This window comes from Chinchilla lanigera, unplaced genomic scaffold (genome assembly GCF_000276665.1).
Source record: "Chinchilla lanigera isolate Chin_1 unplaced genomic scaffold, ChiLan1.0 scaffold00051, whole genome shotgun sequence".
In the NCBI taxonomy this organism is placed as follows: Eukaryota; Metazoa; Chordata; class Mammalia; order Rodentia; family Chinchillidae; genus Chinchilla; species Chinchilla lanigera.
In genome coordinates this window covers 12,266,041-12,336,048 of record NW_004955452.1, presented here as the reverse complement: position 1 = coordinate 12,336,048, position 70,008 = coordinate 12,266,041, and the positions used below count along the sequence as shown (strand labels likewise).

The following is a 70,008-nucleotide window of genomic DNA, read 5'->3' as shown; positions in this document are numbered from 1 at the left end:
ATCAAGATTGATAAAGAGAGACAAAGAAGGTCACTACATACCAGTTAAAGGAAAACTCAGAAAGGATAGTAGTCATTAATATATATGTACCAAATTCTGGTGCACTCAATTATATAAGACAAATATTAATGGACATGAAAAATGAAATAAGCACTAACACAGTTGTAATATGGGACCTCAATACTACACTACCACAAATAGATCAACTAGACAAAAAAATCAACAAAGAAATATCAGAACTAAACCAAACCTGTGAACAAGTGCACCTAGTAGATGTCCACAGAGTAGTCTATCCCACATCAGAATACACATTCTTCTCAACTGCACATGGCACATTCTCCAAAATAGACCACATGCTAGCTCATAGAACATGCTTAAGTAAATGCAAAGGAATTAAATTACCCCATATTTATTATTAGATGATAGTGCAATGAAATTGGAAACCAATGGCAAAAGAAATCACAAAAATTACATAAACACTTGGAAATAAAATAACACCCTACTGAACAACCAACGGGTCACAGATTAAGTTAAAGAAGAATTTAGATAGTTTCTACAATTAAATGATAATGCCAAAACAACATGCAAGAATTTATGGGACCCAGTGAAAGCAATTCCATGAGGGAAATTTATAGTGGATAATTCCCACAAGAGGAAAACAGTGCAAGCTCAAATAAGCAACCTAATTTTGAAGCTCAAAGAACCATTCAAGCCCAAAGCTTATACGAGAGAAAAATTATAAAGATTAGAGCAGAAATTAATGTAATTGAAACAAAGAAAAAATACAAAGAATCAATGATTTAAAGATTTGGTATTTTCAGTGATTAAAAGAAATCAAAAAAGGGAAATAAACAACTCAAATATTTTTCTAAGAGTAAGAATGCAATTAAGAATGAAAATGGTAGGGGATGGGGATGTAGATCAGCAACACAATCACCTCCCTAGCAAGCACAAGGTCCTGAGTTTGATTCCTGGTGAAAAAAAAAAAAAATGGAAATGGTGAAATCACAACAGATGATGCAGAAATCCAAACAATCATCAATACCTACTATGGTAACCTGTACTCAAACAGCATGGAAAACATAGAAGAAATGGACAGATTCCTAGATACATGTGATTTATCAAAGCTGAATCAAGAAGACATAAAAATTCTAAATAACTTAATATAATTCAATGAAGTTGAAGATGTAATTAAAAACCTACCAAAAAGAAAAGCCCAGGTCCTAATGGATTCACTGTTCAATTCTACAAGAAATTTAGACAAGATCTAATGCCACTACTGATGAAATTTTTAAATGAAATTGAAAGAGAAGCAATCCCCCCAAAGTCATTCCTAGAAGCAAGCTTTATCTTGATACAAAACCAGACAAGGATCCAACTAAAAAAGAGGACTACAGGCCAATCTCCTTAATGAACATCCTCAATAAGATAATATAAAAATCCCCAATAAGATAAGCAAAAGTCCTCAATAAGATACTGGCAAACAGAATGCAGCAAATCATCAAGAAGATTACACATACCATGACCAAGCAGGATTCATCTCAGAGATGCAGGGATAGTTGAAAATATGCAAATAAGTAAATATAATACACCATATCAACAGAACCAAGGACAAAAATCACACAATCGTATCAATAGATGCAGAAAAGCATTTGACAATGTCTAACACATGATAGAAACCCTACATAAAAAACAGCTGATATCATACTAAATGGCCAAAAACTGAAAGCTTTTATACTAAAATCAGGAACAAGACAAGGATGTCCACTATCACTACTTCGATTCAATATAGTTCTGGAAGCATTAACCAGAGCAATTAGACAAGAGAAAGAAATAAAACAAATAAGGATAGGAAAGGAAGAAGTAAATTTATCATTATTTTCTGATGGCATGATACTCTACATAGGAATACCCCCAAAACTCCACCAAAAGACTTTTAGATTTAATAATCAAATACAGTCACATAGCTAGATAGAAAGTCAATACTCAAAATTCAATAGCATTTCTGTACACAAATAACCAACTTGTTGAGAGAGAAATTAGGGGAACATGCCTTTTACAATAGCATTAGAAAAAATGAAATACTTAAGAATCAATCTAACAAAGGAAGTAAAAGACCTTCACATTGAAAACTACACTACTCTAAAAAAGGAGATTAAAAAAGATATCAGAAAATGGAAAGATATCCCTTGTTCTTGAGTAAAAAAGAACCAATATATTGAAATGGCCATACTTCCAAAATGGTTAAATCTGTAGATTTAATGCAATCCCAATCAAATACCAATAGCATAAATAATAGAATTAGGGAAAACAATCCTAAAATTCATTTGAAACCAGAAGACACCTAGGATAGCAAAGCAATTCTGGGCAACAAAGGCAAGTCAGGGGACACAACAATCCCTGACACAAATTATACTACAAAGCTACTGTGATAAAAACAGCATGGTACTGGCAACAAAACAAAACAAAGCCAGATGTCAGGATCAGTGGGATAGATTAGAAGATGGGGAAACAACTCCAGACACTTAACCACCTTATCTTTGACAAAGGGGCCAAACACCTTCACCAGAAGAAAGATAGCCTCTTCATAAATAGTGTTGGAAAAATGGGCTTTCCACATGCCAAAGATTAAAACTCTGATGTGAGAAAGAGAACATGAAAATAAGGACCAAAATGCATTATAGATATTGTGAAATAGGAAAAAAATGTTCAAGTGAGAAGTGGAACTAGGGAGGAGGAGGGAAAGGAAGGGTAAAAAGGAGAAAAGAAGAAAAAAGGAAACAAAGCTTTTGTAAATAAGGAAGAGAAGAGGGATTGAAGGGAGGGGAGGGGAATGGGAAAAAAGAATCAAGGTACATTATGTGCAGGCACAAATTCCCTGTGATGAATGTGATTATTATGTATATCTAAAATGTTCCAATAATGTTAATTTAAAAAGACATACATTTATAGTTTGCTTTATACATTAGCCTATGAATTTAGCCAGTTCTAAGGAGGTGATAAAGTTCTTGAATTTGCACAGCTCAGAAGCAGAACCTGAACTGTGAGCACTTTGCCATGGCTCTGCTCTGCATGAGGCTCCATCTGGGTGGCCAGCTGGTCTCCTTGATAATATCTCTATCTCAGCTTCTTCAACATTATAATTCTTGAAAATAGCGTTTGGAGCACTAAATCACGTGAGAGTACAGAGTGACCTGCCCATCCACCTGTCCTAATTAATACACTTCAAAACCTTCCAAGGAAAACCATTTCTCCTCCTGCCTTTATACCACACAATGATTGAGCCATAAAATTTTGGCTTAGAGTAATCACACCCTGAATCAATGGATTCTTTCTTGAGTTAAAAAAAAAATCCCCCTAACATGTTCATTTTAATTTTTAAAACGCTATTTTAAATGGTAGGGAGCCTTTTAATTCTCCGCTCTGGGTTATAAAAAATAATAGATAGGCAGAAATGCGTTATTAAAGCTATTTTTCTTGGCGTTCTGGTAATTTAATAAACTGCTGAAGCTAAGCCTTAAGACTTTATGATGCAGCAAGAAGAAGACTTGTCTGTTGATTAATAGTTTCTGATCATCCCTCACCCAATCCCCCTGCTTCCTGGGGTGATTCTTGAAGGACAATAGGCAATTTCTGAAGAATGAAGAAGGAAAACATGTGCAACATGTTTTGTCGGAGGATTTTAATGTCCGGGAAGGTACATATACTCTTCTCTGTGGCTTGGGATGCTAGTGAATAGTTGAGGTGAATCTCAGAAGATACCTTTTGGGGTGATGACTTCACTATGACAAGTTCAGAGCATTTCACCAACCTTAAAAGTTTTTGTGACAAGATCTTTGAGGGGCATCTTACTCTGCACAAGCTGCTATAGCAAAATTCTATGGACTCAGTGACTTAAGCAGTAGAAATTTATTTTGCTTAGTTCTAATGGTTGGGAAGACCAAGAGTGATGTGCCAGGGAGGAGGTTTCATTTTGAGACTTCTTCTCCTGCCTTTCAGGTAGCCACCATTTCACTGTGCCCTGCCATGACCTTTTCTTTGGGAAAGAGAGTAAGCCCTTTGGTGTCTCTTCTTATAAAGTCACTGACCCATCATGACAGCCCCATTCTCAAGACCCCATGCAACCTTAATTATGTCCAAGAGGTCCTGTCTCCAAATGCCTCCACCACACTGGGGTGAGGGCTTCAACCTATGAATTTTGGGAGATCACAAACATTCAGTCTGTAACAGAAGGTCTTACAGTTACTTGGCTTCAAATCCATTCATAATGATGCTGAAACTCTACAAACCATCTCTACTGTGCCTGCTGCTTCCCTGTTAGGTTCTGCCAACACAGGGCACTGGAAGGAGAGTCAGAGTGGAGGAGGAAGACGAACTGCTCATCCTTCTCTGGCTCCTATCTTGTTAGCAACAACTGTGCAATGGCGATTTTTTCCAAGAGCAGTTGTTACATCCAATTTGCTATTTTCCGGGTACTTCTAAGACCAGCTTCACAGCACTCCTCTTTAGAAGTATGAGTCCCTACCCCACAAGGCCTTCCTCTAAGCCCAGAAACCAATACCACCAAAAGAGCCCTGCCCCCCCACATTCACATGTCTGAGTTCCACCTCCCCAAATTGTTTCTCCTGCTTTCTATGTATTAATAATCCCACCCTATTCCTCTGTGGTAGCTGCTTCCTGCAGTTGCTACTTCTACATTACCTTTGAGATTTTTCTATGCCTTTTTAATTTCTCAGTAAAGATTTCTTTATATTATAAGTCATTTCTGTTAAAATAAATGATGTCATTTCTGTCTCCTGTCTGGGTCCTGACTGGTAGTATAAACCTGTCCCCATTTATTTGAAAGGCACAATTCTGGAAAATACATATAATCTGCCTTGGCTCCTCAAAGGCTCTTTGTCTCTTTGTAAGGGGAAGCCAACAGTAAATGTTTCATTTATGAGACTGATCCCTCTAAAGCCCATTTCACCTCCTCCTTTAGGTAATGTCTGGGCAATTGGGTTGTGGGAAGGGAAACTTTCCTGGTGGAAAAGTCTCCCTTCTTTCAGCTACTTAGCTCTGTAAAGGCAAAACATATGATTATCTGTCTGTGTAACTCAGCATCTAGCAAGCCTGTTGTAAAGAAAATGTTCAATAAATGTCTACTAAGTGATTGAGTAAATACATAGAAAGATGGTTGGGGGAAAGAATGGATGAATAAATATTGCCTGATGTCAAGAATAGCTAGTAGTGGAAAGAAAGTCTCCTTCAATAATGGCATTGCTTCATCTTTAATATGTCAATTATGAGTGGGATTGGCTATGTATGAGAGAACCCCAAAATTACAGCCGCTTTTAATGGAAATTCATTTAAACTCTCATATAAACAGTGCACAGAAGTAGACCCTCTAGGGCTTGTCTGGCACCTCTACAATGCAAAATGTTCTAAGGGGTTCAGATCCCTCCATTGTATTGCTCTGCCACCTCATAAAGTATCGTTTTCCTCCAGAAATCACACACATCCCCTTTGGCCAGAACCAAGTTACATATTCTAAATGGAGTTATGTTAAGCTACAAGTGGGATTCTGTGACTAAGGAGAAGTAGGTAAATACATATTTGATACCAATGGCAAACCCTATCATTCTAAGGAACAAATAACACAAAACCAAGGATGTCGTCCCTAAAAGGAGAGGTGTGGAGGAGTATCTGAAGCCCTGCTCAAAGAATTCTGAAAGTCAGTGTTTCATTTTAGGCAACTCTTTTCTTTCCCCATGCCAGAGTCCCCCGGCTCACCCCTCCAGTCCTCAGCCCCTGTCCTCCACTTCTTGTGATGGTGGCTTAATCCTGGAAAATGACTTAGAAGTCTTAGTGGTCTGCAAATTTGCTAACCATCGACCTTATCATGTAAGTTCCAACAAAGTTCATCACACAGGGCTGTGTTACTAGAAACAGGGAAGCAAGGGGAAGAGTGGGTAAGAAAATACTGAAGTGATGTCCCTCAAAATTGACCTACTGAATCACTATGAACCTTAGCTTCTGCATATGCCAAAATACACATCTCACAATGCTGTTATGAACAGTAGATAATGAAAGTGGTGTACATAACTCTGTGTCCATTCTGCTGTAAGTGTTCAGTGATTAGTAACCACTATTTCATGAAGAGCTTCTAGAACCCACAGAAACAGGCTATGCCTCAGCCTTGTTGCTTAAATCACACATGGGCTATCATTACTTTTTAAGATTTTCAAATGGAGTTGTCTGAGGAAGGAGACTGGGGGATGCTTGGGACTTGAAGAAAGATTCTAAGAGCAGATGTCATTGTTTGACCCTCTGAACTGGGCTTGATGTCCCTAGTATGTGCTCTCATAGCTCTACATATAACCTCATCAACTTCCATAGTAACTATCATTTAATGGCTAGGCTTAGCAATTAATGGGAGCAGGCAATGCCTATGACTTGCCCACTGGGGTATCCAAAAGAGTGAGTTTTCAGTGAATACATACTGAATGACTAAGGTGGGGATAGGGATGACTGCAAAGAACACAGATACGAACTTGGGGCTTGCAGTCCTACCCAGACCCCAGGATCCTGCAGGAGGAAAACCATTCAAGGTGTCTTTTCCCACTATTCCACAAGAGTCCCTAGAATTCAGAGTAGGGGAATTTGGGTATTGGAAAGGTACTGAGCATTGGTGCCAGGCTTTGCCTTAGCTAAGTTTCCTCTCAATAAGTGTTTAAGGGAAAAAAATTAAGAGCTTTAGAGAATCTGATTCTCAACAGGCCTGAGATGAGGGCTTGGGCACTGGGCTCCTGCTGTGTGGGTAGCAGCTCAATATAGCTCAACGAGCATTTTTTGATACTCACCATGTGCCGAGCTTCTACTAGATGGTTTCCACATGCAATTTTTATAGTTAACATTTATTTGCATTAAAGTAATACATGCACATGGTTTAAAAAACAAACAGTGCTTAAAATGTTCACAAATGAGGCAGCAATCCCTGCCATCCCCCACAAACCCATCCTGTTTCTTATAGGCAGCCCCTTCAATTCTCTTGGCTCTTTATTCTGGTGTTTACCTCCAGATTTTTAGATGATTGTGTGAGTTCCACTCTCCCTTGAGTCATCTGTTTTAGATGTTACCTTCTGACTTCCTATTATGATGAACGAGGACTTCATTTCTATTCACACCTTTCTTTCCTCCTCCATCTTCCCACTCTAGTTATGTCACCGTTTCTGCTTAAATCCATATTTGAGCTTTTTATTATTAAGACCACGTAAATATTATTCACTGCTGAGTTAATAACAATTGTTTCATTTTTTATTTCAGTTTATAGCTAAATCTTCCCACACCTCCCAACTGCTATAAAACAACTCACAGTACAATTTTCCAGAGTCAACTCTGTGAATAATCTACCATTTTCCTTTGCTTCAGCCTCCTCAACTCCATCAACACAAGAGATTGCAAATGAACCGAAGGCTTTTATACTGAACTACGTCTCCAACTTTTTTTTTTTTTTTTGAGACGGGGTCTCATTAAGTTACTCAATTGTCCAGGCTGGGCTGGAACTTGCAGTTCTGCCTTAGCCTTCAGAATGCTGGTATTCCAGGCTTGCATCACTTGTACCCACTGGGATGGTGGCTCGTAAGCTAAAACCTTCCTTATTTTTCACCTAAAGGATCTCCTGAGTTTCTCTCTAGCACTGGTTACCTGTTTTATTGGAGTTTGTGTTGGTAGAACTTCTTGTCATAGTTTACCCTGTCCCTGAGCTTCCTGACAAATGCACCAGAAGCTAAATGTTGTGAGACTCTGAGTGTCTGAAAATAGCCCCATTCTGCCTTCACTGAAGAGTTTGGAATTAAAATAATTTGCATTCAAAATTTCTCTCAAATTCTATTGCTGGGTTTTCTAGGTTCCAAGTTAATGCTGAGAAATGTGATGCTATCTTGACCTTTTATCATTTGTATATTCAGTGTCTTCCTGAAAATTGTAGAATCTTATCTTTATCCCTGATACTCGGAAATTTCATCAGGAAGTACCCATCCCTCTGTTTTCACTCTGCAGCCTAGAGCTCTTGTTAGGCAGATATTGGGTCTCCTGGATCTATCTTCACTTTTTAAAATCTTTTCTCTTCTATAATGTATCCTCTATTTTTCTCCTTTTCACAAGTTTCCTCTGATACTACCTTTCAACTTTGCACTGAAAAAACACTAAATCAAGTAGCACTTTTTTACTTTCTCCAAACATTTTCTTGGTTTTTTAAACATGTATGTATTGTCCTTCTCTTTTAAATATACTACCCTTTCTTATCTCTCTTAGAATATTATTCTTTCTTAGTTTCTTTTTACTTTTCTTTTGATCTTTCTTCTTGGAGACTATTCCTATTCAGTAGCAATTCCTAAAAGTTGATTGGAAGCTCTTTCGTTAATAGTAGGTTAATTCCCATTGGTACCTCTGAAGGCCTTTGAGGCAATTCTGTTTCTCCAGAGGATCCTCCCAACTGCTGCTTCTTTGAACCATGAGCCTCGTTGCTGTGAATTTCACTTAATCCTGACTTTGTATTAGGGTCCGCATACCCACTATCCTTATGCATGGTCCATAAGTTTCTTCAGAGGAAATGTCTCCTGTCTCCTGTAGCACTACCTATGGCCCTTGACTTTGTAGGGCCAGATCGGAGATACTCAGTATATCAACCCCTTGGTTTCACTTTTCTCCAGCCCCACCTCCAAGACTGTCAAACAGCTGTTACTTCCAGTAGCTGAAACTTTCAAGAGTCTGCTGGGAAAGAGGGTCTGCTTCTTATTGCTACCTCCTTTGGCTGGCATTGTGACATGATCTTCCCCTCTTCTGCTCAGGTATTTACCATTCCTCCACCTCACTTCTGTGTTCGTATAAACAACGGGATGTCATCTTCTCCTAGTTCTATCAAGAATGGAGTTTGCGTAGGTTTTCTTGTTTACCTTGTTACTGAGGGATAATTTTCAAGAGAAGAGGGACAGAAACAGCTTTACTCCACCATTTTAAAAATACAAGTTTACAATAAGTGTATACTAAGTTCATATTATCTTTAATCCTCACAACTCTTACTAGTGCCATTAATAGAACTGAGGAAACAAGAAATACTGAAAGGAGAGGCTAAATGACTCATGACTAATCCCCAATCATGGTGAAAGGGAGAAGCCATCAATCCTAAGGGAACTTGGGTGGGAACTGGTTTCAAGGGATCCAGAAAGAAATGCCAGTGAGACCAATGGTGTCATGTGATGAGGTCAAGAGAAATGTTCTTGTGGACGCTGGGCTTGAAGTCATACCAAGATGTGGTGACTTTCAGCCCTCTAGCCTCTAAATTTTTGCCAGAAGTGGGGCTCCTAGTGTTGCCCAGATCTTGCTCTCACAGTGGAGCTGAGTTTGCAGGTGACCAATAGGGCTGGCAAGACAGGTTAGAACTGATGTCAGTCTGTCACATATGTGCATAGTTCACTTTTCACATGGAGTCTATCCTTACATTAACTTCTGTTGAACTGTATCTTGTTAATGTTTGTTAAAGAACAGCACGTGGATCTCATTTCACAGACCAACTCTGCTCAGTGATGGGTGCCTGCAGCACCTACAGAGAATGCGTCTGGGGCTCTCTCCAAGCTCAAGGGAAGGGAATGCCTGTGGTGGGCCTAGACTAGGAGGGTTAAAGAACGTGTGCTATGATAATGTATGCAGTGCCCTCTTTCCAGATGTGCACCCTCCATAAAGGTGATCAGGATGCTGTAAGCGCTGTTACTCAGGCCATCAGTAAGAGCTGGACGAGGGGGCTGGGGATTTAGCTCAGCGGCAAAAGCGCCTGCCTGGCAAGGTCGTGAGTTTGGTTCCCTGTACCGGAGAAAAACCAAAAAAAAAAAAAAAAGAGCTGGACGAGACAGATGAAGGCCAGCACAATTAGGTGTAGTGTTGAGGTTGACTTCTGGGTTGACACTGATATAAAATATTAGATACAGTTTGTCATTTAGGGTTAGCCTTTTGAGGCCTCCGGTCTTTTTTCACATCCTGAAGAAATGTAGAGTCTCACAGGAAAAAATGAGCAGTCAAGATTACACAGATCATTACAAAAATAAACAAGCATATGCGTTTCATACAGTTCAGAGTTTTATCATAAAATACAAACTTTCTAAACGTAAATGCCTTACTCCTATTTTAACAACAACAGAAATAAAACTCACTCATGTTAGTGAAATACAGGTGCCTGTGTGGTTGAGCAAGTGAGTGTGAACAGGAGGATATGTGTTTGGCTTGTGCTGTGTGTGTGATAAATATAGACGGTCAGTCAATGAACCTGGTCTTGCTGTTTTCTGTCCGTGACCTCGTCTGACCCTTGGCTTTCAGAACTTCGTACCAAGCTATTGCACAGTCCAGAATTCTACAGCCCTTCACCTGGATCCAAGGGCTAGAGGAGGAAGAGAGGGAATAAAAGAAGTCTAAAAATTGATGCCATTCCCACTGGAGGAAAAATAAGGGCTGTTCATCGGGGGCCCACCAGATGTTGAGCTGAACCTGAAAGAGAGGGAGGATAGAGGTCATGATTAAATTCCTGATGTTACTGGAGAGGTTAGAAAAAAATTAATACATTAATTTTGCAGCAGTCAAAGACTGTGAGGACCATGACAGGCTTGGAGGCTAAAAGCTTTAGCACAATAAAAGAAAAACTGTGGCTCTGGGAAAATATATTAAAATGGCACAATTAGAGGACAGTACATTCTAGTGCCACTAACTTGGACCAAGAAACTGCCCTGAGCCTGTAAGGGTTACTTCTATGGGACCTAAACTCTCCATACCAGAACCTCAGAGAAGGAAGTCTCCATGGAGCTGAGCACCTTCCCTGTACGCCTGTGACCACACTACTTGCCTTAGAGGACTAGGCATTCCACAGTATCACAGAACGTAGGGGCAGGCCTGGGTATTAGATCCGAGAGTCTGGACAATCCCAAGGAGATTTTCTCCCATGACCAGCTCCTGCCTAAACCAGGCCCTTCATTTCAACATAAATAAGGGAAGTAAACATTGAGGTGTCAGTAAGCACCTGGGATTTTGCTAGGCCCTGAAAGAAGGAAGAGCGGAGAAGATGGCAGCCCACCTTGTAAGAGAAGAAATACGTGCACCTCTGCCTCTTCTGAGACACTCCTATTCATACTTCAACACTGGGCTCAAGAGCCAGCTCCTGTGTGAAGCTTTCCCTGACTTCTCCAGATGGGATGATGTACTCCCACTTCTGGGATCCCATTGCAATTTCCTCACCCATCTGCCAGGATACTTTGAATGAATGAGAACAGAGCTCCGTATAAATTGCAACAGAGCAAATGGCTAGATTTAGTCTTATCCAGGGATTCTCAATCAGTTTTCAGCTGGGCAGATGCATATTACAGAACAGATTCACGTTCGAGGCAGCCTCCCATGAATTGATAAAACAACAAAGGCGGGGTGGGTGGAGGACAGGGGAGAGGTAGGAAGAAGTAATGGAAACAGAACACTGCATTAATTTGGAACGCCTCAGCTAGTAACAAACAGTACCTGTCTCTCTCTAGGAACATCCCTGGACCAGCTACGCTTTGGTTATATTTCAGTCATTTCTCACTAAAATAAGTCCTACAAGAGCAAGAACAGCACCTGGGCTATTCACCATTTTATATGCAGCAGTCCAGCCCCTACCATGAAGTAGATGTTATCAGACAGTCAGTGCCAAAGATAAACACACACTTTTTTTCTCTCTTTCAAAAATCATATTGGAAAATACATGATTGAAAGTGATGCTATTATAAGGATACTAAATTCCACTCTGTTATATAAAATACAGGTGCTAACAATTATAGGAACAACTTTCTCGTGACGAATCTCCTATCTGATTGCCACACCTCATGCAGCTAGCTGCTCCACATTGAGAACTTCTGATGGCATTAAGGGTTGAGGGCCTGGCCTGGATATGAAGTACGCTAGGGGGCCAAGAGAAGGAGCAATCCATGTGGACTGCAGCTATCAAGGGATGCTCCCTGGAAGAGGAAGAGGAAAAGGAGGAAGTGGAGGAGGAGGACAAGGAAGAGGAAGAAGGAAGGGGAAAGGAGGAGGAGTATGAGGTCGGGGGTGCTGCAGCATCTACTCTGCTGTTCTCAGTGTAAGTATTACTCAGGCCCTTTTAACTGCAAAATGTATTATTGCTCAGAAGATATGTTACACGGTTATCCCTCCCTGAGGAAGGGGTGCAGAACAACACCTCTGCCCATTCTTCCCTGAGACCTGGCAGAAGCCCCTTGCTTTCCCTTCTCCCACTTTGTACAATTTTGCCTCTTGCTTCTTCGTTTTTTCTGACACCCTAGACTGTCTTCTAGGCCAAATCCTCCACTGAGGCCCTTGTAGTGGCTGTCTCCTGTGCGGTCTCGGTGGGGTCGTGCACCATCCTGCGCTGCTCTCACGAGCCCTCATAGGCTCCACCTCCATCCTCTGTGCTCTCCATGGTCCCTCCTGCGGGGCCTGAGTCTTCTCTTCATTGCTCTCCCATCTTTTCCTCTCTCCTCCAGTGAGCACTTCCTGCACTTGGCTTCCAGCTCCTTTCCTGAGTCTCCAGGGCTCCTCCCCTCTCAGTAAATGTCCTTTTTAGAACCCTTGCTGGTTTCTTTACATCTTTCAGCCCTACCGCCTGCTGGATGCCTCAGGGCTCAGCCCTTGGGCCTCTTCTCTCTCTATATGCACTGCTTAGCCATCTCATCCCATCCTATTCCATATCTTTAAATATCACATATGTGCTAATGACTCCCAAATTTCTTGCCAGCCCCAACCTTTTCCCTGACCGTTAGACTACTCTGTCCAACCACCCATCCACAGTTCCATCCATCTATCTAACAAGTCTTCAAGTTCACATGTCTGCAATCATCTTGACCTTAGCATTTTGGCACTGACACTCATTTGTCTGTACAAGTCTAAACCCATAAATTGTGCTGGACTCTTCTCTTTTCCACAGTGCACATGTAACTGGCATCAAGTCCCACCAGTTCTGCCAGGAAAATAAACATCCAAGATCATTTCATTTTTCTCCTTTCCTACACTCACCACCCTCATGAACTCTATAGCATCTCTTTTCTTGAACAGCGTGGTGTGCTCCCTGCATCAGCTCATACCTGTATAGTCCATTCTTCATCTATTGGCCGACATGATCTGTTTCATAGAGAAAATTAGAACACATCCTCACCAGTTTAAAAGCTTCTATGGCTTCTTCCTGCTTTTAAAAGAAGACTCCCCATGCTTATCAAGTCTTATCTACTTGGCCCTGGCAGCATCTCGATTTCAATTCTGCCGGCGCTCTCTCTCTCTCCTTCATTGTGCTCCATCCAGATGTTACCATCTGGGAGCCTTTGCACTTTCTATTCTTCCTGTCCTACGTTCTTTTTCCCCATATATATGCATGGTTAATTCTTTCATTTCATTTCATTCAGATCTTCTCTCAAGAAACCTCCTTCTGTTCTTCCTCCCGTTTTCCCCAGCACCTGATGTTGCTCATCTCCTTACTGTTTATTTACCCACCTAGAATGTGAACTCCTGAAGAGCAGGAGATCCTCTGACTTGGTTACTCTAAATCCCCAGTGATAGGCACAAGAAGACACTGACTCAGTATTCTGGGGATGCACAAATCATCCTTTTTGGGCTGATCCAGGCCAACACCCCTTGAGTCACTTTTCTGACTCCATTGCCCTAGTTTCCCCCAACCTCTCAGGGTACCATTCTTCCTGTTGTACGCTGCTCCCCACTCATCACCCTCCTCTTTGCCTCCAGTGTGTCTGGCTCTCCCCAGCCTCCCTCCTACTTCTCAAACTTTTCAAACTCTTCTTTCCTCAGTCTCCTTCCCCCTCCTCCTCCCTCCTCCCTGCCCCTGTGCAGACACGCAAAGACCAAACTCAACCCCCTTTCACCCGTACTGCTTCCTATCAGTGCTCTTGCAGCTGACCAAGACCTTGGGCCGCGCTTCCTCCCAAGGACAGATCTCCACAATCACAGCCTGGAATATGGGATGTGTGCTGGCCTGCAGGTAAGAGGCCAGTAGTAACATCTTGTGCAGACCCCCAGGGCCTTCTCCAGACCACATCTTTTCTCTTTCTTCCCCATTTCTTTTTCTTCCACCCATCAATTCACTGAGTGCACAAATCCTTGGCTCCCCAGGCTTAGCAACCTAAAGCCTGTAATAATCCAATCCAAACTTCCCCTTTCCAATCCTATTTTCCACCTTTTTCAGGAACAAATCTAATACCTCAGCCAGAAGCCTCCATTCCCATGCTTTCAGCTCACTGTGCACCTTCCCACCTGAGGGCCTGGATACCCAGGCCTGTTGAGCCCTCCTCCCTACACTACAGGGCTCCTCCTCTGGCCTCAGGGCTATCTTCTTGGTCTTTCTTTTGTCAGGGCACTAACATGTTGGGCCTACCTTTCATCTGCTCTCTTCTTCTGAAGAGAGGAAGTGGGCCCTATTCATCTGTGGGTTCCCTGCAGGCTAAATTCAAATTAACTATAGAAATTAACACAGTGCTTCCTAGGGTGTGTTGGGTGAAATACACCATGATGTATTCTACAAAAGCAAGGAAGAGAGGGGGAGGGAAGGGAAGGGAAAAAGGAATGGTAGTGGGGAGAGATGACAAGGGTTGTGGCTGTCATGTTCGAATAACGTTATCGACCACCTTCTTGACCATTCCTCACACACCCTAGGAAATTAAATGATTTGACAATTCCAACAGTTAAGAAATCTGTTTATCTTTGTTTCTCACAGCTTTTCCCAAACAGATCTGACTACTGAAACCTCTTTGTAGCATTTATCCCTTTTAACAAGATATTGGAGAAATGCTGACAGAAGGGATGTTAGTTTGGGGATGTGTGGTGGACACCACAGAGAACGGCTGTGACAGGAAACTAGGTGGATGGGAATCAATGTCAGGTTGAGTAGCTTGATCCTAATCGTAGAAACTGAGTTTCTCAACCTGGGCCACATGTGCCCTGTGATATGCCTTGGACACTTGTACCCAGGGAAGTGGTGCAGTACCACCTGTAGCCTGGGTCCTCAATACTAGCTGAAGATTTTCTGGGTGAGAATGAGTGGCTATTTCATGTTCTATAACAAACACAAATTCGTAACTAAACAATATGCAAAATTTGGGTGTAATTTTCAGCTGAAATATTGAGTTTATGTTGAATGTTTCCTGCTAAACCCTCAGACCATCCCAGGACATACAAATACAGATACAAATCTCTCTCCTCTACTGTTCGTGGATCTTTGGTGGAAAAGCATAAACAGTAGTAGGCAGTCAAGACCCTTCAGCCAGGCCATCTGGGAAGTCAAGGCGGGTGTCCAGAAGATTTGCTTGGCAAGGATTTAGGGTGCAACCAGTGGGGAGAAAAGCCACATTCTGTTGTAGACCAAGAAAATGGATAAGAACACTGTGTCATGCCCCACTGCCCGCCACAGCCCACGGAGTGGGGTGTCTTTGCTTCTGACATGGCAGATACAGTTCTGCAGCCAGACTGTAGAGCGGCAGCCCAGAGCGGACCTACAGAGCCTGCTCACCTCTACCCCAGCCTGCTCACAGCAGAAGACTCTCACCTCCCCACAGCCATGGGTACACAGACCAAGAAAGGGTCTGCAGAGCCCAGCCCACTAGCCTCCCCTCTCCAGAAGCTCTCCAGATACAAGTGGGGCCTCTGGCGTAGCTGGAGGACTCACCCATATCCTTGGGGGAAGAGGTATTGCGGGCCGTCTCCTGACATGGGAGAGGGGTCTCGGGGATTGGTGGGCAGCTTCTGAGGTGTCCTCTGTGGATAAGGGTAGTTGGGCTGGACAAAGGGGATGTAGCTCAGCAGGGGGGTGTAGGAAGAGCGGAAGATCTGCTGGCCCATCTGCTGTGGGTTGTAGAGTGTCACCTGCTGGTCAGAGAGGAGAGGAGTGAGGTCACCATTTCCCAGCCTTAACCCTAAATGACCCAGCCACCTCGCCTCTGTGCCTCCAGTCAATGTAGGCAAATAGAAGACAATACGTTGGGATGAAAAAAGCCCAGGGTTAAGTGAGGTTGGCAAGTTACCTAGTTTTTACCCGAGCCTCAATCGCCTCACCTGTAAAATGGACAAACATTATCTATATAGGGGATCGGATTAGTTGATACAAGTAAAGAGACAAGCACATAATAAATAGCAATTCAATATTATTTCCATCCTCTTCTCTGTCTTCCTTCCTTTCCCTCTGTCAATAACTATCCCCAAAGCTCCTTGTTCATTTTTAAAGCTTTTATTATCCCAAGCAAATCTGCTGTGATTTACACAGCACTGGCTTCTATCACACAATCTCGGCCGCTTCCAAGTTGAAGACAACCCTGCCCAGGGGACGTCCCTGCAGTGGTGGAAGTGGTCTGTCTGTGCTGCCCAGCAAGGAGTCACATAAGGCTCCACTGGGCACTTAAGATCTGGCTTGGGTCAGTGAGGAACGGAATTGGGGATTTCACTTTTAGTTCACTTAAATTTACAGAACCACACACAGCCAGTTGCTACCTAATCTGACGGTTTGAGACTAGAAGAAAGGGCAAATGGACAACAGGGCTCAGCTCAAACCCAAAGGAAAGACAAGAATTTAAGGGATTCCTGAGACTACCTTGAATAAACTCTCAGCAAGAACTGAGCTCCTATTCTGCTGTCCCTGACAAGGCAAGGACGTCCTCTGCCTTACTGGCTGATACCTCCCAGCTCCAGGACAGCACCTGGCACACAGTGACTGCTCAATAGACATACGCCTAGTGAATGTCTGCAAGGTGGAGAGAGAGGATGCTAACATCTGTTTAAATACCTGAAATAACAAGGAGTTCATCATCACCTCCTAAGCATTGTATTCCACTATTGACAAAATCAGAAACCTTGTCTCCTATGGAGCTGATATCTATCTCTTGTGTGCTGAGGGCAGTCTCTGTCAAAAAGTGAGGAAGCTCCTGGATTTCCACTCTGCTGCCAAGATTCTGGAGTCCTAGTGCTCAGGAGAATGGCACCAGGAGAGCCTCTAACAAGCCACTCGGGCCAGCATGTTTGAGTGCTCAATGGGTGCCAGACGGTCACATGGATTCTCTCATTAAACCTCCATACAGCCCAGTGAGGTAGGGCCATTATTATTCTTGTTTTAGAGATGAGGAAACTGGGGTTTGGAGAAGTCAAATGACTTTTTCAGTGGGTGTCTCCAGTTCTGAACTGCAGTTAGAACCCCAGTGAGATCTGGGTGTGGTGGCACACATCTGAAATCCCAGAAGTCTGGGAAACTGAAGCAGGAAGATCTCAAATTCAAGCCCAACTAGGCAACCAAGAGACTTAGCAAGCCTTGTCTCAAAATTTAAATATTAAGAAAGGGCTGAGGATATAATGTAGTGCAATCCCAAGTACAAAAAAAAAAAAAAAAAAAAGCCCACAGGCCATGCCAAGCCTGTGCCCCTTTCCAGCCTGGCTTGCTGTGCCATCTCTGAAATCTGAGTTCCTCCCTGGTCTTTGTCACTGTCCCCAAAGTGAGGATGCAAGCACTGGTGATGCTGGACACAGGCATGGAAACCCAGGAAGGAGAGGGTGAACATGCCAGGAGCTCACCAAGCAGACACAAAAGGTCACCTCCCAGGGCAAGTCCTTATGGAGTCCAAGGCAGAAACAGCCCCAAGTCTTCATGACAGGAGGACATGCCTGGCACTGGAAGAGACTGGGATGGAAGAGGTGGCTTTTTGTGTATATACGAGCTTGTTTGAAAATGTACCGTGATTCCTTGAGTGGATAAAAGCCATCAAACAGCTCTCTGTGTACTGCTCCAAAATCATCTCCAGAAAGCAGCAGAACATGCCTGTGCTGCATTTGCACAGAAATGTTTATATAAACAGACATCACTTAAAGGATATATCAGAAACCAGTAAACAGTGATTGCCCCAAAGTTTTTAAATTTTCTGCCATGCTTTTATATTTGTGTCTTCAAATATATGACATATGTGCACATGCATAATTGTCTAAAAATGTTTTCTTTGAAGAAGGTGGAAAAGTCACTGTTGGGGTAAAGGGGACGTGGCTGGGGTTCCCTGAGGCAGACTCTGTCATCCCTGTTTCACATCAGGTTGTGGAAGGCTCCTACTGCCCACAAAGCAGTGCCAGCCCAGGTAATAAAGCGGCGAACACCTGTAGGCCCATCTCTGTCTTCCCAAACATTCTAGCATATTTTAGGTCAGAGATGCAGTTTGCAGAGAAAAGGTGGAGCTCCCTGGGGAGACAGGTGAGGCAGAGAACCTGGAATTTGGATGTGGCAGTGTCCATCTACCTGTGTGTGAGGGGAAAAGCCAGCCTGGGAGCATGGCAGTCTCGTCTTCTGTGCCCTTTATGTCCTGCATCCCCAGCAAACTTCCTCATGCCCCATCCCTGCACTAGACCCAATACCCTCTGAACATGCACTGTATGTGGGTATTCGTCTGTGTGGGTTGAAGCATCTTGGTCCATGTGTATAACTGTGTCTGCACTTCCACCTGCTTCTGAGTGTGTGTGTTTGCACTGCTGCTTCTGCTTTCTAATACTGAATTTTTATGCAAACGTGTACAACAGGTGGCAAAGCATGGTGATTCGGAGTGCCAGGCTGCACAGTCGGACCCCAAATTTTTATCTCTAACCTACGTGGGAACAAGATGTTCCCAGATTTACCAAGTAAAACTGCAGTATATACAACTGAATTGAAATTTAGATAAACGCTGAATAATCTTTCAGTATAAGTATGTCCCCGTCCAATATTTCAGACACATGTGTACTTATACTAAAATTTTATTTATTGTTGATCTAAAATTCAAATTTAACAATAGGCCCTGTAGCCTGCAGGACAGGAGTGTGGCTTCCTGCTGCCACCGATGCTGGGCAGAGCCATATCATTTGCTTTGGTCAATGGAAGACAGGTGCATGTCACCAAGTACCACTTCTGCACTGAAGCTTGTGGAAGCATTGTGTTTCCTCAGAACCCCCTGTGCTTATTGGAGAAGCAACAGCTCCTGCGTCTGCAGTCCAGCTCTGACCCTCACCCTGGTGAGCCAACCTTTAGACCCATGAATGAGAACTGAATATTTATTGGTAAAAGTCCCTGAGACATTGAGGGCGTTTATTGCCATAGCAAAATTTTGTTAACTGCAAATGACTTAACCTCTCTGTTTCTTGGTTTCCTCATCTATAATCTACTCACAGACTGGTTGTGAAGGTTCATTTAGTGCAGGTGGAGCCCTTAGAGAGGGGCCTGGCACACAGTAAGGGCTGCTGTCACCATCCCAGAGGGACACTGGTTTGTGTTTCCCCACCCAGGTCTGTATGTGTGTCTGCATGCTGGAGCCAGTAGTGCACCAGAAAGAATACATGGTGACCAGGTGGACAAAGATGAAGGAGCCCTGTGACCCAAAGGTCTTCCTGGAGCTGGGACAGAGGAGGGGAGGCCACCTACTCACCTGTCGGGAGTAGCAGCCTAGCTGAGGAGGCACAGCCTGCTGATAGGGCATCCTCGGTGACCGCTGTGGGTACATGCCCTAGGGGAAGAGACAGAGGCTCAGCGCTGCTGAGCGAGGGCTCCCACCCAGAGGCTGAGCTGTGCAAGTTCATCTCTCTGGCCCACATGCTGGAACTGCAGTCAGAGTTGAGTTTATCCCATCACAGCGTTGGCCACAGCTGGCCACAACTCATGCTTCACAGAAGACCCCACTCAGCAGGCTTCAAGCCTCCTCAGGGTGATTAAGATAAGAGCTTCAGGAGTCTGACTACCCCCTGGATTCCAGATCTTTCCCTGGGTGGCTCTGCAACTTTCAGCAAGTGGCTCCACATCTCTAAACCCCTTTTTCCTCGCCTGCAGAATTGTGTATTCAAGGCTGCAAACCCTGTGAGGATAGCTACATTTCTTAGTTGCTGTCTGCACACCTTTTGTAAATGTCTTTTCCCTTCTGTCTCATCTGTGTGTGTGTGTGTGTGTGTGTGTGTGTGTGTGTGTAGTTGCATGCTTATTTAATTCCATCCGCATGCATGTTTGTAACTGTATTCGCATGTCTGTGTGGTTCTGCATACCAGGGTGCAGCTTTGACCCCAGGAGTGTTAGCTTGAGTTTCTGCCGCTCTGGACCTGTATGTCTGTAGCTTGTAGGGAGGGATAGGGTACGAAAAATGAGTTAATGCATGTAAGACACTGAGAACAGTATCCAGCACACAGTAAGGACTCTGTAAATGTTAAGTCTGTCCATCATCTCTCACTGCACCCACCCTTGACAAAGGCTCTCTGGCAGGCAGCTCAGCCAAATAGGAAATGGAAATTGTATTCACAGCTCTGTCTGGGGGCAGGTGGGGTGTGCACTTGTCCACACACAAGCACGAGACACACACACTGCAAAACCATTGTGGGTGAGCCAGCCCATGCCCCCTGCAGCCTCAGACTATGCGTCTAGCTGCCAATCCAGAGTTCCCCATAGGAGGAGGCACAAGGGCCAAAGCGGCTGTCAGCCAGGGACATCTTCTCAGAGCATTCTGTGCCCTATTGATGTGCTACTCCCATCCTGGGTGTGGCTTGTGCCAATTACCAATGTTGTGACAGCTGTTACTGTGCTCTTAAGGACTTCCTCAAAGTTCTGACAGGCTCAAGAGCCTCTGACGGGAGCCCTCCCCCCAGCTGTCCCAGTGGCCCACCTTTCAGATGCCCAAAAGAGAACAATCTCAGGCAAGCACTTCCCTGCTTTCTGCTCCAGGGTACATGTCACTTCAGACACTTCTGTGCCAGTGCTTCCTGCTTCCGCGAGCCCTGCACCTGAAACCAGCTCCCTGTTCCCTTCCTGCCAAGCCCTGCAAGCAGCACAGTCTCACTTGCCATCATGGCCCCTCTGGTTCCTGTGACACTGGCCCTGGTCAGAGCCTGGATAAAGAAGTCACGCAGAGGGCCACAAGGCCACCGGGAGGTTTGCCGAGAATCCAGCTTGTTTTACCCCTTTCTGACTCCATTAACACTGCACTCTGCCCGCCACAGCCACTTTCTCAGGGCCAGAGAATAGCAGGGGGGCCTCCATGGTCCCCACACACCCTGTGCCAGGCCACCCTGGGACCCGGATGGGAGGACATACCGTGCCCATCTCTGCTTCATCCTTGAAGGCAACATTGCCGCGTTCATCAGTATGAGCAACACCGCCCAGCTTTAAGGACATTTCCAGTTGTTAAAACTGCAATTTTGCAAGATCCCAAGCAAGGGTAAATAAACATTCACTCTTCTTTGCTTGAGGCCGTGGCCCTTTCCCACACAGCCTCTCTGCTTACTCGGGAGCGGTGCTCTTTTATGCCAAGCAGCCCCGGAGCTGCTAGAGAGCCTGGATGTTGGGGATTTTATCTTCCTGTTTCTGAGTCTCCCCACCGCAGGGCTCCAAGCAAATTGGATGTGGGACCTCATTTTTTTTCTTTTTATTTCTAATGCCAAATGGGAAAACACCAGGACAGACCGGGCCCAGTTCTCCAATCTGCTCCCTCCAGGTCCTGCTTTCTTGGAAGATCACAGCAGAATAATAATAAAAAGCCAACATCGATATCACACTTTTTCATCCATGGACTCAATTAATTCTTACAACCCAAGCAGCCTGTGCTGCTGCTGCTGCTGTAATTATGATGAACTCATTCTACAAACAGGAAGCCAGGACTCAGAGCAGTTAACTAACTTGCCCAAGGCCACACAACCTGGAAGCAGCAGAGCCCTTATACCCAAGCCTACAGATTTCACAATCTGCCTTCTCTCCGTTATCCCAGGGCCCTTGATCAGCTGTCTTGACACTAGGTAGCATTATGAGATAAGAAGCTGTGAGAGGGTAAATTATGCTGTCCTTTGTTACTACTTGGGAGAATCAACTCTTTTTACAGCTGACTGCAGTGGGGCCCATGGATAGAGCCTGTGGGTCCTTCTGCCAGGCCCTTATTCTGCTTCTGTCCACGAGCTAGGGAGTCTCATTATAGGCACCCTGCAATACAAACACCAGTGCCTCAGAAGACAGGGGACCTTCATGCTCAGAAAATATGTCTAAATCTCACCCACTTCAACAAGTCAACTAAGAAGGAATTAACATAGCAAAGAGATACCTTCCCCACTTTGTACAGCAAGCCGTTGCCAATTAGCCTTACATGGTGAGCTCTATGAATGCATTTTAGAGTGAATATATTTACACTAAATAAATTATTCCTTTGTTTCTTTGTTTAAAGGTTGAGGTGCATCCCCTAGGTCTTTGATTTATTCCTGAACTTGCACTAGACTCCGAGTTCCTTTGTCATCTTTGAGTCTTTTCACCTAGCATAATACTCAGGCTATAGTCAGCATGGGACAAAGGTTTTTGAAATTATGTAAGCAAATGACTACATAAATAAGTAGAAATTAGCAAATCAGTGGGTAAATAAATAGACAAACAGTGAATAAGCAAACCCCAAAATGCAAGGGTAGAAGTGTCACAGTGACAGAATCAGTGAATCAGTGAAAAGAACAATTCTCTCAAGACTTGGGTGAAGATAATATTGCTAATGTAAAACTGACAACTTTCATCTCCCCCTTTATGGATCACTTTTCATTACAATCTCTCACTTCAATAGGGGGCATGAGGACCTTTGTACCTGGCCAGAGAGTGGTACTTGTCCTCTTTAGCAAAGAAGCTTAAATATAAAACTGAAAAACCAGACTTTGCTAAATTACTTTAAGATTCAGGAGCTACACACAGTGGACCAGCTCAGAGAGTCTTTATATGCAATAGAGAAAATTCCCGTTCTGCACGGGACATCTATACCATAGGGCTGTTGTTCTTGTAGTGGAGGAAATGACACAAGGTACAAAGGGGTAGTGAGAGGGGAAAAGACATGGACAAAGACAATCCAAACATCTGTGTATTTCCTTCTCTGTTTTCCCTTTCCAAGCACTACCAGGCCAAGGTGGGGCAGCCAATGGACAAAGTCTTGGACACACAAGTCCAAGTTCTTATGTTTTCCCCACACAACCACATGCCATTTTGGAGAGGAAGCAGAAGACTAAGAAATCTTACATGCTGAGCATCTTCTCTGAAAACTCTGAGTACTATTTCAGTACTATCTAAAGCAACTGTTTAAGTTATTGGATTGAACAAAGGCTTGAACTAGAGTGGACATTTATTTGATTCTTCCCTCCTTCTGCTGAGTGGGCTGCAGCTCTTAAGGGATATTAAGTTAAATGGACAAAATAAAGAAACCACATTTTCTCTGCATAAGTAAGTTCTGTGTGTAAAATTTCAAACCCTGCTACAAATGCCTCACCATACCTTTGTGTCTGGCCACTAATTCCCTCTTAGCAAGAAGCCAAAGATCATAAACATGTGCCTGGCCACTTTGGCTGATCTAAATCCAGACTTCTTGGATATAATTTAAATAAGATGATCATGATCTGTCATCCAAATTATGATACTTGAGAGTGAAAGGAGGGTGCCATAAACAATTATTCTCAGATGAAAGAAGTAAACTGGGACTTTCCTAGTGAATCTAGTATGCATGCCACTGGAGCTGGTGAGAAACAAGGACCGTGACACCCCTCCTATCCTGGGAGCCAAGCACTTAACCAGCCAAAGATAGCAAAGAGCTCTGGAATAAACAACACAGTGTGAACTAGAATTCAAATAGTAGGAAATTAGAAAGACATATGTGCACATGTGTATATAGTAGTGGTTGGTTTGATGTGATCACAATGAAAACAATAATGGATGAGATCACACATTGATAATGTCTTACTGTTGTCCCCATGATGTCTCTGGAGTATACAGATGGTATTCCAAGGAATTCCAAGGCTTGAGACAAAATTGGCCTCCTCTCTTACCTCCCTGAACCCACGCAGATGCAGATACTCCACCACCTCAGGAGAGCCAGAGCCGCCACCTACCTGATACTGTGGGAAGGTGGAGTGATTGGTGAACACTGGCGGAGGTGGGCAGTTCAAGTTGAGCCAGAGTGGCTGGTTCATGGTGGTTGAGGTCAAGGCTGTGGCAAAGCGTGGGGTGAAAACATTCCCTGTGTACTTAAGGTTGTTCTTCTCTGCAGCTGTTACAGATGGGTTAACTGTAAATCACGGGAAAGGGAAATCTATTCAGTGATTGAGGCAGGCAGAGGGTAGGAGGTCTCCAGAGCCATCCCTGGTGAGCCCTGTTGTCAGGGGTCAAGTCATCTCAGCTCCAAGAGGTCCTTCAAAGACCTGGTGAATTCCCAACTATAGGAAACATCATTAGTTCACTCTTTGCTTATTTGGAAGGATGAAAGCCCCAGCATAGTCTGGCTTAGAGCCTCTCTTTACCATTCTTAGTAAAGGAGGCAGATTATCAGGGGAAACAATAAACCAGATTGCTGTGGCTATATTTCACCTACAGTATTCACAAAATCAAATTCTTTCAAGTGCTTTAGAAAACTTTATCTTTATATAAACAAACGCTATGCCACTTGAAATTCAGGTGATGAAAGCAGCCCCCAACCAGTGCCATACGCTCAGCAAATCTGAGAATGTTGCACTGGCTGTTGTATCTATATTGCAAAGTTTTTGTTGCAGGGTCTCTCTAAATTTCTTAGGCTGACCTTGAACCTGAGATCCTCTTGCCTCAGCCTCCTAAGTACTAAGATTGCAGACATATGACATTATGTTTGATTGAGACTCTTTTGTTTTTTTAATATTTTAAAACATGCAAATAATTCAATGTGGAGTGACTCAACATTAGCCTAAAAGAATGAGATTAGTTGGAATTGTTTCCAGATATGAATCCCAGATTCTCCTCCTCTGAAAGATGTCTTGTGGGCTTACGTGATCATCAGTGGGCCCTTTGTTTGCCTGTGTATTGGCATCTTTCTTGGAAAAGAGTTTTGATTGAAATGGATGTAGGAGGGCAAGGGAGAGAAAACAGGGGCATGAATAATCTCAGTGTAGAAATAATCATAATCTAAATCCTGAGTTTTTTTTGACTTGGGGAACCTAAGAAGCTATGATATGTGGTCCAGGTCAGGACTATATTCAAACCACTGATAATGCCTATGGAGCCCCCTGCAAGCAAACTACACTTCTCTAGTAATTGTATTCCTAATAAGGGACATGGGGAAAAAGCTATGTCCCCATTTTTTGGATTTAAAAATGCTGACATCCAAGGAAAACCTTAACTCTGCATAAGACAGAGCCACTGCTGGGCCTGAGAGTCTCCAGAACCCCTTCCTCTGCAGCCCCGCCCTGGCTGGGGTAAGCTTACGCTTCAGCTCCAACCCATCCGCGTCCACTTTGCTGCAAAGCTTCAGTGGCCCACTTGGGTTCTTGGTAGTCCCAAGGAACTCATAGAGCAGGTTCTTCTCAGCCGGCCATGCAGGCTTCTTGGTGGGCACGGAGTCCACTGGGTCACTGTGACTCTCCTCGCCGCAAATGTCCTTCTGAGTCTGAGGCCACTGGCTGAGAAAGAGGCTCTCTTGACTCTTGGTCGACTCCTTAATGCCAGGGATCCATTCTAAAGCAAGAGGAAAACTGAGTCAAAGCCTCTGGAAGGCCCAGTGTCTGGTGCAGTGAGCCAGCTTCTCCTGGACGAAATGATGGCTCCTCCACAGCACACATCTGGGGCTCACCCAAGTCTGGGGATTCTCGTTCAGCCAAGTACAACCCCAGTATCTCCCTGCAGCTTTCCTTGATCACTGCCATCTGGCCTTACTATCTCATGCATCCATCTTCATCCATCTTCATCCATCCATCCATCCATCCATCCATCCATCCATCCATCCATGTTTATCTCCCTCCCTTCCACCAGCCTCTTTTCTTCCCTTTTGTCCTTCTTCCATCCCTCTCTTCTCTTTCCTTCCTTGTCTCCTCCCTGTCTTCCATCCATCCACAGTTTCAGGCTGAGGACATAAGGATAATTTGGACACAGTTCCTGCCACCAAGGATCACATGGCTTATGGAGAAGACACCCACCCCAACAGAACATGCAGTCAGGGCCACACAGCTTGGCTCCTCATCAGGACTCTACCTCTGCTGTGTTGCTTAGAGGAAATTCAGCTCACTTGTCAGTGCTAGGCCCTGCCCTGAGTGCTGGGGACACAGTGGTGAGTCACAGCCAGACTCTGCCCTGCAGGAGCTCACAACAGCCAAGAAGAGAGAGACATGCTGGAAATAGCTCCAGGACGAGGCAGATGGGCAACACGAGGTGACAGAGGGACAAGACATGAAAAGACGCTGGCTGAGAAAGTCCTTCCTTCCCAGAAGGAAGTAGGGTTTCACCAGGGCCTTGCATGCACGGTTGTTGGGAAGGATGGCACAACAGGTCTGGGCTCTGGTAGGCAGACTGGGAAGCATGAGAGGAATGTAGTAAGTTACTGGAAATGACCAGCATGTTCTAGAGGGACACGACCCAGTACCAGGCTCAGGTCTTGTTCCACATAGATTGAGCATTCGTCCCCAAGTGTAAGAATATTGTCTGCACCATGCTGGGGTCCTCCTCAGCAGTGCTTGTACCCACATGTCCTTTCAGCAATGGAACAGTTACAAACAAAATTAAGTGTGTGTGTGTAAGAATGGATGAAAAATGTTCTGAAGAAATCACACCTTTACTGAACATGTACAGACATTTTTCTTGTCATGATTCCATGAACAATGCAGTAAAACAACTATTTACATAACATTTACATTGTATTAGGCATCATAGTTAATCTAGAGATGATTTAAAGTATGTAGGAGGTAAGTATGTAGGAGGATGTGCTCTGGTTATATGCCATTTTACGTAAGGATTTGAGCACCTGCAGATTTTGGTATCTGAGGGGGGTCTTGAAATGTATATATAGTTGAGGGGCCCTGTACCCCCATCCTCCTTCACTCCTTCCCTTTCGCGGTGGTCTCTGAAGTTTCCACCGAGGTTGGCCATGAAAGTCACCCGCCCGTTGAATAGCTGTGCACAGTGCCGGACACACTTCAGGCACCTGGAAACCCTGGTCATGGCCAAATCAGAGGACTTGGGCCTCAGTGCTGCCTGCTTGGAGTGGACTTGATCCTACCAGTTCGTGGACCCCTAACCCAGTGAGGTGTTTGGGCCTGATCTTGCTGAGACTGAGCCTGTCCGAGCACTATCGCAACAAAGGAAAGAGCTGCTCTAGTCTGGGCCAATTTAGGAGACAATGACAATTTTAGCAAAACATGTCCCTAGAGTCTCTTCCAAGATTTTCTCTAGTTGCTGAGTTTAGCCCCTAGCTAGTGTGCTGAAATAACATGGCAACTAATAATAGTCTGTTCCCCAGAGACATACACACCTGCAACTTCTCTCACATACCTATAGTCCCATAGACATCTATAGCACTCCCTCCTCTAAGTCCAAGGCATGGGAATGTGCATAGACACACACACACACACACACACACACACACATGCACGCACATTCCTGCCTGACTCTTCTCTCCCTCGTTCATACCATCAAATCCATGACAGACACATGGGCCAACAACCATATACATACAGACACATGCAGATGTACCACTCGTGCATTTTCTAACAAATATACTCACTCTGGCAATGTTTCCTCTGGCACACCTTTGCACACATGTTTGTGCACAGACACAAATGGTGGGGAGTCTGGGTTGGCAGGACCACATCTAGTCCAGCAGCCCCACCCAGCATAGAGGTATCCTTAGGTCCCTCCAGGATGAATAGGAGGAAGGTCCCTGCCCCTAGGCAAGGGCTTAGTCCTCTCCCACTGCCAACCCATCATCCCAGGTGGCTCCGCCAGGCCTACCCAATACTAGCTCCAGCTTGCTGTCCCTGACTCCAATTCCCTGGGCTCCCTAAAGTGCTCCAGAATACAGGATATTCTTGAAGGTGACCTTGTTTTTGTTTTCTCAGGGAGATGGATTGGGGCCTTTTGGATACAAGCTTCTCTTGGTTGCCCATCCATGCACACAGTTTGAGAGTCATTCTTCTTTTGGTTGGCATGAATATGATCTACTCCCCTGGTGACTGCTGACTGTGGGTGAATGCCACTGCCATCCATTTGTCTCCATGGAACCATCCAGTCTGAGTGGTGAGATCAGAACAAAAAGAAGAACCCTGGGGTGTGGGGGGTGGTTTGAGGTTGGGGGTGACTGCATTTTCTGAGAAGGATGTGGACTCCTCAATTAGGGGATAGGAAGGCACTTGCCTGAGCCCCTGTGCCTGCATAACTTATGCATTCCCTTCCTGCCCCATCAGGAAAGGATAGGCCTCATGGCCAGAGCAGATGTCTCCATCAGGAGCCAATCATATCCCTCTCCTGTCCCTCTGAAAGCTGCCATGCTGCAGTGTCACCCAGACCCTTCGGTATGCTCTGGATACCTAGTGGAGTCCGAAGCTGGGCCAGTCACTACAGGCTCCACTGCAGGGTGCTTATCTCTCTCAAATTGGTGGGGATTGGGGCCTCTGCACCTGCTTGCACAACATGCCTTGCCCGTGTGTGTCCAGCAGAGGAGGCCAAGGATACCCTGCACCTGGAAGCCTGTGCCTGCCAGAGAGGCTGCTTTGTCCTGCTTTGCACAAGGATACTTTGTGTGTGCACTGCAGCCCTGCTTGGCTTCCTGGGAGGCTCTCCTCCTTGTAGGGTGCTCTCTGCCGGCTCCCAGCCCCACTCACCCATCAAGTGATGCCCCTCCACGGCGTGGTCAGTTTCAGCCTTGGAACAGATCTTGGCAAACACTGGAAGCTGCCTCTTCTGGGCAGGGAGCTCAGAGAACTTGTCTGGGGGTGCCGGAGGAGGTGGAGGAGGCAGGAGCATGAATGGGCCTAGCCCTGTGGGCTCTCTGGGTCCAGAGCCACTGAAAATACTGTTCTGCAAGAAGTCCTTGATGACCTTTGTCTCCTCCAGCACCATCTTGTTGTCAGGGGCTTTGGACATTTCCGTGGACTTCAGCGGGAACTGGGCCAAGAGTTTACTGATCTCCGAGTTGCAGTCAGCCAGGCTGTGGCCCCCGTCCTCGGTCCCCTTGGCATTCCTGATCTTGGCAGCACGCAGGATGCCTGTTACCGTAGACATGGCAGAATCGCAGTTCTGCCGGCTGCCAATAATGGACATGGCCACCCTCTGCTCCTGAAGCCTGTCGCCAGGAGTGAGAGAGGCTCCTGCGCACTCGCTGCTGCTTGCCACCAGGAAAGGTGCAAGAACACAAGAAGCCAGCTCTCTGGTCCCCTGGGTATCATCGCCAGCAGCCTCCATCTCCTCTGAGCTCTCTTGGACCAGGATGAGGTGCTCCTTCGTGAGGCTCAAGAATTCCTGCTCCACCAGGAGGGAAATCTCATCTCTTCCCCTGCTGAGCTCCAGGGCTCTGCAAACAAGTCAGAGAGACAAGCAGTGTTAGTGCCTACTCCCCCAGGGAGGCTCTGCTGCAGGACATGTGCCCCAGGACAGGGGGTGGAGGCACGCTTGATGAAAACTACTTTCCTGATGAGGAAGATCTGCTGCTTCCTTTGAGGAAGCAAAAGCAAACACTTTGTGAACTCACCACGGAGCTCAGCACCACCCCATGGGGCATGACAGCACCCTCATGCACCTGGACAGAACCAGGAAGGCACAGGAGTCACATGTTGCCACACAGAACTAGGGGGTGGCCCCCACAGGTGACAGTCCATCAGAATGAGCATAACTACAAACCTAAAGTCTTCCTCTGTCCCTGAATGAGGCCTATAGCTGCTGGTTTCTGTCAAAGCCCAGGGGTCCTAGGGCACAGGCTGGTACAGAACGCTGTGCCAATAATACATAAAGTATGTGTCCGCCAAGGCAACTGAACCTCCTGGCCTCAGCCCTATGGCCACCTCCTGGGGATGGAGGCAGAGTACTGCCAGGAGCAAGCTGGCGCTATTCAAACAGACTGAGCTTGAAGCTGGGCACCACTCCCTATGTCATACCAGGCCCGAGTACTTCAGGATCCTTCCTGGGCAAGGGGTATGACGCTGCCTGTGGGATGTCTAGGCGAATGTGGGAGGTAAGCACATGTGAGCCCGCTCAGCGCATGTGGGCTGTGAGCATTAGCTGACATGGATGGGGGTCAAGCTCCTGGAGGGGCCCCCAGGCTGTGTATGTTACAAGACCTGGTCCTGCTCTTGATTTTTGCTTTCCTCCTCTCCCTCTCCTCTGCCCTCTCACTTACTTCCCTCCTTTTGACTTCTTCCCTTGTCTAGACTTAGGGCTATAAATAGGCCCTACTCACACTGCTGTGCTCCTGGGAGCAATCAGGACCGAGAGGTTGCTGATCCATGGCCCCAAGTTTCAGATCTCTTTCTTCCTTCCTCTCTTTCCTCCTCCTCCTCAAAGGGAACAGGTGGGTCTCAGTCCCAGGCATTTAGCACTGGAAGGACTCATTTCTGCCTCCCCTCCCACCCCCAAGACCTTACAAAGCAAGCTAGGTGCCAGTTACTTTTCTGGATTAGAAAGACTCACTACAATTTGTTAATTTTTTAAAAACTGTAGCAATAGTATTGTGGTTATTTTCCAACAGCAGCCAAAGGGAGTCCTTATCTCTGAGATGTGTGCCAAAGTATTTCTGGATAAAACAACGTCTGGAGTTTTCTTTAAAATTAATCCAGTAGCAGGAGAGAAAGGACAGGGACCTAACAGCTGAAATGAGATTTGTTGCATGTTGCAGACACTGATCATAGTAAAAACTGGAGCTAGACATATGGGATCACTGTACACTATTCACTCTGCTTTTGTCTATGTTTGGTTTCTGTTTTTTGCTTGGTTGTTTGGGTTTTGTTTGGTTTTTGTTTTGTTTAGAGTAGTGGGAATCAATGCCTAGAACATGGTAGGCAAGTGCCCTACTATTAAGTTGAATTTCCAGCTTTTTTTATTTTTTATTTTGAGACACTTTCTTGCTAAGTTGCACGTGCTGGCCTTGAACTTGTGATTCTCCTGCCTCAGCCTCTCAAGTAGCTTGGATTATAGGCCTGTACCACTACGCCTGGCCATTTTTAAAAAATAAAAATTTTACACATATACACACACAAGCACACATGCGCACACACACACACACACACACACACACACACACACACACAAAATGTTCACAGCTGAATCCTTTAACGTACCAGCTCCAAAGAGCAGAAAAACAGCTTCTAAAATATGCATGGGGCCTTGAGTTCCTGCTACCAAAAATACCCCAGGTGTGTCCCTTCTCAGACTCTACCACTCTGAAACCAGTAGCCAGGCAGAGAGGATCCAGTGGGTGCTGAGTGTGAATCCCGGTGCTGCCCCTCAGTAGCCGCCACTTAAGCTTTGTATTTCTCATCTGTCGAGTGGGATAACACCTACCTCTCAAGGCGAGACTGTGAGGATGCTCTGAGATAAATTATGCAAAATACTTAGCAGAAGCCTGGCTCATAGTAAGCCCTCGAGAAACATTCACGGCATAATTACTATAATGTTATTATTGGTGGTTAGATCTCAGCTATGACATGCCCGTATCACCTCTGTACAGCTCCCCCACACCGCACCGCTGCTGGCACCTGGAGCAATGAAGGCACCTTCTCTGCTTCCACTCTCAGCCCTTGTGGGCTGAGAAAACACTCTTGTCCTCCCAGTTGTAATCACCTCCTTCTCTCTATTGTGAATTCATAGTGGCTCTCGGGGACATGGCTTTCAGAATCCAATCACCCTGGTCATTCTCCGGACACATCACAGGTTCTCTTAGAAAGCTAGTATCCCTAGAAGCAGCACCCTGGCTGTGAGCCCTCCGTATGCTCCTAGAAGCCCACCCCCAGGCACCAATTTTCATTAATCCACCATGGCCAAACAGAAGCCAGGCATCTGTGTCCACACTCACATTCGATCCTCTGCATGCCTCAAGGCAGCAAGTAGTATCATCCCCACTTCACAGATAGGAACAGTGATCCTGAAAGGTTGAGGACCTTGTTACTGTGCTAGAGAGGAAGACTGTGTGAGGGCTGGTCCAGCTGTCTTCCTTCACTCCTCTGCCCCCAGCCCAGGCTCCGCTTTTCTGGAAAGAGTTCTCCGGCAAGTTCCCCTGGCCCCCTGGTTGGGCTCCGTTCCCCAATCTCAATGCAATCAGGGATATTGCTGCTCTCATCCCATCACTCCAGCCAGTGGAGGATCATCACAGTGAATCTCGAGCCTGTCATCCATGGCATTAGCTGTCCCTGACAGCTCGGTGTCAGCTGCATGCCTGATGAGAGTGTCTTCTGAGTCCTCCGCCAATTTACAGACTGAAATGTTGAATAGGAGAGAGCCTGGGGCAGTGCCGTGAGGACAGCGCTGGAGACCCTCCTCCCAGCCTGACAGTAATCCCGGATCAACACTTTGGGGGAATAAGTCCATAGAGTACTTATCATCCCTTCTCCATTCTTCCATGAGAGCTTTTATCAAACATTCCCTCCTGTGCAATCAAGATTCACCATGTAGTTAGAAACTCCTGACCCAGTGTCTCCCCTCCCTTGTCTCCTCCATCTCCAAGGAAATAAAATTTGCTTGTCCTTATTTGTTCCAGAAAACTACATACCCACAGAACTAAGGCACTCTTAGAACTCAGATCAAACCATTCACCTGCTTAAAATCCTCTTGTGGATGTTCTTTGCACATAGGATAAAACCCAAACTCCTTTATGATCCCTGGGACACTACAAAAGTTGGTCCCATCTCCCTCTTCTCCCAGCCACACAGCTTTCATTTACTCCTTGAAATGCCAAGATCATTCCAGCCTCAGGACCTTTGCACTTCCTATGAAATGCTTCTCAGCTCCATCCTCAGATTGTCCCATAACTGGCTTATCATTTAGGCCTTGAGTCAAGTGTCATATTCTCAAAGAGGTCTTTACCACCCAAGCTTTAGAAAAATGTCCCTCTCCTACTTACCAAGTACCATCAGTATGTTTATTTTCTTCATTCACAGTATTCATCACTATCAGAGAGTATTGTACCATTTTTATATCGTTATTCCCCATAACAACATACTCTCCAGGAAGGCAGGGATTCTACCTGGTTCACCACAAAGGCCTCCCAGCCTATAGCAGGGTTTGGCACATAATTCCAGCTCAAGAGTGTTTGCTGAATCAACAAATGAATGGCCTCATTTGCCTCTACCCTTGTCTATCACCCAGGCACATACTCCTGTTCCTCTCCCAGGCCAAAGACTACTCCAGTTCCTCCCATTAGCTGCAACCTGGCTTTGCTTCCATTTACTGGATTTCCACCTCTTATCCCACCTCTGGCCTGGCATCCCCGGGAGTTGATCAGGTGACCCTAACCATTCTGGTTGGCCTGGTTCTAAGAACTCTCAGCCTTTGCAAGACAGTCCTATGGCAGACTCCACTCAAAACTCACACTGACTCTGAGCAGTCACTTTGGGGCTCACAGCAAGCATCCCATGCACCCCCACAATGTTGCTGAGTTCAATATGAAGCCTACATTTCTGGGATTTATCTTTAACAGTTTTTTTCCTTGAGGAATTTTCCCCGTCTTGGCACCTTTCCTGTGCTGTTTGCTTTATCCTTTTAGTTGATAAAAACCATAAAATCTATCCAATGAATCATCGAGGAGGTACAATCCAACTCCTGGGCTCCCAACAAAGGAAGCAAGTCAGAATCCCTGGCTCCAGCTCCGTGCCGCCACCTCTGCTTCGCCCACCTTCAGAAATGATAGGTGTCTGATGGTGGCTTTGTACTCAAATGCTGTGCATTATTTCGGCGTTTGCAGTGTACAGAGTTGTGTAAAAAAATAAAGGCTATTGACTGGCTGGCACCCCTTCCCAGAATAAAGACTAAGCAAACATGCTGCTAGCTCCCCCAGCTACAGTTTTGTGTACATGATAACACAGAGCAAAGATAAAAACTGCTATTCATCTGAGCCAAACGACAGAAAAAATGCAAGCAGAAAATTGTGAATGGTGGTGGAGGACACCAAAACAAGTATTTTCTTCCAGCTCTGGTGCTTTAGACCAGTGATAAACACAGTACGGAGGCCGAGTTTGCTGGCCACGTGGTTGACTAAAGACTGAAGTGAGGTGAAAGTTCTGGAGTCACACAGACCCTGGCTTGAAATGTGATCCATCTGCAGACTGATCTCATGACTTTGGGGTAGAGCCTGACTTCTCCATGTGTCTGCACGGTTGGGGCAGCATAGCATAGTCAAAAGGTCAGTCTCTAGATGGAAGCAGGAACTAGATTCAAAGCCCCCCACCTCATGGTGGCCAGACCTTTAGCAAGCAGCTAAGACCCACTCTAAGATATAGGTTCTCTTTCACAAAATAGTAATAAGAGTTAGCATTTATTACATGCAAGCTGAGCCCTCTACATGCAAAACTCGCATCTTAATCACACCTTCCTGTCTGCGTACCCTTCGGTAGTTACTTGTGTTCTTGATTCAGTAAAGAGCAGAGACTTGAAATGTGCTTGGGAGCTAAGGCTTAACCTCTTACCTCTTTTGGGACTAAGAGTCTCCACGTGAACAAGCCCAAGCTAGTCTACTGGAAGACAACACACAGAGGAAGGAAAACTCCAAGGTGATACCACCAATAGTTGACTGCAGATGCACAAATGAGCATGAGTCAAGTTTAACCAAACCCAGTCCACACCAGAACCACCCAGCTGAACCCAGCCCAAGCCATCTTACTAACAAAATGGGGGCTAACTACAGAGTTTACTTCTGAGCTACTACAGCTTCAGAGTGGTTTGTTATATATGAAATGCTAACTGACATATGTAGAAGTAACTGTCCCAGTTTTAAAAACAAAGGCATCAAATGACAGAAAAGTTAGGTAATTTCTTTAAGGCTAAAAGATGACCAAGGATAAAAAAGGTAAACTGAGACAATGTAGCTCAGACACCCCTCTCTTAACCACTGAGCTATCCTGCTCCACAAGCCAAGAATGAAATGCTGAAGGATCAGAGAAGCGTTTAGCCAAGTGGAGGATGTGAGGAAAAGGTTTCCAGACACAAGGACCACATGCGCAAAGATCCTGAGATGGGGAAGAGCTCAGGGTGTTGGTGGGAGCTATGCTCTGAAGGGTAGGGTATGCAACGAAGTCAGAGATAAGGCAGAAGTCAGAAACTGCCAGACCTTGAAGGTTATGCCAAGGAATTTTTTGTTAAGGCCAAGGGAGCTATAGGAAACATTTAAGCAAGCAAACATCAGCTTCCAGATCCAACGGACGAGGGGTGCTTCTCCCAGCGAGCAGTTTAGGAGGAATAGTTGGTAGACAGAGGGCTGAGCTAGTGTCTTCAATGACTCTATCAGGCGCTGGGTCTTATAGTTGCCATGCATCCCCATCACAACCATGAGGAGCAGGGAGCATCTTCATTTCCAATTTGCAGAGAAGGAACTGAGACTTAGGAAGGTTAAAAGAGTTGTTCAGTTTACCCCAGAGGGTCAGTAGGAGCAGGATTGGATCCCGGGTCTGCATGGCTCCCAAACCTCTGCACTTAGCCATTACCCCACACTCCCCAAAGCAGTCAAAAAAGGAACACAGCTGAGGCATTGTAGCCAGGAGACCTGGCTTGCACCCCAGTTCTGTCCTTCCTGATCTTGTGAACTTCTGCAACTCACTTCCTTACTCAGAGCCTGAATTCAGGGAGGAAGCAGGCCCACCAGGGATCTGCCAGCGAGCAGGAGGTCAAAGCAGCAGCAGAAGGCAGAGCTCAGAGGACAAGCAGGTATCCAAACCAGAAACTGGAGACATGGCAGTGAATGAGGGGTGGGACACCAACTTCCCAGAGCCTAAGAGGTCCTTTGTTTTTTTGTTTTTTTTTTTTTTTTTTTGTGGTTTTTCTCCAGTACCGGGAACCGAACTCACGACCTTGTGCTTGCCAGGCAGGCGCTTTTGCCACTGAGCTAAATCCCCAGCCCCGAAGAGGTCCTTTGTATTGCCCTTCTCATGGAGAAAAAGAGAGAGAGAGAGACCCTCCTGGGGCAGGCAGAGGCTCTGGTTTGCACCCTGCATCTTCCCCAGGGATCATTCACCCTGACTCGGGCTCAGGATAATGGACGGTTCTAGGTTTTCCTGCCTACCTTGAAATCAGGAGCATACTTTCAATTCCCCTGGTGCATATATCACAGCACCCAGGGTGACCCCTAATCAGTGTGGAAGGGAAGAGGGCAGCCAGCTCTGTCAAAGCCACCTCCTGCCTTCCTCTGTTTTCCTGAGCTCCAGATCTAGCACACATTGAACTGCTGGGGTTTCTCCCCACAGACACCACAGCCATGCACACATACCCTACAGTCCATGGACAACACAACAGCTATACACATACTTACACACATACATGTGCACACACACACCTAAGCCATTCACACATACTCAGTGAACACATGCACACACCCAGCCATACACACACATGGACACACACAGCCATGCATGCATATGTTTCTATCCACAAACCCCACAATTGGCAGGCTTGGTGGTACATACTTGGAACCCTAGCGCTCAGGAGACCAAAGAGGATCACCATGAGTTTGAGGCCAGCCTGAGTTGCATAGTGAATTCAACTCCAGCTTGGAATATACATAAGTGAGAACTTGCCTCAAAAAAACTAAACAAAAGCCCCACATTCATGAAAACACCCAGAGTTGCACACACACACACACACACACACAGATGCATACATGTTCACCTATGCACACACACTCACCACCATAGCCTTCTTGCTTGGAAACCAGCAGAAAGGAAAGACAACAGGAAAGGGAGATGAGCTCCACCCATCACCACCTAAGAGACCTGGACCATTTCTCTCAGTCTGGAGGTCAAGGGAGTTGCTGAGAGAAGCTGCAGATTCTGCAGCCATCTTGAAAGTTGTGTCCCAGAGGTACCTGGAAATAGGCTGAGCTCTGTTGGCTCGGAGTTCTCTGATGAGGAGCTCGTGGTGCTCTTAGGAGGGCCTTGGGAAAGCTTCATCTTCCCTGCCCCCAGCCCTCCTCCCTTCTCCAGGCCTCTGTGAGGATTAAGTGAGATGATGAATGTGAAAGCGCTTGGTAAATTGTAAGGAGCGCTATGCAAATGTTAGCGGGGCTGACAGAGACAGCGTGATGCAGGAGAGCTAGCCTGGCTGTAGGCTTTGCAGTCCTGCTGGCTGGTGCAGTTTATAGCCCAGAGCCCTGCTTTCTAAAGGTGTGAAGTTGGGCAAGTCGCTGTGACCTGAGTCTCTACATCTGCTAATTTGTGATGGGCTGGTGACACCCACCCCGGGTTAAAGGAGGCAACCCTGTGATATCACTTAGCTCCCACAATGCCAAGCCTGGACTTTGTGTTCATCTAATACCTTAGCAAAGCTCTTCACACATAGCAGATTCCTTTTTTTTAAATGTCCCTGTAGAACTCATTAAAGCTCAGTCTCTCCTTCCTTCCTTCCTCCCTTCCTTCCTTCCTTCCTTCCTCCCTTCCTTCTTTCCTCCCTTCCTTCTTTCCTTCCTTCATTCCTTCCTTCCTTTCTTCCTCCCTTCCTTCCTTCCTTGTTGTTTGAAACACAAAGCTGTGCCCCACAACTGTCTTTCAAGCCCCAGATTCCTCATCTGTGACCTGTAAAGCAGGAAAAGCTTCCACACAGATGGGTAAGCGTGGTTTGTGTCCTTGTTTCAAATGCAGATTCCTAGGTGTCCCTGGAAAAATATAGGGCCCACTTTGGCCAGTTTCTCCCTGTTGCTCCTCCCTCACCCCTCACTGCCTGTCCATGTGTTTGCCATTGCCCTGTTGCACTTGGAGGCTCCCCAGCAGGTGTGAATTTCCTTCTGAGTGCTTTGCAGAAGGAAAATCACTGCCTGTTGGGGCAGGCAGCAATTCTCTGCCTGGGATAGTGGAACAGCCTTAGAAGGCACTTTGGCATTTGTGAGATACCCTTCCCCAAAGCCTCACCCCACTGATTCTCCCTGGGGGGCAGATATTGAGCTGAGCCAAGACTGGGAGGGCTGGGTATGGGGGATGAGGGATTCAGTGAGCTGGGGAATGAGACAGGAAATACTGGGGAATAAACACAGCAATAAAGGAGCTTCGGCTGGGAGCTACAGAGTGATTCTTATTGTTCAAATTATCTTTAAAACTTTTCATTTGAATCTGTTTAATAAGGGAAGGCTTACCCTAAGGAAGAGGTATTTTTTTAATGTGACTTGGGAGCTGAATTGGAAAGAACGTTGCAACAAAGATATTAAAAAGGGGATTAAACCAAACCACTGGTGGCCCATCTCTGAAGCCTCCCACAACCTGCGACATGGCTCCCAAAATCATAAAATTAAATTACAAAGGGGGACACGGAAAGTGGGGTGTTAATCATGATACATCTTCACCATTCACGGCACCCAGTGTTAAGCAGACATGGAAGGCTATTCTAAAGGGTTCCTGGTGTCTCGCAGAGCTCAGGCCTTGAATGAGACTCTTTCCAGTACTCTGTCCCTCCCTGAATGACACTGGTTAAATTGTCTCCCTTCTGTAAGTCTCACCTTCTTCATGTATAAAATAGTTACATAATAGACCATCTGCTAGGAGGATTGCTAAGGTAATAAATAAGACAGAAAAATCATAATATAGAGCCTGGCACATACAAGCTGCTTAAGAAAATGTTAGCTACCTTTTTTGCAGCTTAAGAAGAAAAAACTCTGCAATGTCTTGGCTTATTGATATTCTGTCCCTATGTCCCTCAGTGTTTTCTCTGATGGCTATGACCCTTTGTTTGGATCCTGGCCACCTCTGGGCCTCAGCCTCCTTAGGGTGGCATTTTAATGGCTCATCCATCACTCACTTCCTCATTCATTCATATACACTGCAGAGTCACCAAGTGCCAGGAACTCGGCCGGACACTGGGGAGACGATGAGTAAGACAGTCCTTGCCCTTAAGGAGCTGTAGTTCTGGCAGAGGGAAGAGGTGTTGCCACATGGCAGTGCACACCGTGTGCCAGATGACCATCACCTCAGCAGCAGTCCCATGCCCACATGAGCTGGCAGGCGTTCTGGGCTGTTGTAACTTCTCCACTGGCCAACGGCAATGTAAGTGTTTGTTTCAACCCAATTGCCACCCTCACATAAAGATAGGAGATCCTCAGAACCAGAAAGTGTTTGTCTGCTGTGACAATCTCTTCTGCTTTCTCTCCTTAGATTATATTACATGAGTTATGAAAACCAACTGTTATATTTTCTCTTTTTGTCCTGGATGCCAAGAATCTCAAAGCAAAAGGCTGTCCCTAGCCTAATATTCCTAAGGTTTTCCTGATATATAAAATCTCCTCTCACCATATCATTCTTGTTCTGTTGTTGTACCCTTAATAATAACAACAATGATAATGGTACTGATGATGGTGATGGTGATTTTGGTGATGATAATAGTGTGATGGTGGCGATGATGGTAACAGTGGTGATGACAACGGTAATAGTGGTGGTGGTGATGATGATGGTGATGATGGTGATGAGGGTGATGGCAATGATAGTAATGGTGGTGATGGTGGTGGTGATAATGATGGTGATAATGATCATGGTGATGAAAGCAGTGATGGTGATGATGGTGACAGTGGTAATCATGATGACGGTGATGGTGATAATGATGATCACACATATGGAGTCGATCTTATCCCAGGTGCTGTGTGGGCTTTGTGTACATTATCCCAGTAGCCACCAGTAGCCCTTTAAGGTAGTTACTGATTTTCCTGATTTTCAGATGAGGAAAATAGAATGTACACAGTTTGAGAAACTTGGTTGCAGCTAGGCAGTGTGCCAGGATTAGAATGCCTCTGTCTCCTTATTTTTTATTATCTGAGTTGATGTTAAAAGACAGGCAGGACATCATTGCTTATTTAAATTTAAAAAGAAGATGGAGAGAGCAGTGAAACATTCAGAAGGCAATGCACTTACGTTGGGTCTCTAGGAATAGCTAGGAGTTCAACAGAGATAGAGAAAAAGGCACCCCTGAAGTCCAGTAACCTGAGCAAGGCCGTGTGCACTGGGTGGTAGCTCACTCCAGTTCACAGAAGCAGCCCAGCTAGTTGTGCCTCTAGAGATACAGACAGGGCCATTCCAGAGACTCCTGAAGATCAGACCAAGGCGTCAGGATGATGGAGAGCCAGGGAAGATGCTTAAGCAGTGCTGTTGACGTACTTCAGGAAGATGGAACTGGCATAAAGTGGAGGACATCATAGAAGGAAAGGGACCAAATGTCTCAGAACGAGACAGTGGCAGAAAAGGAACAAGGTAGATGCCAAGGAGTCAAAAGCCATGACAAAAGGAGGTTGACAGGATGTGCAAGGGGCCACAGGAGGGCAGGGCCAGAGGTCTTGAGTCTCTGTCCACCAGCAACATGCCATGCACTGGTTACTTGGCAAGCAAGGATAAGGTGCCCTAATGCCAGTGTTATGGGGTGCCTGAGGCTTAGTACCAGGAGGCTCAAGGGAGGGGATACTTGCTTCAGTACTTGATCTCAGGATTCGAACCTGTGGCCCAAGGGTCTCTGTAATCATTTCTAAAATATTGAGAGTTGTGGGGATACGTTTCATACAAAAGGGAGCCCACTAGCCTTTCTCAGACTTTCAGGGTGTTTAACCCCTCAAGGGGGATAGACCTTGATACTCCACAGATCTTCAGTGATGGCTCCTGCTACAGGGCATCAGAATGAGTTTCTATGTGTGAGTCTTTTTTCACTGCAGTCACCAAGATTCAAGCTTTTAAAATCATCATCATACCAGCATGAGAGAAGACACATTTTCCAAGCCAACACTCTAGGATAGTCAAGTTCATGTACTTGTATAAATAACAGTAGCACAAGGAGAGCAATTCCAACAAGGTTGTGCCTGGGGTTCCCAAGTCTCACAGGTTCCACCCGCTTGGAAGATTGGCTGCAGGGATCTGCAGTAAGGATCTACTCAAGTTACTGCAAAACAAGCCTCCTCCTTCTCCTGAGTTTCCACAAAGCTGTCAGTTAGGAAATAACTTCTGGTTTTTGTTTTTAATCTTTCAACACAGTGCTTTTATTTCTGTGGGTTTACCTTCCTGTTAAGAGTTGTCTGGGAATGATGCTCACCAGAGCCTTTTGAATCTGCAAACCAAGGTCTGTTTGACTTGCGCTGATGGGAAGGTCCCAGGCACTCACCAAGGGCTCTGGAAGCAACCGGGGAATCTGGCCTCACCCAGCCAGCTCTGGGCCACCTTCCTACCCTGTCCTCACATGTGCTACACTCTACCCTTAAGGCGCTTGTCCTCCCTGCACCTGCTGGGTTTTTGCTGGTTTCTCCAGATCCAGCTCAGGTAAAACCTTTAAGTAGGAAACCTTCATGATCATCACTGTATTTTTTTAAAAAATTATCCTGCAAATGGTAGGTGTACAATAAATATTTGCTGGATCTCGCTGTTGCCAGATGAATCTGTGCCCATCCCATCCACTAGAAGACGGGGGAGGTTTTCTTTGAGGGGAGAGTTTCTGACCCTGTACCCCCAGGACCCAACATGAGGCCTGGTGCCCAGAAGACAACTGTAAGTGTTAGTTGAAGGAATCCAAAAATGAGGAAATTAACAAGGGCTCTTCCAGAGTTGGGGAAACGGAGTCAGCAGAAAAGTCATGGCCCCCACTGAGTCTGGGAAATATTTGAAATAAATGAATAAGTAATCCTTGAAGATGAGTCACTAAGCAGCTCGCCACAATTCTCTAAGCCCAAATTTAAGAGTAATTAAAGATAGCTGAACAAGATTCTGGAGCTTAATTGACACTAGGAAGAACTATTGATTTCTCACCCAAACCCATTTCTTTCCCACCTTTACTAAGGGCAGCATTGTCCAACCAGGGGCTCAAGCCAAAACCTGGGTTCAGCACTGACCTCTCTTTTCATGTGCCCCAAGCCATCAGCAGGCCTGACGGCGCTTCTCAAATGGCACACTGACTCTCCCACTTTTTCCATCTGAGCTGCACTCACTCTGGTCCAGCCACCACTGCCCTCAGGCCTCACCTGTATACTGCAGCATCTTTCCAGAAATCTCTTGACTTCTTCTCTCACACACCTCTCTCTGCACAGAAGCTGGGTACTTCTTTGTACAAGCATCATAGTTATCCCACTGTGTTGTGCTGCCTTCCTGAAAATCTCTACAGGTGTCCTAGGACATGTGGAATAAAACTGAACCCATTTCAGTGATACCCCAAGCCTCTAAGACCATGCCAGCCTGACTCTTACACTCCTTACTCCATATACACACCCCTCACTGTACGCCAGAGGTGCTGTCCCTCTCAAAGCTCACGCAGATCTCAGGGGTCTGTGCCCTTGCTATTCCTTCTGCCTGGACACACGTCAGAAGGATGTGCATGTTATCACAGGCTCCCACTTCCCACATGTTATCATAGACCCTCACTTGGCATCCAGGACTCAGCTCAAAGGATCCGACACTCCATCTAAACAGGCTCTTGCCACTACTTTCCTCTGTTTTATTTCCATCACTGTACTCACCCTATCTAAAACTATCTCATTTATTTTTATGTGCTTATCTTCAGTCTTATCCAAGGAAAATACCAGTCCTTTTCATATTCTGAAGTTATTGTGGTTTTATTACCATTATTGTTATTGTTATTACTATTTACTTGTTTTCTTGTGCCTTATCTTGTTCACAGGTCTGTCTTTCTATCTCTTAGCACAGTGCCAGGCGTGCGGTAGGTGATTAAGAAGTATTTGTTGAATGAACTAAAAATGTGTCCATTGAGCAAAATCAGTGTGGAGAGAAAATGAATGTGGTATGAATTGCCATTAAAACGTATACAGAGTGTAGGCAAGGAGGGTCCAGTCTGCAGAGATTGGATCATGTCTGCATTATTGTCTTTAGTTCCAGAAACCACATGCCACAAAGATGTTACGTCCCACACATAACACTGACATGTCCCTAGATTTGAAATCTATGTGTGATCGTTCAAAACATGGACTCTCAAATATCTTGACTAAGGAAACATGATTTATATTCCAGAGAAAGACAGCCAGCATTAATATACCATAATCTAAGATGGTTCTGGGTTTCATCTCTGAAACTCTACCATTCCCTAAGTGTATAAGTGTAGAGCCTCAGGCAAAGAAATTAATCCCTCCAAATCTCAGTTGTCTCATTTCTTTCTTTCTTTCTTTCTTTCTTTCTTTCTTTCTTTCTTTCTTTCTTTCTTTCCTTCTTTCTTTCTTTCTTTCTTCCTTTCTTTCTTTCTTTCTTTTTTTGTCTTTTTGAGACAGGGTTTGGCTATGCAGTTCAGGCTGGCCTTGAGCTCACTTTGTAGCCCAGGATGGTCATGAACTCACAATGATTCTCCTGCCTCAGCCTCCCGAGTGCTGGGATTACAGGCGTGCGCCACCACACCCAGCTAGTTGTCTCATTTCTAATAAATATCCATCTTTCTTCTTTCTTTCTTCCTTTTTTCCTTCCTTCCTTTCTCTTCTTTCTTTCCTTCTTTCTCTCTTTCTTTCTTTCTTCTTTCTGTTTTTTCCAATACTAGAGATTAAACCTAGGGCTTTTGCACTGAGCTATATCTTTAGCCCTTTAATTTTTTTTTCTTTGAGACAGGGAATCAGACTGGGATCCTCCTGCCTCTGCCTTATAGAATGCTTGAATTATAAGTGTGTGCTACCATGCCCAGCTAAGAGTTTCATTTTTTAAATGGATAAGGGCATAACTGAAGCCCAAATGACAGTCTAATAATTAGTGAAACTCAGCATTAAACACATGGCCATTTACTATACTATTCTATGTCTGAAAAATCTGCATAGTAAAAAGTTAAAAAAAAAATGGGAGTTTAAAATACTACCTACCTCATGTAATAATTGCAGGGTTTAAGAAAGTGATTACCATCGTTATTACAAGGAATTTTCATGAATTCCAGTTATTACCAGAATGGTTTACCTGTCTTATTTAGCCACCCCAGCAGCCCTATGAAATGTACAGTAACCATCACCACATGGCAGATGAGGAGACCAAATCAAGCCCAGTTAATTTAGCTGGAACATGGCTGAAATGTGATCTGAAACCAGTTACTTGACTCCACCAGCACAGCTGCCTTTTATTTCAAGACAAGCTCACTGCATTTCGCTTGGTTGATACCTACACGATTATGATATCGTTTATTCATCTAAGTCAGTGGTTTCCCAGCTTTTTCCTCAGCAGCAGAATTCCTTTAGAATACAACCTAACTCAGAACTCCAGTAAGTCAAACTGGCGAAAACTGAACAGCTCTGGCTGAAATGGAAACTGGGGCCCAGCAACCAGCCCTCTTGACCCCAGGGTGGTTGCTAAAGCGCTCTGGGGTCCGTGGGGCAGAATGTGAAGAGTCTAGATCAAAGCCAAAGATAACAACCCCCACCTCCACCCTGGAACTCCGTGAATCACAAAAGGGCAGCCTCATTTGTATAATGCATCTTTCATTTCCTTGTCTTCCAACACATTTGATCCTCATTATCAACTCTGAAGTAGACAAGGCAGGGCATATCATCCTCAATTTGCAGATGAGGAAATCAAGGCCAAATGGAGTTAAATAACTGGCCAAAGGTATGCCTGTTCAATATTCAGCCAAGTACAGACTGGAAGTAGAGTCTGTGTCCATTAATTCAGTGTGACCTGGCAAAGAGGGTGCCATCTACTGGAAATTGCTACGGACCCTTGGTCCATAAAGTGGACAATCAGCTCTTTGACTATTGAGAGCTGAGCACAGTGCCAACCCTCACCTCCTCCCCAAGGCCCTGTCCCAGAGCGAATGGCAATGGGAAGGAAAGAAGAGCTCAGTGCTGCCAAAAGGTCTGACGGCAAGATTTTGGTTGTAGACAAACTATTCCCATTTGAGCCATGTCATGCTGAGCACAGGGCAGGGGAGGCAAAAACAGCCAAAGTGACTGCTCCACTTTCAACTGCAACAAGCAAATAAGCCCACACAGGACAGCAGGTAGTGCAGACCTGGGCATCAGCTACCCTTTGCTTTTGCTCCGAGCTCTTGCTATTCCTGAAACTAGAGGCAGCTGATAAATGCGTAGATGGTTCCCCCACTCCAGAGCAGCTCTGAACTGAGCTGGAGCATGTGTTGGAGCAGACAACACTTAATTATCACTTAGTCTTTAATTAGCACTTAATTATTAACACTTAATACATCTGTAAAATGGGGACACTAATACCTGCTTCACAGAGACTCTACAAGGATTAATTAATGTTTGTAGCCCACTTTGAAGACGCAAAGCATTGAAGAAGTGCTCGACAGTGGCATTAATAGCAGCAGCTGATTTATTTTCTTTTCCTAATGAGGTCCCCCTTCCCTCTCTGTTCATTCCATGCAAATATCTATCCCCAAGATTATCTGCTCAACTTTGCCCTGGTGGAGAAACACTTAGCTCTGTGTTTCCCTGATACAGGATTTCCCAACCAGGGAACAGGCTATTTACAGCCATCTTCCCGCACTTTAATTTTCTATTATGTCCTCTGAATATGTCAATGCCTTCTCAGTAAATATTTTGATGTGCGCTCTTGCAGTAGCTTCTGTGGAGGCTGAATGGGACAGCTGCTCCCTGTATTAGGGAATTCCAGATGTGGTTTAAAACCGCCAGACTCATCTGTGTGAATGCCTAGCCTTTGCGTGGGAGAGAGGAAGGCCCTCCCAGTTGTCTCTAGGCACAGTCAGGAGCTATCTCCGATATCTAACCTCTAGCCTTGGCAAGGGTGCTTTTTCAAGACCCTTACCCACATCTGAGTTGCCTATGTCTTTAGAATGAGAAATGTCGCCTTAGTGCTGGTGAAGGGGCAGCCTAGAATACAACCTTGGTGTGCCCTTCCCCTAGGAAACTTCAGGACCTTGACCTTCTGTAAAGACTGGACTTGGGCCTACGGGGGAGGAGGAAAAGAATACAGCCTGGAGGATTTAACCAGACTGAATGCTGAGTCAGATCATTTCCCCCCAGAAGGTCAGGCTTCATCTCCCTCCTCCTTTGCTGCCAATCAAATACAGGGGTACTCACTCTTCTTGGAAGCTGAGACCATAGTCTCTTGGAGTCCCAGCTGTGGGGGCAGAGAGCTGTTCCATGGAGGTCCTGGGCTGCAGGGCCTCAGGCAGGTCTTGAACTTTTTTCCAGATTTCATGGCAAGTCTTGTCTAGGCTGTCTTGGGGGGTGTCCTGATGGATCCAGACGAATCTGGGGAACGGGCCCAGGGCAGAGGGACGCTTGGCCACAAGGGCCGAGGATGAAGGGAGCCCATTCCCACTGGCCATCCTTCTTTCTTTCTGGAAGCCCCTTCGTCCACCCAGCACTTGAGGACAAAGAGGCCACGCACCGCCGCTTCGCATTCACCAGAAAGGGTGCTGAGGACCTGCCCTGGGGAGGTCAGTTCTGTCTGGCTGTTGCTCCTTCAGAGGCCTTAGCTTTGTGTGGGGATAGGGGGTGGGAGGACAGCGTTATTTTGGGGAGGGAGGGCTTGTTTTGATTTGTTTTTATTTGCTCTTCCCTGCCTCTTGCCCCCACCTCCTTAGAGGAAAATTTTAAAAAGTCAACAAAACCCAGTAGCTTAGTAACCATAGAATCCCCTGGAGCTCAAGACTCAGGTGCCTGGATAGGCAGAATGACATCTGGGAGGCTGGAGGGAAGGACTGGTTCTCCCCACAGTCCTTGGCATTCCCCCTTTTGGGGCCTGGTGTTCAGCCCATTTTCACCCAAGCCACTGAGACACAGACGGCCGGGTATTGATCCCGCACAGGGCTCTCTGTTCAGCTGGGGTAGGAATCCCCCGTAAGGTTCTGCCTGGTCCTTGCCAGGGAGCGCGCGTGCGCCGAGGGCCAACTGCCCCCGCTCACCCCCAGAGTCCCTGCTTTCGATCTCTCCTCTAGCCGCTTCTGTCTGCCCCTCCCACCGCTGCTCGGTGTCCAGGAAAGCAATCTCCAATGAGCCTATGGGGCCGCAGCCAACCCGGCGGCCGCGGACACCCAATAGACGCCCGCCACTGCCCTGCGCTGGTGTGCGATCCGCAGCGCGATGGAACCCAGTCCTTAAAAACGCTCTGTCCCGGCAGTGTGGGCCAGGCGCTCCAGAGGGCTTTAACCAACTTCCGTGCCAAGTAACTCCCAGCCCCTTGCCGTCTAGCGCTGAGTTCTTTCTGTGGGTTTCAAACGCAACGGTTCTGTGCGCGGGGCGCAGGGGGTCCGAGCCCAAGGCCCGCAGGTGGGGGTGGGGTGGGCCGGTGGGAGCCCAGGGCGCTTTCCGGGTCAGAAGTCCCAGGTAATCAGGCGGCCAGTGAGCGAGCCAGCAAACCTCAAGGGGTGCGGGGTGGAGGTTGCCCCTTGATCAGTCCCATCTGAACCCCAGTGGCCACTCTGTGCCAAACCCTGGGTTCATACTCAATCCCAATCAAGCTCATTGAAGTGCCACTTACATGACAGGAGGAAACTGTCTCAAAAGTTATGAAAGACTGTCCAAGGCGTGCTGAGAAGTGGGAGCTGGGATGCAAGCACCAAGAAGTTAGGCCTGATGCTGTGCCCTTAGCCACTAGACTCACACACTGGGCTTCAGGAGGTCCTGGGTTGGGGGACAGGAAGGTGTGACAAGAGGCTTCAGTTCGCTTTTTGCCAAGCAAGAGACTGTCTCCCAGAGAAGCAGCTTTCTTCAGCTGAGAGGTGGCACAATCCCTCTGTGTGGTGCTGTCTGTGGATGTTCCTGCCAGGGTTCCCTGGGAAAGACCAGAAGAAGCAGAGAAGGAAAGAAGAGCAAGGTGGGGCTGCCTTGACCCTGATACTGTCACTCCTAGCTGTGTGACCCTCACTACCTTCCCCCTTCCTTCCCCCAATATCCATGGAGCCTTTCCTCTGTACCAGGTGTTCCTGGGTGCAGGAGAAGAGCTACGGTGGCAGGTTCTGCTCTCCTGGAGCCCATATTCTGATGGAAGGAGACAGTTCATCAGCCTACAAAGCAAGTGAAAAGGCAGTGATTACAGATGAAATCAAGTTCTTGTGAAAATAAAGTGAGGTGATAGGGTGGGAAGGAGGCAACATTAGTGGTGGTCTGGGCATGGATCTTTGAAGAGTCAATGTTTGAGATGAAATGGGAGGATGGAAGGAACTCCTTTTCTAAAAAACGCTTTTAAATTTTTTTGCGGTTTGCCTTTTTGGCACATAGTAGGCACACAATAAATATATGTTGTGAACTAAAGGTATGTGATGTGTAAAGTTCAGATGTTGTGAACTAAAGGTATGTAATGTGTAAAGTTCAGATGCATAGTAGGTGCCCAGTATACAACTTTGTTCTTTACAGAGGGGCTGAGTTCCTGGAAATGTTGACTCTGAGTTTGAAATCCGAGCTTCATTTCCCTTTGATTTTCATTATAAAATTGAAGATGTGCTCCTTTGGGGAAAATTCTGAGGACCTAGACTGAATAAAATTATAGTCAAGAATGTAGAAAACCTTTTAAGAAAGTGTATTTAAAGGGAAAGTGATCATTTCTGATGAAATATTAATAGTTCTGAAAATGTCACTCAGTGTTTGTGCTGCTTGGCATTTGGTTGGCTAACACCCATGCTTAGAGCACAGCACCAAGGACCCTGACTGCCCAGGCCACAGGGTTCTGGAAATCAGCCAGCTCACCCCCACACCCATCTGCCGTCGCTGGAAACCGGGTAGTGGGGGCAAAGTTGGAAAAGGTTGAAAAAATAAAATAGAATAAAATAAAGTAGGGGTAGGGAACAATTTTTTAGGCACACAGAGAAATGAGGCGCCTAGCAGATTCTGCAAAATGCCTTGTACTTAGAAACTATGTAAAGCTACATCAGATATGGTTGCCACTACAGCCATATGGGGTTATTTTGATTGTATTTTTTTATACCACTGCTTCATTTATTTCACAAATATTTATTGAGTCATGCTTCTGAGAGCCCCACACTGTGTTGGGCTCTGGGCACAAACAGAAAGAAGAAACAGCTACAGCCCCTCCATTGTGGAGCCTATAGTTTAGTTAGGGAGACAACCATTTGAATTAAAAATGCCTATAGAAAATATGATGCTTTTAGTTCTTTTGGAAAAATATCCAGAAAGGGAATAGCTAGCTGGGTTGAATGGGAAGTCTAATCTTAGTTTCCTGAGGAATTTCCACACTAAGTTCCACAGTGGTTGTACCAGTCTACACTCCCACCAACAGTGGAGAAGGGTTCCTTTTTCCCCACAGCCCCTCCAGCATTTGTCATTGGTTGATTTCTCGATGATAGCCATTCTTTCCAGAGTGAGATGGAATCTCAGTGTTGTTTTAATTTGCATTTCTCGAATGCCCAGTGATGTTGAACATTTTGTCATATATTTATTTTCCATTTGTATTTCTTCATCTGAAAAGTATGTGTTCATCTCAGATGCCCATTTTTGCATTGGGTCTTTGAATATGGGGGACCTGATTTTTAAAAATTCTTTATATGGTCTAGATAGAAGTCCTTTGTCTGAAGGACAGTTGGCTAAAATTTTTTCCCATTCTGTGGGTTTTCTTTTTACTCTGTTGGTGATTTCTTTTGATGTGCAAAAACTTTTTGATAAAATGAGATCCCAGTTGTTGATTCTTTGAAGTATTTTCTGTGCAGTTTGGTTTTTGTTCATCAACTGTCTGCCTACCCCTATGTCTTCAAGATTTTTACCTACTTCTTCCAGTAGATTTAGTGTTTCTGTTTTAATATTTAGATCTTTGATCCATTTTGATTTTAGTTTAATGCATGATGATAGACACAGGTGTAGTTTTAGGCTTAAGCACGTAGAAAGCCAGTTTTCCCAGCATCATTTATTAAAAAGGCTATCTTTCTTCCAGTGAACATGTGTGTCCCCTTTGTCAAAACTAAGGTGGCTGAGTATGTCTGTAGTTGTGTCTGCATCTTCTGATCTGTTGCACTGATCCTCAGGTCTGTATTTTTGCCAGTACCATGCTGATTTTATCACAGTAGCTTTGTAGTATCATTTCAAGTCAGGGATTGTGATGCCTTCCTTTTGTTGCCCAGGATTACTTTTGCTATTCTAGGTCTCTTCTGGTTCCAGATGAATTTTAGGAATGTTTCTTCTAGATCTGTGAGGTATACTAATGGCATTTTGATTGAGATTGCATTAAATCTTGTAATAGTTTTGGGAGTATGGCCATGTTGGTTCTTCCTATCCATGAGCAAGGAATATCTTTCCATTTCCCGAAATTCTCTTCAATCTTTTGCATTTATTTATTTATTTATTTATTTATTTATTTATTTATTTATTTTTTACTCTCTGACTCCAACAGCTTAAAGGAGAGCTTTATTCTGGCTCACAGTTTTGGAGGTTTCCACCCATGGTTGTCAGGCTCAAATGAAGAGATGGTATGGCAGAAGGGTCTGCCATGGAGGACAACTGCTCATGTCATGTTTGATGTCAGAGCCTGGGCTTCTCAGTGGCTTCAGTTTTGCTCAGTAGTGACAGAGCTCTCAGGTAAAACTGAAACAAAAATTCTGGAGGCTTGGTCTTCTTGAAGACCAAGTTACCAGCAGATCACCAATATCTGATGAGACTGCCTAGTTTGTTGTATTCTTACAGCCTCTTCCCACCAGGTGGGTGTCAGGGCGCAGGATGGAAAGGTGACCAGAAGGGCAAGTAGAGGCTGAAGAGACCAGGGCATAAGGCCCAAAGATGCCATGGAGGGGAGGGGGCCAGCCAGGGTCTCTTCAGCCCTCAGGGGCCCTTTGCGGGGAGGGAAGGCTGCCTCACCACGGCTGTCACCCTTGAAGCCCAGGCCACATGCATGCTGGCCACAACAGGGGGTGGTGCACCCAGCCCATAATTGTATTTTAATGTAAATTAGTAAAAAGCTCAGCTCCTCCCTTGTACTAGCCACATTTAAATGCTTCATAACTATATATACCTAGTGACTGTCATACCAGACAGCACATGGACTCTAGAATTAGACTACCTAGACTCAGATGTAAAGTTCATTAAATGCTGTTTTCTAGTAATGTAGACTGAGCCAAGTTACCCTGCAGTTTGGTGTATTAGTTTACTGTAACTACCATAAGCTCAGTTTATAGGCCGTTGGGGCACATGTGGTATAAACTGAGCTTATCGAGTCTTCATTCAAATAGGTATGTATTCCTCTAGCACAGATATGTATGTTCCAGCACTGCTGCAGATGCTGAAGGTTAAACAAGATAGAGTAGAAGAGAGGCTGAGTCCCAAAGTAAGGCATTTAATGGTCACAGACACTAAATTCACCTATATAAATTATTTTAAACTTGGAAACATTCTTTAATTTCCCCTCACTCGTCATGTTACCCTGGGATGATTGTTTAACCTCTTTGCCATTGGTTAGCTCTGATACAAAAGAGATAATAAAATACTTACTTTGTAGGGTTGTTTTGTGACAATGGAGATAATAGATGTAAGGAATTTAGAACTTAGGCTGGCACATCCTACCTCTCCAGTGAACGGTAGCTATCATGCTATAGGATTCTGGGATTCTCGCTTTCCCATCTGGAGCCAGGAAAAGTTCAGGGGGACATAAAGTTCCCTACCTGTTCTCCAGTCAAAGCCTTTATACCTTTGTCTTCTACCTGCAGCACAGACATGGTCATGTTGCCAAACCCAGAAAAATGGGCATGGCATAAGCTCTTTAATAATCTTCATAGGCCCCAACTATTTATTCTACAGGCCCTGTTCCTCACCTAACTTATTTTGTTAATCACACCAATTTCTGGCAATATAACTTTTCAGCAATAAAAAAAAAAATTGTGTAATTTTTGCCATTTTGCTTTCGAAAGTTTTTGGCCATGAGTAATTTATTTAATTTATGATAGGCTATGATTTCTCACCAATCTTGGTGCCTACCAGGGGAATCTTGCACAGTGAGAAAAACTCCAACCTACAAATCATTATCAAATGTAATGAAATTTTTATGAATACTAGATTCAACAGTTAATGAAGTTGACATAATGCTACACTTTGCATTTAATTAAATATTTACTGATTTCAATGTTGTGGTTTGCTTTTTTGTGCTGTGGGGCTAATAATGCAGACTTCAGGACTCACTTTTCTGTAGGCCCCTAAAAACCATAGAGACTCCCTCTGCCATGCCAGAAATGCCCAGTGCGCAAAACTTCTCAGAGGCAGGGCATAGGGAGTGCCCAAGCAAATTTCTTGAGAGGGAAATCATCAGAGCTAGAGGAAGAGTAAGTTGCAGCCACGTTTCATGGGACTGGCTTCCCGCAGGTGCTGTCTGAGCATAGAACAGGGCTGCAGAGCAGCCAGCTATTTCTAAGACTTTGAAAAGGAACCTGCTGCGTTCTGGAAGGAAAGCTGTGACTTGGTGGTTTTTCTCTCCTGGCAACATCATCAGCAATCTTGGTCATTTCCAGTGAGGGGGCAGGCTACGCCTTGTTCTTACCTCTTTTCTTGCTCAGTTGTAAGGAGGTAGTTAAGATCTTGGACAGTGGCAACTGACATACTTGAATTTCAATTCCTGCTCTGTTGCTTGCTGATAGGTACCTTTGTATTTGCTTGATTTCTCTGGCATTTCTTTATGAGCAGAATGGTAAAACAATACACAGGTTTGTGGTAGAGTGGAGGATTAAATAGAAAAAAAAATGCACGCGAGGTTCTCAGCACAGTGCCCACCTCACAGTGTGCCCTCCATAGAAGAAACTGATTGGCATTATTATATGCTATTATTAATAACCTTGCATTGTGAAATAAGAGTTGGCAAGATCTCCACTTTAAGTTGGGGAGAGGGAGGTCTGTTTACAGCAAAAAAGAAGAAGGCTTAGAAGGGGTGGCCCAATAAGGCAGCAACAAAATCACAATTCACAGGGGCAGTTTCTTCCTGATTTGGTCTTTTCTCACAAACTCCAGTGATGATGGGAGCCCCAAAGATTCCTGGGGAGCCTGTTGATAGGACCTTTCTCAACTAGAAGTATGGTGTTCAGCTCGTCCTTCTTTGATTTCCATGCTGGGTCATTGGTCACCAATACACATTTATTTAAAACTTCTACTAGCCTACTGCTATGTGGATTTAAGGCAGTTTATAGCTTAAAAAGCACAAAATACGGCATTGAAGAATAAAGTAAGAACTGAGTCACTTAAGAAGGCAGAAAGAGTTGCTACTTTCAGAAACCTGAATTGGCCAGATTGTATGAAGGTAACAAGGTAATAAAATTGTGTATCCCTATTTGTCAGCTAAAGTAAAAATGGAAACGTGTTGGGTGGCAGAGGTTTTATTTTCTGACAGCAGAAAATACACATCTTCATCCACAGAGACAAAATGTTTCCTGGAAATAACCCCAAGCATGAATTTATCATGAGTCCTTGTATAAAGGACACTGAGTGACATAGTGGGCAATATATTCAATTCTGTTTTCATAAAAGACAGAAATACCATTAAGTTGGTCAGTTTCTCACATCAGGGTTCTCTGAAGACAGAGAGCATACTATTACATCATAACTCAGTGAAGGCAGTTCTTTAGGGAACTCAGATAATGAAGTCTAGGAGAGATAACTTTGAGTCCATTCTACAACTATTACTGAGCGCTTACACATTCTTCCTTATATGCATGCTTGCATGCATCTGTTTACCCATCCATCCATCCATCCATCCATCCATCCATCCATCCATCCATTCATCCATTCATTCATCTATTCTATCCATCCACTCACCCACCCATCCATCTATCCACCTATCCATCCGTCCATCCATCCATCCATCCATCCATCCATCCATCCATCCACCCAACCACCCATCCACCAGTCATCCATCCAAGGTTCACAGGATGACTATTATGTACCAGGCACTGTTTTGGCACTGACAAATATTGTTTTTAAGAACTGACACCTGGAGTTTGAATTTTGAAGGGCAAATAGAAGAAGGCCAGGGATAGGAGAAGGAGGAAAAGGAGAAAGAAGAGGAGGAGGGAAAGGAAGAGGAGGAAGAGGGCAGAGCACTCCAGGCAGAGGAGTCAGCACATACAAGGACCCCAGGGGAAAGGTGGAGGAAAGCATGCCTCCTTTCTGGAGTATGAATGGCTGCAGTATGATGGTTCAGGAGGAGGGAAACCTGAGATTGGAGGGGCACACAGGTCAGACAATGGAAGATTCTGTAGGGAATGCCTAGCAGGAGCTTGGACTTAGGCCATGAGGAAAGTCCAGGAAAGGCAGAGGAGCTGTGAAGTCAGATTAGAGTTTTAAAATGGTAACTGGTGGCTGAGAGAAACACATTGGACTGGGCAAAAGCAGAGATGACCTGTGACTTAGCTTCTGTGAGTGACCTGAAAGACAGACGATAGGGGTCTTGGCTAGGATCTGGGAGGTGTTGAGGAGGCAGAACTTAGAAGGTTCACAGTGGCCTTGATGTGGGGACTGAGAGGAGAGTCCAGTATGACTCCTAGTTCTGGTTCAGGAACCTGGGCAGATGTGGAAACTGGTTCCTGAGCTAGGCAACTGAGCACAGACTGAAAGCAGGCAAGTTCTCTTCTGACCAGGCTGAAGGGCAGGGTCTAGGGGGTCACTGAAGAGGAGAGAATACTAAGCACAGCACAGGACAGGCACTAGGGACCTTAAGGCTTCCACCATAAGGAGCTTCAGTATACCATGGTGGGGTCAATTAAGAAAGCTGACAATATTGAGCCAAGGGAGTCTCAGGACAACGATCTGCTCCCTCTTGAGCTCTACCCTAGCACCCTGGGCTTCTGGTTTACTGCAGATTCTTCATACTGTGTTGAGCTCCTTGCATCACTGGCTCTGTGCTTTCTTTCTAGATAGTTTTACTTCTTGCTTTCTCCTTAGGCTGAGCTAGGAGCTCCTTTTGTTGCTTCCATCATACTGTGTAACTTTCCCAGTGCAATTAATCGTGCTTTGCTGTTTAACTTTGCTCAGTAACTGTCAGACCCTCGAGGACAGGGACCATGGGTATGTGTTATTCTCTGTGTTTGTTTCACAGCCTCTAGCCCAGAGCTTGGCATGGAGACTGATGTTTGTGGCATGAACAAATGAGCAAATGACTGAATAGAAGTGAATGACACAGGATGCTGAAGGAATAATGAGGAAGCATATAAAAGGGTGTAGTGGATTGATAACTGGTGGTCAACTTATGACCCCCAGCTGAACTGAGTAAGTGTGGTGCTGGGTGTGGGAGGCCCACCTGGAGCATTGTTGCTCGCAGCATAAGAGGCAGAACTGGAGAAGGAGAGAAAGGCTTTTGGGAACTAAAAAGGCTGTTGGGAGCAGAGAAAGGCTGTTGGAGCTGGTGGAAGCTGTAAGGAGTTGTTGGTTGTTTTGGAGAAGCTTGTCGTGCTGGCTTTCCTGATAAATGTGGCTGTTTTCATCCCCTGAGGAGATCAGGACCTTGTTGGCACTGAGAATGGCTTCAATTCACATTGGGGGAGCTCTGGTCCTCACTTTGAGCATCTCTTCCTGGGTCCGGAGGGGACGATGATGTGCTGCCAGTCTCTAGGAGAAGCTTGCTGCTTTGGTTTCCCTGATGGGAACTCGGCCATCTTGATCTTCGGAGGAGCTCAGGACCTCACTGTTGCTGCGGATGACTGTGGTAACTTTTGAGGGAGCCCTGGTTCTTCTGAGCATCACTTCCTGGCTCCAGTACAGATCCCTCAGCCTGCTAGCACAGCTCCTTCGTCCCACTGGAGCAGACTTCCTAGATTCCACCACTGACCTTTGAACCTTCCCAGCGCAGACCCATGAAACAGGCCTGCATGAGATGTTGTCATGGGCTCTGAGGCTCCGGTTGGATTTGTGGGAGGCATTGTTATGAGCTCTAGGTCTTCAGTTGGATGCATGTAGAACATTTTCATGGGATCTAGGCCCTCTGCTGCATTCCTTGGTCTTGGTGTATGGACAGATTTCCTGCACTCTTTTGTATATCGTTCTTTGGGTGACTATTATAAATAATCATATAAAATAAGTGTCCTGTATTATATTGTTTCCCCTTGCGAAATAAGCCCCAAACCAACACAAGGGTATTGCTACCTGCTACAACAAGCCCCAATATTTCAATGGCTTAACATTGTCAAAGGACATTTTTTAAAATGTAATAGTTCAGTGCAAATGTTCCCGACTTTCCTCCCCATGGTAACTTGGAGACCCAGGTTTGGTCTTGTGTCTCTGACATCATCCAGGATTCTACTGCTTTGTATCCAGTAAACAGAGAAGTTAACCATGGGAAGATATTATGGGGTAAGCCTTGAACTCACGTTCTGTTGACTAGAATCTTATATCATGAGTATACCCAACTGCAAAGATAGCTGGGAGTTGTAGTCCTGACTAAACATGCGCATCTTAGAGGCAGCTCAGCATGACTGACATTTTGGGTCACATCATTCTTTGGAATGGGGTGAGGGTCCTCCCTGTGTATTTTAGGATGTTTACTAGTAACCCTGGTCTTACCTCTGAGATTTCAGTGGCACCTGTCAGTTGTGACAACTAAAAATGTCTACAGACATTGCCAAATGTCCCCTGAAGGGAAAAATGGTCTTCAGTTGAGAATTACTGCTCTACACTATGGGGGAGGAAGCAGGAATCTGTGGTGTCCAACTAGCTGCCCACCCTGAAAGGGCCGCCAAACCACAGGGGAAGACTGAGGAAAGCCTGACTGGTGGAGGTAACCCTGGAGCTTAGTGGTGACTAGGAATTAGAAGAGGGAATGGTGTTGCAGGCAGAGGGAACAGCACAAGCAAAGCTGGGAGGCATGTAGCAAAGCTGGTAGGAGGAACTTCAAGGAGAGATAATAGCTCAGAACAGCCCCTTTCCTATGGATTATAGCCTGTGACATGCAGAGGAAAACACTGAACTCTGTGATGTCACTGGTGTGACTTCTGCCCTTTTGCTTTTTTCACAAATGGAGGATTTCCCAGTGATCCTGCATTTGGTAGCACTGGAGGAATGTCCCAGACTGGAGACTGTGGGCTTCTCCCTCCTGGTTGTGGAGGCCTGTAGGCTCAGCATGATTTTTTTCTGGACTGTTCCTTCATGGTCCTCTCTGTCACCTTTACTCAGGAGACAGATCACTGCCATCTCGATGAGAACAGTCCTTGGGAAATACTTGATTCTGTCTGATCCCACTGGGGATTTAGAAGTCTCTGCCCCCAGCTCATATCCCAGGCTTTCCCTCTCAGGCCCTGCCTCACTCTGACTCTCCTCCGCCTTGTCCCTCCATCTCCATTTCTGCCCTCACATTGCCAGAGCATCCCACGGCTTTCTTTTCTAGGCTTCAGAAGGCTCTTTGATTTTTCTTAAATCAGAATGAAAATTTCAGGGTATTGAGTCTACAGTCCTTACTTGAATCAGGCTGAGTTCTCCAGAGCATCAGGCTTTGTTTTCTCTCTAAAACAAACTCAGATTGTGTCTGGATACTAGGCTTATCTTGGCGCATCACTCTACTGCATTTGGGCTGTGTTTTGCAATGTGACATCCTGAAGAGACTTTCACTCAGGGCTACCTGTTTCCCATCTGGAGAAGAAAAGGGGCAGGCAAGAGCCAGTTCTAGGGGCTGCTGGGCTGAAAGCCACACCTTCCCAGGCCAGCAGGGGAAGGATGCGAGTGCCTCTTGGATTCCTGGTTCTCTGTCGCCTGCAAGTGCTTCCGCGGCACCCATCCCTGCCTTTGCTTGCATCATTCAGAATACAGTACTGCAGCTCATCCCATTGCAGTAGCCTCCCAAGTAGCTCTGCTTTTTTCTGTTCCTTCCCTTCCTCTCCATTATCCACACAGTTGCCAGAGTCCATGCCAGGCTATGCCACTTGATGTTCACTGCCTAGAGATCAAAATTCACTTTTTATACCAGAGTTATGTTCATCTTTCCAGAGTATCTGCTGCTAAAGTAGTTATGCTATCCATAGACTAAGTAGACATCTCTTTACATATTTATTTTGGCATTCTTGCACCTGCTGGCTCTTGTCCCTCTACTTGAAAAATCTGAATCCTCCTGTTATGGGATAGACATGCCCCCCTCTTCATATTTTAAAGTCCTAGCCTCCAGGTGCTTTAAGTATGACCTTATTTGTAGATAAGGTCTTTAAAGAGGTAAAGAATTAAAACGAGATCATTAGGGTGGGATCCTAACCCGAAATGACTGGCATCCTCATATGAAGAAGAAATTAGGTCACAGACATGCACAGAAGGGAGAACATGGGAAAACACAGGGAGAAGATGGCCATCTGCAAGCCAAGGAGAAAGGGCAATCTCATAGGCTCCTTGATCCTGAACTTCCAGCCTATAGAACTTCGAGGAAGTAAATTGCTGTTGTTTTAGCTACATGACCTGTGGTACTTTGTTATGATAGCCCTTACAAAACAAGACATCTTTTATTTCTCACCACCAGAAAGTTAAATCCAGACTGTTTACCATCCCCTTCAAGACCCTCGATGAAATCTGCCCCCGCCCCATCTCCTGGGCATTTCCTCTTGTTCACTTGGATCTAGTCCCACCCTCCTTCCCATTGTTGCCTTTCCACTGTAAGTCTTACCTGTTTCCAACTCTTTGCATGACTGCCTTACTTTGTTTAATTATTATACTTGGGATTGAACTCAGGATCTTTGCACTGAGGTACACCTCTAGCCTTCTTAAAAAAATTTTTTTGAGACAGGGTCTCACTAAGTTGCCCAAGTGGGACTTGAACTTGGAAGCCTCCTGCTTCAGCTTCCCAGAGTGCACGGATTACAGGTGTGTATCACCATGCCTGGCTTCTGGCTTAATTTTAGGTCTTATCTTCAAGGTTACTACCTCAGGGATGCCTTCCCAGATCATCACTTTAAACTAGACCAATAGGTTTTTCATTGCACTGTGAACTTTTCCTTCATAGGTCCTTAATTAAGAACTTTATGCATAGTTATTTATTTATTGCCTGCCTTCATAAAGTCCTGGACTGTCCACTGTGATGTATATTTCTTATCTGGCACAGTGACAGGCCATGTAATGATGCTTAATAAATATTTGTTGAGTAAATGAATCTTTACCTGGTTAAAGTCTTTACCCAGGCATCGGGTTCAGCCCAAATCCCACTTCCCTCCTTAAATTAGCCTTCTGATCCCCCACGTCTTAGAAAAGTTTACTATCTCCATATGCCTCTACGTAGCATGCCTCCTCTTCAGCCATGGTGATTAGCACTGTCTGCTTGTATCAGTTAAGTGTTGGTTCCCACCCCCACCCTGCCTCCTCCCAAAGGAGGACCTCACACAGTGCATCCCTGTGTGCATCATAGCATAGCCTCAGTCCACCCAGAGTGCAGCAGGTGCTCGGTTAATGTGTGTGGACCCAAATAGATCACAGACGGCACCACTGGTGGAGGATGTGACCTGGGTCGTTTTGAGAGTTAAAAGGGTGCCCCTGCCTTCTGCAGCCTCCAGGGAGAAGGATGACAATCTTTTTTCCAGGGAGGGTTTTAGGGTAAATCTCATCTGCCATTTGTAGCCACAGAGCAAAGTTCTGGGGTGGGAGAAGGTCCATCATTGGCTCTCTTCTGCCCAGCTGTGGAGCTGCAGAGAAGCCCAGGCATCACTGTCAGTTCCTTTCTCTGGAAGAGAACTCAGCCCCCAAGACAGAAAAAAGGTCTAAGATTAGGACCTAGGAGCAGAGCCAATAGTCCCCTAGGCGGCCACCCTCTCACCACAAGACCTGTCCCTTCCCTCCTCTACAGGGATGGTGGGAAGGCCTGGCCAGTCGCCTGGACTGAGCTCTCTTTCGGGCGGTCAGGACAATGGGAAGCGAAAAGCCCCCTCCTCTCTGCCCCAGGGACATAAAGCAGGCCATTCACTGAGGAGTTCTGGCTGCTTTGGTTGGCTCTTGGCACCCAGCGAGGCGGAGTCGTCGGGAAGGACGGGAAAGCAAGTGTGCTGGGGGTGGGGATGGGCCGGCGATTTGGAGGCGGCTAGCCCGCCCAGGGCCACCGGGCCAGCTCCCCAGCTGTGGGATGAGCTCATGCTGGGAAACCGGAACAACTTGGGGTAGGGAGGAGGGAGGAGGAATGGCATTTAGCAGGCTGCAAAAATGTGGCTCTGGGGAGCAAGTTTTTCTGTTGGGAATAAAGGCAAGAGTCTGCTCTTCTGGTCCTGCACTCTCCTGTTCAATCCGGGTCTCCAGCCCGGGTCGGTAATCCCATATCCCCGCTGCAGGGCCTTCCCTGGAAATTCCCAGGGTCGCCGACCTTCAGCCAAGCTGGATAGCCAACCCCGGACCCTCTCCTCAGCAATCCGGGTAGCTAACCTCAACTCTCTTTCTGCACTCTGCCTGGGAAATTCTCAGGCCCCGCTGTCTGCCAGGCACTGTCCCTGGGGGTCACGAAGACGCCAGGCTCGGGTTTGACCAAATCGCGAGGTTCCCTGGTTCCCCAAACCCCTACTAGGGCCTCTCTGGGTGTTTCTTGCAAAGGGGAGCGGCGGTGCCCCTCAGCAAGTGCCTGTCTGCTACGTGCACGCCAGCCGGGGGCCTCCTCCCTGAGCCTTGCCCCTCCCTATCCCCTTCAGCCTCCCCACACCTCCCTAAGCGTTTCTTTTCTCTCGCGGAGAGTTCGGCATAGACAGCTAAGGAACCATCGTGACTGGCGGAGGAGCCTAGGATAGACCAGACAGAGACAGCAGCGGAGTCGCGGTGGGGGAGGGGCTGGGGACCTACGCGGAGCCCTTGGGGCCTGGAGGCAGCGGCTACTCCAGAAAGGCAGGGAGGAGCTCACAACATGAGGAGAAACTCGCGTGCTGTGGGGACGTGCTGGAAGGGGGAGGGGAAGCGGGAGAGGACGAAGGGTCCGGTTATTTAAATTTGAAGATAAATTGTACAAGTAACTCTTGCACTGTCCTTCCACCAAGCTCAGTCCCTACCCCCACCCTCGAGCACACAGGCATCTTTCTACCATCCTGCGAATTTGCCTTAAGCTAGGGGTTGGACCGCCCTGGGTCAAATAAACGGACCCCCCTCCCGTTCAGCCCGGGTTCCACCCGCCTGCCTTCTAATTCTTAGCCCTGCTTCGGTCTGGTACACACACCCTCTCCTGGGATGGGTTAGGAGGCTGTTATGAAGAGGGTTCCTAAGCATCCCCCAGCCCAAGATTTGCAAGTTCGAAGCCATCACCCAAGATCAGCTCACAAGACCCAAGACTTGGGGAACCGCGTCCTTGCGTGGTTACCTTTCCCCAGACAGTATTCTAGTTTCCAAACGTGGCAGAGGCGTGTGTGTCTGTGGCACTGTGTGTGTATGGAGAGTGTATTAATGGGCACACTTATATACGAAAACTGGAGGACTTAACTTAAAAGAAACTGGTCAATTGTAAAACAAACAGGAATAAACAGCCCTTTAGATGTAATTTGTGGTTTATCTGGAGATGGAGGTGGCGCTGAAAAGGAACCCCCAACCTCCCCCCCGCAATTTTTTCCTTGGCTGCGCCTCCACTTCCAGCGTTTGGAGCGGCGGAGAAGCGGCTCCGGAGTGATTAATCCGGGGATAATTCACCCCCCACCCCCCGGCGCGAACCCCGCGAAGCGGGATTGGAGCGAGTCATTTCCGAGAGCGCAGCGCGCCTCTCCCCGGCCGGGCGGACACTTGGTTCATTCCAGCCGCAGAAGCTCAGGGCTCCCGCGTACCGGGATTTTTTTCCGAGCAGAAAAAAGCTCCCGAGCTCTCCTGACCTCCTTTCTCCTCGGCGGCGAGCGGAGCCTCTCCCTCGGCACTGCCGGCCGCGCCATGCCGCGCTCGCGGGGACGGGAGCAGGGGCGCTGCGGCTGCCCCGCGGGGAGGGCTCGCGGCGAAGCCGGGATTTCGGCGCTCGTGCCGGGCGCGGGGAGCTGCTGGGGCCGCCCGCCGCCGCCAACGTCGCAGCCGCTGCTGCTCCTGCTGGGCTGGGGGCTGCTCAGCGCCTCGGCAGCCGCGGGTAAGTCCGCCCGCACCGGGAAGCCGGCTGCCGCCGCGCGCCCCACCCGAGCCAGGAGCCCACCCGGCCTGGACCCGGTCTCGGTCCCTTCCCCCGCCCCCACCCATCTCACACCCCCAACTGCCCACCCTCCTTCTCATCCTCGCCTCTGCCCCCATCCTCCACCCCACCCTCAACCACGTCCTCACCTCCACCCCTCACCCTTATTGCTCTGCCCAACCCCAACCGCAACTTGGCCGGATTCGGCCGGTGTGAGGGCCTGGGAGACAGACATCCTTGCCCGTGGTTGCGGGGCACCCGAACCGTGCCTTCAGTTTCTCTAGTCTCCCGAGGTGCCAGGCTTTTCCCCGATAAACTTTCCCGGAGCCCTACTCCCCCCGGCTCCCGATTCTGCTTGGCAAGTCCGTCCTGGGGGCTGGAGAGGAACGGCGCGCCCCCTCCGCGTTCAGCGTCTGCAGGGTCTGCCCTTCCCTGCCCCCGCCCATTTTCTCAGACTGAAGCCCTTGCCCCCGCCGGAGCCGCCCAGAGACTGCGCCGCGACCCCCTCCCCAAATGCCCTCTCCCTCGGCACTCGGAGCTGGGGGTGGGTGCAGGTGGGCGTGCGCCCAGGTTGGGGGGTCTCACGCATTCTTTGTAGGAGGGCTCAGATGGAGGCTGGAGGGTGTTGAACCAAGGGAGACGGCAGCGGGGCGGGGTGGGGGGAGTTGTGCCCAGGGGCGGGGGAGGGAGTGTCGCCGCCAGGCTCCGCGCCGACACGTTCCCCTCGGTTCTCACTCCGCGCCAAAGTGCCCTTTCCCGCGCCCTGCTGCAGCCGAGCGCCCGGGTTGCGGCAGCAGCAGCGCGGGCGGCGGGACCCACTCCGGGTACCCAAGTCCGGGAGGGGAGGGAGTAGACCTGGCGGGTGCGGAGAGTCCCGGAACTTCGCGATGTCTGGCTGCATCTTGTAGCTCGCAGAGGAGGCACGCGGACCTCTGCACGCGAAATCAATTCTCCTGTGGAGGCCACTGGCCGCAACGGGTACCCTCCCACTTTACCCACGGAACCCCCTGAAGCGCAGCTCTAGCCATAGCCTAGAAAGTTCTGTGTGTGCGCGTGGGGATGGGTCCAAACCAGGACGGCTGAAGCCGCATTTTCCTTCAGCTCACGGGCTGAAAGCCACTGGGAGGAAACCCCCAAACACCTGCTGCCGAGGCCAGACGCAGCCTGGAGCCGCGCTGTTTTTGCTTGTTGATTGTGTTTAAACCACCAATTGAACCTCCGAAGGTTGGCCTTGGCCACCCTAGAACCCCAGCGTCCCTTTTGCAAAGTGTGCTTCTCTCCTGGCAGGCCCGTGAGTGCCAAGCTCCCTGACTCACTCTTGGCTCTGTGAGCCAATCCCCACACATCGCGTTGCCTGCCCCTTAGCCGTGGGATGCTAGTGTCTTGGGTCAGGACCCCCCAAGGCAGCCCTGGCTCTTTCATCCCTACTTGACCGGACTTTCTCAGATTTTACTAAGAGTCATAGCCACAGACACCCAGAGAGGGGCGCCCGCGGTGCGCGTGCCTGGCAGCTCCGGCCTCGCGCACACCCACACCCACATCCACCCGGAGGCTGCTCACACCGACGCTGCTGGTCACCCAGACTTGCTTTTTGGGCTGTAGGGAGACCGCTGTTACCTACTGTCAGGCCTTTTGGACGAGCCCCCTCTCTCAGCTTAACCAGCTAGAGAATCCTTCTAGGTCTAAAGGGATTGTTTTTCTGGCTGAATTTGCCCCTGCCCCTTGGGGAGAGAAAAAAAGGCCAACTCATGGAGCTTGCACAGTGCTCCGTGGTGCTGGAATCCTGCCTTTAGAGATCCATTTGCTAACAGCTCTGGTCTATGGAGGAGCTGGGGTGTGTGCTTGTGTGCCAGTGTGTGTGTGTGTGTGTGTGTTGATTGAGGAGGGGAAGTTGCTCTCTGGCAGGCCCTGCTCTGGCTTCCAGTGTGTTCATTTCTTTTTAAACATTTCTTGTGCATTTACATGTGCAGTCTCCTCCTGCAGGCAGCAGAGATTTGGAAGTGGACTTGGCAGGAGAGGGGGAAGCGCATTCATTTTGTGTTCACTTCACACTGTTGACTCAGAAAGATGCTCAGGACTGAGCCAGCTCCCTTGTTTGGCTTGGTTGTGACTGGCTGGAAAGAATATGAGGATTTGGTAGTGGGAACCTTCTCACCTGCTTTTGCCTGCTCCTCAACCTTTTCCGTCCCTCTCTGCCTCACACCTCACCTCCTAGAGGACCTACTCTCCTGCTGTGCATCACTCTCTCTCACCTTGTAACACCTTTCCCCTTGCCTATAACAGCAGGTGCACCTTCAGCATAAAACATGTCAAGATGGTGTTTTGGCCCTCCTGAACTCTTTTAGCCACAGCCTCATCTCTGTCTCTTACCGTCAAGTCTATTCAAAAGTCTTCATTTACTTTCTCTAGTACCAATCACTCTCTGTGTTACTCAGGCTTTTGTCCCCGAGGAGTCCTCAGGAATGTTCTAGAAGAGATCATTACAGCTAAGTCCACTGTACTTTCTCTGTCCTTATCTTCCCCTTCTTCTCTGTGGCTTTCTAAAATTCTCTTCGTCAGGCTTTTGGGACACTGATTCCTACCCTATCTCTTCGGTGTTCTTTCTCAGTCTCTAATACTAACACTTATTCTCCTCCCTGAAGTACGGTGTCCTGCAGCATTCAGTTCCATGTCCTTTTTCCCCATTCCCTTTGACCACTCCTTAGTGACCTCATCCATGCCCATCCCTTCCAGTACACACTCTGCAACTCCCAGACAGATCTGTCTTGCCAAGGCATTTCCTGATATATATCTATTGATGTCCTAGTCCACTGACATTCTAAGTCCAGACTACCCATACATCCTGCTGACTCCTGCACATGTTGTCTTGATGTTTCCCTTCCAAAGCAAGTTCACTAGCTTCTCCCTTAAGCCCCTTGGATTCCTCAGTCACCCAGCCCAGAGCCTTAAGAGAATCCTCAGCTTCTTCCTCATCAGGTGGCTGTGGGTTCTTCCTGTTTTATACCCTCAGTTACTCTCATGAACAGGTACTTTTCTCTGGATTAAGGAGCTCTTGGAATTAAAAAGACTCTGATGCCCCCCAATCCCCTTAATAAATAATTGCAGATAGAAGCAATATTAAATTATAAGGAATTCTGACAAAGTTCTAGGTTATTTTCCCCCTTGCTACCATGCCACCTTAAGAAAGACCAAGCATCAAATTAATTTTTTAACAATTTCTTCTGCTTTTCTTGTTACATGAGGGCTTGTTTTTAGCCTGTTCCTTGCAGACTGGAGCACCAACTATACCCAATATTCTGTTATAGTAGAGACTGAATGGTATTGAAAGTGTTTACTGGCTTTACCTATTAAATTGTGCACTTCCTGAAGGCAGGGACAATGATTTATTTCCCCAGCATCCACCTCAGAACCTGGCATAGGATATGTATTCGATGAGTAGATGTAATTCAGTAGCTGGTTTTCATATTTTTTTCTTGGACAGTTTTGCAGAAACTGATAAGGCTAAATCAGGAGGTTTTGGGTTCAAGGAAACCAGCTGGTTTGCAGAGGTAACTCAGTGTCAAAGACACCTGGTTTCCGGTTGCCTGCTCTCTACAACTAAAAGTCAGAAATTGGTGGGACAGCTTCCTAGATTCTAGAGATGAAGTATAAATCCTAGAAGCCCATACCCCAACAGCAGCATGCCAAGGAAAAGCATATAACTGCTCAGTCACCAACATATGTATGGATTTATATTTCTGTTTGCAGTTGAGCTGTGGGCTCATGGTTTAAAAAATAAGCTGATTATAGTACAGCAGTCAGTCCTGGTCCTGTCTATGGACCGTGTGACTTTGTTGAAGGGGAAGCTGGAATCATGGGCAGGAGGCCTGGAGCACGAGATTGCAGGGGCTTAGGTGCCGCAAGGCTTCAGTTTGTCTCGAAGAGTCCAGCAGGTGGCTTCAGCAGCATTACCTGGAGTCATGTGCCAGCCTACCTGTTTCATGGTCATTGTTACACGAGCAAGATTCAGGGAATCTGATTGCTCAGCAAAGCCACACATTCTGTGCTAGAGACCTAGCTGATCTTCGGATCTCTCTAAGATACAGGATCTCTACCTGTGAAGCAATTTCTTTGTCACAGGAAGGATCCCAGTGGCAGGCCCAGCACCATACCTGCCTTATGGAACGCGTCCATTGATGGAAGTGGGGCTGAACAACGACACTAAGGACAAAGGAGTCAGTCAGGAAGTCTGGGTGTCTTCCTCATGTCCTCCCCACAAAGCATAATCAGAAAGCTACTCTGGTGATACTTTACCCAGGGGAGTGACAGTAGTAGCTAATACTCACTGAGTGCTCACTAGCACTCTTTCAAGCACTTGTAAGTATTAACTTGGTCCTTACTACAACCTAGTGGGGTAGGCGGTATTCCTGGCCCCACTTGATAGACAAGGAAATGGGTATGGGGAGGGCACATTCACACCCACGGATTATCATAAAAAGTATGTGGCCAAGGCATGGAGGCTAAGGCACAGTTTACATCCAGATCTGCCTGACTGCATGTCCCTTACTGGTAACTGCACTGCTCTGTGACTTCTCAGGGCGCTCAGTGGATACCTCCCTTTTAGAATTCTATACTCATCCATTATGTTGTGCTGCTTTTATACTTGAGGCCTGGATCCCAAACTTCTAATCCTCAAGCTGCCATCATCCAACCAACTCAAACACAAGTTCCTTAGGGGTGACTGCAGTTGCCCTTGGTCTCCAGGCTCAAATGTACATCTAAGTGGAACTCTGCTGTAGGCTCTCAAAACTCCATCTACCACATATCATAGCATCTTCATCTTCCTCCCCAGGACTTCCTGAATGTTTGACAGTTTCTTTCTGGCCTAAATTGAAATTTCCAGCAATAGAAAGTCTCCATCAAAATTGATCCCACATGCGTGGATCCCAAAACACTGGAAGCTCCCCTCTCCGGCTGTAAAGGCTCACTCTCCAGGGAGATATTGGGAGTCCTGTGTGTCCACCACCCAGAACCCCGTCAGTGAGATGGTCTGACACAAGCCAGGAGGACCAGGGCATCTGATGGAAAGTCTAATATCAGAGAAAGGGACTGTGCCTACCCTCGAGTTGGGGAGGTGGTTGTGCCTACATGGAGCAGGGCTCTGGGTGGAGTGGGGGTTTACATTCATGACTGCCCTCTTTTGGAGAACCGCCTACTGAAAAATCATTTATATTTTTCATCTATTTGTCTCTGTATTTTTGGAAATTTTAAAACACAATTGGTCTCTAAGGGGATGCCAGTCCTATCCTTCAAAATCATCATTATAATCTACTGTTGTGATACTAAAAATAATGTATGTATAATTAAATTACCAAGAGCACCGAATACCTTCTAAAATTTATTTGAGAATCCCATGTATGGTCTAGAGCAGAAAAGAAGGGCTCATATTGTGACACAAATAGCCTTGCTCTTTTCCACTATCTCCTTTATACTCAATTAAGTGCAATTATAATCCCGAAAGTTCAAAAAATGGTGTCCATCGTCTAGGTTTTCAAATAGAAAACAGAATAAGTCCCATTATTAAGTAGCTACATCTACTTATTGATTGAAAGTAAGCAAGTGTGACGGTTGTAACTTTGAAGGGAGGAAGCAGAGACTTTGAAATTTAGACCATTTGAGATACAAGTGTATTTATCAGAGAATGTGCAGGCATTTTGTGCAAATGATTGATGGCCTTTTGTGAGATGAGCAAGTGTGGTAGAGGCGACTCGGGCCTAGGGCTGGGCTTGTCTTCCTGCTGGTGCCTAACTCCTTTTCCTTTCCCCAGCATAGCCCACTCACTGCTTCCTCTATCACCATACCAAGAATGGGGTCAAGGATGGAGATTGGGGAGGCTTGGTGATGATATGTGGACATCTGATACCTTACTTGGCAATAAGGAGGAGGTGAAAGCTTAATGATGTATTTTCTATCCATGCTAAAATATTCCTAGCATGAAAATAGCCACTTGCATGGTAGCATCTCCACTGTCCAGAGACCTGTGTGGTCCTGCCCTGCTGGCCCTTTTCACATGTGCAGTTCCAGAAGGCCGATCCACAGCAGAGTGACTGGGAGGAAGGCATTGTTTGGTCCAGCAGTCTGGATGCCAGTCTTCCAGCCTTGCTTATGATTCTAGAAACCTTTGTGGCTATGAGTGAATCGTTTCATCTTCCATTTGCTCACCTGTGAAATGGAAAGAATAATATTCACCCCATCTGTGTAATGACAGAGTGGGAAGCTCTTTCATCAGCACAACAGAAAGAAGCTAGAGTTATTGGAAGAGGACCAAAAGGTCACTAGTTCAAGCCCCATCCATAGGAGCACTTGCCCAGTGCTCAGGCTGGCTTGGCTTTCCAAGGACAGCAAGCTCACTACCTCTGCCAACAGCCTGCCTGCCTATGTCTCTGGGCTCAGGGGCAGTGGGTGAAAGAGGGTGGATTTGCTGAACTTTTGGTTCCAATCCAGTCCTATCCAGCAGTCATCTGTGTGACTGTTTCTGATAACTGAAAAGGGAAGAGACAAGTCCCCCTCATCTGCAGCCATTCTGACATCGTGGCCACAGCCAACCCACCATGCCATAGGCAGCAGCACTGTTAAAGTCAGTCTGGGAGCGGTAACTGTGTGGGTTTTACTTTCACAAACACATCCATCTGGAGACAAGCTCTGAATGCAGGCCTTTAACTGTAGCAGGATGGAAAGCCCCTGCACTTAGGAATCACTGGGACTCTCATCTCCTATGACATTTAGTTCTAAGGAAATAGAAAGAGGAAAATATTACAGAGATAACTTCCCTGAGTTATGTGGGAGCCAGAGTTAATATTGTTTGTTTTTTGTTTTATTTTCTGTTCCCCTTTCCCTGCACCCAACCTTGGGAGCATAACACTGAATTACTCCTACCCTTCATCCGTCACACTTTGTGTCCTGATTTGTCTGTGCAAGAGCCTCTCTTATTTCACTGGAAATTTCCTCCTTTCCTCCCCAATCTCAGAGCTATTGTTGCCCTCCTTTACTATATACCTAGCCTGACATATTTGATATGTCTTGAAATATACACAGCTCCTCATAAAATATATGTTTACTTGTATGTATATGTATTTGTAATTTCTGTAAATGATAATTGAGCTGTAAATCTCATCTGATTTCTTACTTTATTTACTCAATGCCATATTTTAAAGATCTGCCCCAGCTCCTTGTGCATCTAGTTTGGGATTTCTAATTATTGAATTGCATTATGAGTTACATATTCACCATATTTTATGCACCTGTTCCCCTGGGGACAGACCCCTGGCTTCTCAACTTTTCCTCACCATGAATGAAGTTCTAAAGAACATACTTGTACCTGCCATCTTAGGACCGGTTTTGGGAAAGACTCTGGACCACACAAATGGATGATTCAGATCCTTGTGTTAGTCTGTTAATTTCCTATATTTTGCCATAATGCTTTCCAGAACTGCTATGCCAGGTCTCAGTTCTATTAACCCATTATCCCTTATCCCTCTTCCCACAGCCTCATCAACACCTAATATTATCCGTCTTTCTAATTTTGCCATTCTTAGGAGACTGAAGGGACATCTCATTGTTTAATTTGCATTGCTCTGATTACTAGTGAGCTTGAAATATACTTGCTAGCTGTTTGAGTTTCTCTTTTTGTGAAATGCTTATTCATATCCTTTGCCCATTGTAAAAATTCTCTCTTAATTTAAAAATTATTTGGTTGATTCATAGAAATTCTATTTATTTTCCAAATAGCACACTTTTGTCAGTTTTAGAGATTACAGATAACTTCTCCAAATCTCTCATCTGTCTGTTTTGTTTATGATATCTTTCTCTGGACGGAAATGCCTTGCCTTGATACAGTCAGAACAATCAATGTTTGGGGGAAGGCAGTATTTGAGAAATATGAGTGTGCTGCTAAATTAGGAGAAGTGCTGCTAAGCTAACTGAAGGATAGGTCCCGAGGCCTTCCTGGGTTCACTGTCTTGCAGGGCTGGCTATCTGCATGGAGGGTTTCAAGGAGTCCCAGAGCCTTCCTGTCCAACCTGGGCTCCCAAATCCCAAAGGAGGCTTCCCTTCTGACTCCAGGCCCTGTGTTTCCTGAAGGCCCCAGTTAAAGTTCAGATGAACAAATCAATGGATGCTACACTTGGAGAA

General features: G+C 46.3%; 2 protein-coding genes across 8 annotated transcripts in view; one reads left to right on the top strand and one right to left on the bottom strand.

The window, feature by feature from the left end:
- Window positions 1-10,100: 10,100 nt before the first annotated feature.
- On the bottom strand, window positions 10,101-47,082 carry LOC102010861 (chromosome unknown open reading frame, human C1orf94). 3 transcript variants are annotated; one of them, XM_005395119.1, is made up of 7 exons: window positions 45,933-47,082; window positions 28,645-29,333; window positions 25,262-25,510; window positions 23,920-24,095; window positions 19,470-19,547; window positions 15,716-15,915; window positions 10,101-10,518 (listed from the first exon to the last, which is right to left on the bottom strand). In XM_005395119.1, the coding sequence occupies exons 1-7, from the start codon at window positions 46,256-46,258 to the stop codon at window positions 10,443-10,445; spliced, it is 1,794 nt and encodes a 597-aa protein (XP_005395176.1). In that variant the 5' UTR covers window positions 46,259-47,082; the 3' UTR covers window positions 10,101-10,442. The 3 variants fall into 3 exon arrangements, with proteins under 3 accessions (XP_005395176.1, XP_005395177.1, XP_005395178.1); XM_005395120.1 differs by having other exon boundaries at window positions 15,716-15,912; XM_005395121.1 differs by lacking the exon at window positions 19,470-19,547 and having other exon boundaries at window positions 15,716-15,912.
- Window positions 47,083-61,598: 14,516 nt separating this feature from the next.
- Csmd2 (CUB and Sushi multiple domains 2) overlaps window positions 61,599-70,008 on the top strand; it is a 579,269-nt gene continuing 570,859 nt past the window's right edge. For all 5 annotated transcript variants that reach the window (XM_013519720.1, XM_005395117.2, XM_013519719.1 and 2 more), the window contains exon 1: window positions 61,599-61,800. In XM_013519720.1, coding sequence (XP_013375174.1) covers window positions 61,614-61,800 — 187 coding nt within the window. In that variant the 5' untranslated portion in view covers window positions 61,599-61,613. The remainder of the gene's footprint in view (window positions 61,801-70,008) is intronic.

Bases quoted from the DNA above. Each gene is read 5' to 3' on its own strand.
- LOC102010861 (XM_005395119.1), bottom strand. From the start codon at position 46,258: ATGCGAAGCGGCGGTGCGTGGCCTCTTTGTCCTCAAGTGCTGGGTGGA. The intron at 25,511-28,644 runs GTGAGTGGGGCT...CTCTTGCTTTAG, and splicing joins GGAGGGGCATCACTTGATGG to AATGGATCCCTGGCATTAAG. The intron at 19,548-23,919 runs GTAGGTGGCGGC...CTCTTCCCCTAG, and splicing joins CCACCTTCCCACAGTATCAG to GGCATGTACCCACAGCGGTC.